The sequence below is a fragment of the Oreochromis aureus genome, linkage group 7 (assembly GCF_013358895.1).
Source record: "Oreochromis aureus strain Israel breed Guangdong linkage group 7, ZZ_aureus, whole genome shotgun sequence".
In the NCBI taxonomy this organism is placed as follows: Eukaryota; Metazoa; Chordata; class Actinopteri; order Cichliformes; family Cichlidae; genus Oreochromis; species Oreochromis aureus.
The window spans coordinates 44,852,937-44,923,757 of NC_052948.1; the positions used below are offsets into that span (position 1 = coordinate 44,852,937).

At 40.9% G+C, this 70,821-nt stretch overlaps 4 protein-coding genes and 1 long non-coding RNA gene across 14 annotated transcripts in view; 4 read left to right on the forward strand and 1 right to left on the reverse strand.

The window, feature by feature from the left end:
- Nucleotides 1–12,437: 12,437 nt before the first annotated feature.
- Nucleotides 12,438–21,090, forward strand: lman2la (lectin, mannose-binding 2-like a). Of its 2 annotated transcripts, XM_031729569.2 has the most exons (9): nt 12,438–12,665; nt 12,961–13,079; nt 17,325–17,442; nt 17,546–17,628; nt 17,739–17,771; nt 18,103–18,264; nt 18,376–18,490; nt 19,421–19,546; nt 19,629–21,090. In XM_031729569.2, the coding sequence occupies exons 1-9, from the start codon at nt 12,461–12,463 to the stop codon at nt 19,769–19,771; spliced, it is 1,104 nt and encodes a 367-aa protein (XP_031585429.2). In that variant the 5' UTR covers nt 12,438–12,460; the 3' UTR covers nt 19,772–21,090. The 2 variants fall into 2 exon arrangements, with proteins under 2 accessions (XP_031585429.2, XP_031585432.2); XM_031729572.2 differs by lacking the exon at nt 17,739–17,771.
- A 2,571-nt stretch (nt 21,091–23,661) lies between these two features.
- wbp1 (WW domain binding protein 1) lies at nt 23,662–33,169 on the reverse strand. Its single transcript, XM_031729561.2, has 4 exons — nt 32,927–33,169; nt 31,725–31,827; nt 30,470–30,637; nt 23,662–29,491 (listed from the first exon to the last, which is right to left on the reverse strand). The coding sequence occupies exons 1-4, from the start codon at nt 32,987–32,989 to the stop codon at nt 28,971–28,973; spliced, it is 855 nt and encodes a 284-aa protein (XP_031585421.1). The 5' UTR covers nt 32,990–33,169; the 3' UTR covers nt 23,662–28,970.
- A 1,738-nt stretch (nt 33,170–34,907) lies between these two features.
- Nucleotides 34,908–38,584, forward strand: LOC116312202 (ADP-ribosylation factor-like protein 3). 3 transcript variants are annotated; one of them, XM_039614609.1, is made up of 6 exons: nt 34,908–35,012; nt 36,131–36,274; nt 36,410–36,502; nt 36,586–36,636; nt 36,851–37,036; nt 38,266–38,584. In XM_039614609.1, exons 1-6 carry the CDS (start codon nt 35,010–35,012, stop codon nt 38,314–38,316), a joined length of 528 nt encoding a protein of 175 aa, XP_039470543.1. In that variant the 5' UTR covers nt 34,908–35,009; the 3' UTR covers nt 38,317–38,584. The 3 variants fall into 3 exon arrangements, with proteins under 3 accessions (XP_039470543.1, XP_031585422.1, XP_031585423.1); XM_031729562.2 differs by having other exon boundaries at nt 36,386–36,502; nt 38,266–38,582; XM_031729563.2 differs by having other exon boundaries at nt 36,386–36,496; nt 38,266–38,582.
- Nucleotides 38,585–47,112: 8,528 nt separating this feature from the next.
- On the forward strand, nt 47,113–50,623 carry LOC116312193. Of its 4 annotated transcripts, none has more exons than XR_004198863.2 (5): nt 47,113–47,327; nt 48,341–48,416; nt 48,607–48,754; nt 48,891–49,018; nt 50,538–50,623. It is a non-coding gene; the product is annotated as an uncharacterized LOC116312193 (long non-coding RNA). The 4 variants fall into 4 exon arrangements; XR_004198864.2 differs by having other exon boundaries at nt 48,894–49,018; XR_005613946.1 differs by having other exon boundaries at nt 48,894–49,018; nt 50,541–50,621.
- Nucleotides 50,624–61,407: 10,784 nt separating this feature from the next.
- The window catches only part of pax8 (paired box 8), a 9,986-nt gene continuing 572 nt past the window's right edge, over nt 61,408–70,821 (forward strand). The window contains exons 1-12 of one of the 4 annotated variants that reach the window (XM_039614265.1): nt 61,408–61,544; nt 63,408–63,564; nt 65,234–65,399; nt 65,527–65,724; nt 65,903–65,979; nt 66,140–66,265; nt 67,076–67,251; nt 67,337–67,457; nt 67,689–67,940; nt 68,152–68,253; nt 69,372–69,461; nt 70,284–70,821. The exon at nt 70,284–70,821 is cut by the window's right edge and continues 569 nt beyond it. In XM_039614265.1, coding sequence (XP_039470199.1) covers nt 63,543–63,564; nt 65,234–65,399; nt 65,527–65,724; nt 65,903–65,979; nt 66,140–66,265; nt 67,076–67,251; nt 67,337–67,457; nt 67,689–67,940; nt 68,152–68,253; nt 69,372–69,461; nt 70,284–70,354 — 1,401 coding nt within the window. In that variant the 5' untranslated portion in view covers nt 61,408–61,544; nt 63,408–63,542 and the 3' untranslated portion in view covers nt 70,355–70,821. Of the gene's footprint in view, nt 61,545–63,407; nt 63,565–65,233; nt 65,400–65,526; nt 65,725–65,902; nt 65,980–66,139; nt 66,266–67,075; nt 67,252–67,336; nt 67,941–68,151; nt 68,254–69,371; nt 69,462–70,283 lie in introns of those variants that run through there. The other 3 variants (XM_039614263.1, XM_039614264.1, XM_039614267.1) reach the window with 3 other exon arrangements.

Genomic DNA, 70,821 nt, shown 5'->3' on the forward strand with positions numbered 1-70,821 from the left:
ACTCCGTGTATACATGCAAGTGTCTAAAAACTGCAGATAGTAAGATTAACAGCAACAGTATTTTGTCTATATCCACAATTGTAGAAATTCATCCCACGTAAACAATAACGTGGCAGACAGCGTGATGTCAAAAAAGGCGCACACCTTTGACGTTGCATAACTAAATCTCCATTTTCCTCGTCCACACCTAAACACTAAAACGGAGTTTTTGAAAATCTCCACCCTGGCAGGAGCTTTTAAAAGCCTCAGTTTTCAGTGATAGAAAATACCGTTTACGTGTGGATGAAAGGACCAAAAGCTGCTTTTTCAAAAAAACCCGTGTACGTGTGGACGTAGCCCAAGTCTTCTACCAGAGCTGTATATTTTGTACATTACAATACTCCAAATGTGACTTGCTGCACATAAGTTTAAGTTACAAATTAAAAATCACGAGGACCATCCATTTCTTGATTTAATTGTTCTACATTTAATTGTTCCACATGACCTTCTCAAACAGGAATATTTCTACTTTGTCACAAAGGCGTTGGTGTTCGGTGTTGTGTTGCCAAAATTACAAATAGAATCTTTTAGCTTGGTGATCAGGATTTTTGAGCGGTGGTTCTTGTGGTGTTGCATGGAAGTATCCTGAACCCTCATATCCTCATCCAAAACAACAACACTGTGTTTGCCAATGTGGCCTTTTAAAATGGGGTAAATTTTTACGTTCAGTTATATATTTTTTTACTTTAAAAACCACAAACGTGTTAATTATTTTCATAAATTGAAATGCAAATATAAATTGTAAATTTTGAAAACTTGCGCACAAATTTTGTAAATGCTAAAGTTATATACAACTATTTATTTAAAAACGCAGCCAATGCATCGGGGGGTTCGTACAACCATTTAAAATTACTACTGAAACTAAAATGACAGAACAATCGAGTGTCACAAAAAGATGTCCCAAAAATTATTTCTGACAGTGAAAAAAGTGTTTGTCCACCACAAGACAGAGGAGACCACCACAGCGATAAAACCTGCAGGCCTGACAGCAGCAGGCGTATCACTCCTCCGGTTTTCCACCTCAAGACAGTGTTTACATTGCGATCTGCCTTTGTGACATTCATTAGTATACTGACATGCAAAACAAAACAATGACTACACAACACACACTCCACACTAAAAGTCACAAATCTCTCACATCTCAAAAGGCGCTCTTTCTCTCTCACTCGCTTGCTCTGTCTTGCTGCCATCACTTACAAAACCATCCCCTCTTCCTAAACAACCAAATCCCACGTGTTGCCATTTAAAAAAAACCTCTTTAATAGGCCCTGTGCACGACAAAATGCTAACTTCCTGTTTTAAGACCAGATGTAGAGTTGTACATTTCCGGTAGCTTTATTTTGTGGTCAATCGCTACTGAGAAGATGGACCCAAAACACGAAAACGGAAAGACCGTGTTAAATTACAAAGAGCAGAGGGTAGGAAGACTCAATCCTTTCTCTCTTTTGCTCTGAGGCGCGGGGGAAAAATATCGACAAGTCAATGAACATCATCTACAGATATATTTGGTAAATGGCTAAGACATCTTGAGAAATGTAAATCGTTGTTGACTTGTTTTGAAAAACGCGACCGTAAACAAGGAGCGAATATCACACCGGAAACGAAGCACTATACAGGAGTTTCCCCACCCGAAGTAGCGTATGCTAAAGCGCACATAGTCTATTGGTTGATATGGTACATTTTTCCACCAATAGGAAAGAGGTGGCGTCTTTTCTTTCTTTACGGTTTTTGCACTGTCCTTAGAAAATGCCTTTTTTAGCGTTTCTTCCCGCACAAACGTGACAATAGTATTCAGGAAAAAGCATTGCTTATTTTTTTAAATCATAATTCTGGATTTAGTGGCCTGTTATTAAAATTTATAAATGTGTGTATACTTTGAAGTTCCAACTTTCAACACAAGCCGAAATGGAGACTCAGCATGGCTGCAGCTTTTTGCTATGTCAGCAGCTTGTTGCAGCTTGCTGCTGTCATTCCGTGCCATGGAGTACCGTAATGACCCTAATATCACTGGAAAGCACAGAGTCTCTGCTTTCAGAAACAGAACTGAACTGTCCCAAACGTGTGATAGTGCATCCGTGTCTTCCTCCAAAGTGAATCTGTGCTCGTGACTTCCCAGCAATCTCCTCTCCATCCTTAATTCTAAGGAGATAAGTACAACAAAGGTAAGTTTACTTCTCATCACAGTCCTCATATAACAAGACACTCAAAGCTACTACCAGGCTTGGTAAATATTCCCACGCCGAGTGTCGCCTGACTCCACAGTTAAATAGCCCTCATAAGATGGCAGATAATTGGGAACAGCTGAGCGCCTCCTCAGTTGCTGGTGTGGCGACTCCCCCATGGAGGTGCTTCCGGGTCGGATGCCACCCGGCGTCTGAGGATGACTTCCGTAAACAAACCCCCGGAGGCGGAGAGAGTGAAAAAACAGGAGGACAACCGTGCAGGAGGACAGCCTCTCTATGGATGACCATGCGCTCATCCACAGAGAGGTTTTTCTGTGGGTGGTATACAGCTTTGCAGGCTACATGCAAACTGTCATACAGTGGACGTAGTCTGTGCAGGCAGTCATAATCACCAGTGCCTTTTTTTCTGTCATTGAGAGCATCTTCCACAGGATCATTCATATGAACATTCCAAGTGATGGTGAGGAACCGGTGTCTGGACATGACCTCAGAAAGATATTCCACATGAAAAATCAAATTCACATGTCAAAAATGTCTCATTTTGTTAGGCCAATGTAATCGTACATTTCAGCCTCTGTGAGCTCAGTCCACTTGAATTTTTGCCTGCAGCAATATTTTTAGGAGCGTTTTTGTTTGTGTTGGCACACAGTGTTTTGATAGCAGCACGGTCAAAGTACATGTTGAACAGTTCAGATGAAGATGGACTGTCCACACATACTGAAAATGGTGTCTCCACACCTGGCTTTCTTTTTGGAAAGAAATTCGGTAGGCAATGAGACAAGTTGTCTGGGTCCTTATCACTCTGTAAGGCAGCTGCATCGCCGGAGAGTGACTCTGACCTGAGGCGCTTGCCTCTTTTTGCCGGACATCCTTTCCTCTCCCTCTGCTTCCCTCCAGAGTAGAGGCTGCTTCAGTCGAGTAGGAGACTTTAGTTCCATCCTCTTCAACATTATCAACACTATACACAAAAGAAATTACACTGTGTGTTAGATTTGTCCTGCGCGAGAGTAATATAATGATGCGTAATTCGCGCAAAACTGTTTTCCTTCTTTTAAATCCCCCAATGTTTGTAAGGTAATCAGAAGACTGAAATCATTTTTTGGATAAAAAAGTTTTTATTTTTTAGATATCACATGCCCACTGCAGAGGACATTGGAAGGCCAAACATGTAAAACTGAACTTTGATGGCAAACAGTTGCTTCCCCTGAAAAAGAGGTAAACCTAAGAACAAGTTTAACATCCACAGACCAGCACCACTTTTGATTAGTTCTGTTGTGCTTATTTATTCCCCTTCTTTCAAACACAGAGGAATACCTTGCACTTTGTGCACATCACATATGTTTTTGTTACGGGCTCCAGGAATGGTGCCACAATAACAAAGATGAAATCCCTGCAAATACATATAAAATTCAGGAGCAATGAAGGCACAGTGCACTCGGTTTGCCTCTCAGATTGCATGTCTTATTCAAGTTTCAATAAACATGAACAGAATTAACAATATCCATGTGTGCATTACTGTTTCAGTCCCAGTGTCCTTAAAGTTTACATCTGTCCATTTTCCCAAGTCACAGGCAGAAAAATAAATGGATTCACACTCTACACTTTCCACTATTTTACATGTACTTCATGTGATCTCTCAGTGCAAGCAAAACAAAAATACACACACGCTCTGGCTTAAGCGATTAAAAACCACTGTAGTCTACAGTGAATTGACAGCAATATTCAACTGTATTTAAAGCAAACCACACTCTTATCTGGTTGAAATTAAAGTGGACAACTGTACTGGTTCTGAATACTGACATTGAGCAAAAATAAACACACATCATTTACAGCACACTGAAGATGAAACTCACTTCTGTGTAACATGGGCAACTTCCTTCTATTTTATATGTCATTAACACTCACATATTAAACAGCTTTATACTTTCCAAACCTCAATTATACTTAAGCAATAAAACAGCTTTGTATCAAAAACTTTATATAAAATAGTAAAGTGTGCAGGAGTGCCAACCTTCATAATGAAAAGAAAATAAATCTATATGCATGACCTTCCTGCAAGACAATGCTCTGGGCACTACGACCCACAATAACAAAACATTACCGCAACGTTTCTGCTACTGGCCTGCGCAGCCTGACCCCGCTGTGGAGATGAAACATTGCTATGTAACAAACAGTGGTAGTATTTTTTATACCAAGTACTAACCTGCAAATACAGGTAAAGTTCAGGAGCAATGAAGACACAGTGCACTCGGTTTGCCTCTCAGATTGCATCTGAATAGTGGGCGGAAGTCCATCCCCCTAAAGCAACTGGGGTGCACCTGCCTTGAAATAATAGTTCTACCTGAGGTGTTGCTCCATTATTTAAATCCTTCTGTACAGTCCATGTGACAAAATAATATACTGCATAAATTGGTCATGTTTCCAAAATCATTTTGCGTATTCATAGTCACAGAAAATAACAAATAAACAAATTAAAGAAATTAAATCAAATTACACACATTTTGCTCTTGCAGTTGGATCTGCGATATCTTGATGCATGTGTTTTGTCCACCATCTCTGAAAGATGGATGGCACCATAGTGTCTCAGAGCTTCATTTGGCTGTGGTTTCCACTTTTCATGCGGTGGAGTATAGTCATCTTCACTGTCACTTGCGCTTCCTGCTTGAGCCCGAGTAATCAACTCTTCACCAAGGAGCAGCTTGAAGTCAAGGAACTTCAGTGGTTTCTTCCCCTGAAACTGCAAGTCACTCCTATACTGAAACCACAAGTTGGTCATTACCAGATCAAAAAAGTGGAGAACTGCACGTACTGTCCATTTCAGAGTACGAGAGGCCATCCTGTAGAAACCCAACATTTGGTCAACAAGGTCCACGCCACCCATGTTCGTATTGTACTCAGCAATTGCCAGTGGCCTTGGCACCTGGACAAACCTTTTGTCTTTCTTGGACCATCTTGTGCATGTGTCCTGAGGTTCAATGCCATAGGTAGGGGATGCCATGACAACTGGCTTTTTGTCCAACCACTTAATGACAGCAAGTTCAGGAGGACTTCTTCTGGCTACCATCTCTGATGCCCCTCTTTCTTTCTTCTTGAAGGGCTTATCCCCTATGATCTCGCACTCCCCTTGAATCCTGTTACTCATGAGGGTTCCAGTTCCAGTCAGCCCTTTAATTTTTAGGGTGTCAAGGAGGTTGATAGTTGTAAAGAACCTGCCAAAGAACAGGTGGGTTCCTTGGGGAACAGACTCTGCCAAATGAAGAACAGCTTGCTTTTCAATGCCCTTTCTTCCTGTATCTCTGAAGGTAGTCTTGCCTTCGTGGACCACAAAATCTAAGACCAAACCAGTTGGTGCAGCTAAGACAAACACCTTTAAACCAGTTCGGTATGGTTTGCCTGGTACATACTGGTGCACTGGGCAGCAACCGGTAACTGGGATCATTTGCTCATCAGTGCACAATTTTTCTGTTCTAGGTAGACTCAGACATCCTTGCCTCATTTTGGCCAATAGGGGCCTGATTCTCCACAAGAGATCACTTCTTTTTTCATCATCTGAAAAGTCAAGGTCATTGATGATCTTGATGGAATTTCTGAGCTTGTAGAAATGATTTCTGGTCATGGATTCTGCTACAACTTGAACTCTGGTGTTTGAGGCCCAATTCATTTGAATGTTTGGATATCCTAGACAACCCATGTAAATGGAAATCCCAAAGAATGTCTTCAGCTCTTCAGGAGTGGTATTTAGTGTTGCTCCAGACTCAAGGATTGCGCGCTGATTTGTGCACAAGGCCATTCTTTCAAACGCTGAGTCATTGATGTACTGCTTGAAGTAATCCATTGGGGTCCAGTTTTGGCGTGTCATGGCATCATTGTTTTCAACAATGGCAGGATCATCAATTAGGAATTTGAATCTTGAAAAAGGGAAGAAAACACTTAAATGAGTCTGAATTGTTAAATAAAATTTGGTATTGTTTTAAAATAGAAACTCAAGGTGTACTTGGAATTCCTGCTACACAGTGGGCGCCGACTGGACTGTTCAACTTGATCTGACTCCTCAGTATCTGCTTGCCCTGCCTGAATTTCATCCTCAGAGCTCCCTGAATCATCTGCCTCTGCTTCTGGCTCAAACAATGCATCTTGATCTTTTCATCAGACAACTCAAGATCTGAGTTGTCTGATGAAGAAGATCTGAGTTTCCCTCAACAATTTGCAATGAAATTCTTTCTGCTTCTGAAAAAAGACTCTCTTTTTGGTCATTTGAAAAAACAGAACAAAATGGAGGAAATGACTACAAATGTCCACTACAGAGGACATTTTTTAAACACTTCAATACTATACTAAAATAAAGTTAAAATTAGGCATGCTATGTTTTAATGTGTTATTAAGAGACTTATCTAAAATATGTTAACTACATTTATAGCCAAAAAATTGCTCAATTAAAAGTTTTATGCACTTACTTTTCTTCTTCCCATAAAATGTGCTTGCAGTGATGGCCGTCATGTTCCTTGATGAAAAAACTAAAGTTCCCAAAGCTCCACCCATTCACATTTGGTATCGCTGGAAAGCCCTAAATGTCCTCTGTAGATACCAAAAGGAGGTAATTCTGTAGTATGCAGTGGATGGGAGATATTCAGGTTTAGAAATGTCCCTTACAGAGGACAAAAATATATTGCACTAGCTTATGTGGTTGCAGGGTTAACCCTTGAGGAGAACCTGTGAAGGGGAACACTGGGTCAGACAGAACTCCGTTTATTCTCACTCTTTGTGACCTATCAGTTAAAAACTCTAAAATCCAGCCCACCAGGTTTTTCCTGATTTCAAACTGTTCTAAAAGTCTTTTAATTAAAATATGGGGCTGTATTGTATTAAAAGCAAAAGAACAATCAATGAAAAGAAGTCTTGCAAAAGTCCCTTTACTCTCTACATGTTTAAGAATCAGATTTAGTAGAGTCAAAAGCGCTTCCTCCACTCCTCTATTGGGCCTGTATGCAAATTGCATTGGATCCTGCTGATGTTCAGTCTCATCAGACTAGTGATCCCTACCGCTATGTGCCACTCTGTCCTCATTGCCCTACATGAGGGACAAATAAATGAACTTGTGAAAAACTGCACCATATGCATCAAAGAGCGTTCCAACCCAGTGGAGCCTTTAATGCCAAGCGAACTCCCTGAGAGACCATGGCAAAAAGTTGGAGCAGATCTTTTTAAGTTCAACAACAGCAACTACATACTTCCAGTGGATTACTACTCTAAATTTGTGGAAATAGCCAAACTGACTCCCAAAAGATCAGAAGATGTTATAGTGCATATAAAGTTAATCTTTTCCAGACATGGGATTCCAGAGCTTCTCTACAGCGACAATGGACCTGCAGCAGCTTATGGTTTCAGACAAGATTTGCACAAAGTAATGGTGAGGCTGAGCGTCATGTCCAAACTGATAAAAGAATACTAAAGAAAGCAAAAGACCAATGTCTTGCACTTCTAGCTTATAGACCGACCCCATTGGTTAATGAATATAACCCAGTGCAACTACTGATGGGACCGAGGCTACGCACACCAGTACCCCGGCTTCCTTCTTTGCTCATTCCCAGCCTGCCCAACAAGGCTACAGTGATGACAAAAGAGACATGATGAAGGAGAGTGCTGCATATAACAGGAGACATCATGTGAGAGGGCTTCCACCACTCTCACCTGGATTACAGACACCAGGTGTGAAGGGACTTTCATCTCTTCCCATCTCTTCTCTGTCATCTCTTCTCACACAGAAAAAAAACCCTTAAAAATAAAAGCATACAGAATATATATATGAACAGACAGAAAAAGACAGAATATAATATTAAAACTACTTCTACCCCCGTAACATAAACAAGGGCATTGTTCACAAGGATATCCAAGTGGGTTGGTAGATAGCTATGGCCACACATAGTTTCAGGAATGGAAGCTTCCCAGTTTCTTCCACAGCTGGAGAAAGGGACAACTCAAAAGCAGACAGGGACACGGTCTCATCCTGTGTTGGCACATTTCCTGATGTGCTTAGTGTCACACCACATCGCACAATTAGACACTTGAAAATGGCCTTGAACTGGCCTGGTGAAGGGTTGTTATTCCAGCCCCTTAAAAAAACATATACACATAAACAACAAACGGGTACCAAAAATCCTTTGTTAAGCTCACTCAAATAAGAAACACTGTATTATTTTTGTCTGGTTTGTTCAATTGGCTAACCTTTGTCTAGTTTTTGGACTGGTGTAAAAATCAGAGGGGGAAAGAAGCTGAATGGCTGGATGTCATAATGACAACATAGTTACCATAGAAAAACCCATTGGTGAGTTTAGACCCTTTGGGTACTCAAGTGCCCCCTAAATTATATCAGAGCACCCCTAAAAATAACTATTAATAGTATTAATTATCTTCAAATGTTATATTTTCCTAACTTTTCTACTGACGACAGCACAGGACAGAATGAAAACAGGTTTTCTGTCCAGGGTTGTTGATGTCATGATGTTACAGTGCGTTCACACAGAGGCGTTGCTGTTTCAACAGCGTGGTTTGTCATTAAAAGCCTAAATAAGACTTTTGTTGCTGCAGCAAGAAAAAGATGAAGAGGTAATTTCATGACACAAATCAGTGATGCAGATTTAAAACACACTTTAACTGAAATATAGCAAAAGTTCAAACTGTTCTGATAATGCGGGGACATTTCTGTGACTAATAAAGTGCCTGCTTATTTTTATTTGTTCTCTAAAAGTGTCAAAAACGTTAGCTAATTTAGCTTAAATAACTAGAGATTATCAGCTAATTTTAACCTTCTCATCCACTAGTCTGCTGGTATGTTGTGAGTTGCCAACCAACTAATGTATGAATTCAAAAACTTTAATATAAAACAACTCTATTAACAGTTTGCCTCGTGTACAGGTTATTTTCCAGTGTCTGTATTGAATATATTGAATAATGCTACTTTAAGTGCTTGATGATTTGGTGAACTGCCTCTGTGATTAAGACACTGAAATAATGTTGTGCATATTTCTCATCTTATCATCTTCTTCTATCATCTTATCTCTCATCGTTAACTTCTTTAATGACTGAGCCTTTGCCTCGAGTTTGATAACTAAAGGCTCCAACCTAAAACAGGTGGATTAGATTAAAATCGCTGATTATTCACCCTAAATTATTCTTAGAAACTAACTACAATTGGTCATCCAACTAATTAGGTTGCTTTTGAAGGTAACATTGTATTTTTTATTCAGCTGAACTGAGGTTTGCAAATGTTAATGGGGTTGATTACATTTGTAAACAGCATATTCCTTTAATATTAATTACACTGTATGCATGACATGATAACTGGGAGCTGAGCAGCTGTTAAAGCTTGAACCTAGAACTGCCCCAGGTAATACCCATACATAGAATTAAAACTTACCCGTGAAAGGTAATCCCATATGATCTGGTTTTCACTGTAAAACGGTTCGAACAACTCCATGCAGCACAAGAATGAGTCATGTCTGTCTCCTCAGCAGTGCTGCAAACCTCATGAAATATCCTTCCCGCCCTGGACATGATCTCTTTTTAAGTTGCTGCCCTCTTGCTGACAATTGATGAAGTTCATTTCATCGTGAACAAACAGACTTAAGAACAGCTTCTATCCTAGTGCCATATCAGAACTGATACTGGCGCTGGCTCTTCTTTCACTGCTCTGAGATCAGTTACAAGCAGCTCGCATTAGCAAATAAACAAGTTTCAGTGACAAGTTTCATGTTGCTAACCAGCTTGGCCAAAATGTGTGATGTAGAGAAGATGGAGTTTGAAAATACATAAGCAAGGAAAGCTGTGAGAATTATGGAGAGGGGATGGCAACTCTGACCATGTCTGGTCTAATAAAACAAGCAAGTTGACTTGTTGCAATTTGCAAACTGTATATTTTAATCACCCCTGTAGATGACTGTTAACCATGTCACACACTGGTCTAATGCTGAACATTAAACATAATATGAATTATTTTAAAAGAGCTCATTTAAAAACGTTTAACATTGATAGAAGACAAATTTTCTGCAGAATAATATTTTTACTTTGATACTTTGTGCACAATTTTCCAATTATACAATTTTATATTTGGTGAGGTATTTTTATAGTGTTTTATAGCTTCTTTTTGTAAGATAAGATAAGATAAGAATAACTTTATTTATCCCAAGGGAAATTCTTTTGTCATATACATGCTCAAACCAGCAAGAGAGACAGAGGAACAGATGAATAAGATATACAATATATACAATAAAGAATAGTAGTATACAGTAATATACAATAGGATAGTGCAAAATATAGTATCAAATAACTCTAACGAAGTAACAATATAACTATATCCTGGAGGATTAGTTTGAAAAATGTCTCCACGACTCGTAATTGTCAGCCAATAAATAGCAAATAATTTGGTATAAAAACACAGTCACTCACACTAAATGAGTGTTCTAAATGTTCATCACAGTCACAGCCTGTGGAAAGAAACTGTACTTGAAGCTGCTTGTTTTGGTGTACTCTGTAGCGCCTACCAGAGGAGAGAAGTTGGAACAGGTTGTGCCTGGTCTCTGATGCAACAAATGTGGCATCATTTAAGAGGAAAAAAACAGACTGTTAAACAGTATAAGAGTTATTGCCAAAAAGCATCGTCACAACAAATAAATAATCGATCACACACAAATTTCCTTATTTTTTTGTGCTAACTTGTAGCTGCTGCATGCTGTGTGTGCTATGTTTTTATGCTTTGTGGTCGTCTCTGTGTAGCCAGAAGATTAGCTATGTTGTTATGTCTGTCCATCACTCAGTTCTCCTGCCTTGGGCCTGCAGATCACAGGGAAATGCCACACATCTGTCTGTTGTCACTCCTAGAATATTTCTTTTACAATTTTCTTTACATTTTTAAAATTTTAGTTAGATACTTTTCTATATTTGCCTTTTTTCCAGTCTTAATAGTGTTCATAAAGAGACTAGCAAGAACAATATTAAAGAGCCGTTTCAATAAACAGTGCACAAATGCTGTGATCAAATACTGATGATCAGCTTTTTAAAGCTGTGGAAGTAGTATGTAATCTTAAATTCTATACTTTATATAGATGTCTTTGTGGACCTTTATGGGAGCATTAAATTGTCCAAAATATAGTATCCTATACTTTATATTTATATTCTATAAGTTGTAAAACCACAGTATATGTAGAGTCTATAAAAATAGACTTTTACTGAAAGTACAAATGTTCTGCAGTAAAATATACTTCAAACTCTATATAATTATTGAGTCATTAAAGTGTGAATAGAGTTGGATCTAATTCACTGTAACTGAATCACACCATAATTTATTTGTTGATTTATATGAATCTAAAGAAAGTTCAGTGAATAAATAAATCAAAAATCAATATGAAAGAGGTGTATGTATGTGTGATGTATGCGGTGTGGTGCTTATACATAAACCCTGAAAAATCCATTAATACTTCATTTTTGATGCAATTATTTATGTATCCCTGCTCCTAACCTGCTACAGTGTGCAACTTGGCATCTTCATAAACCAGTGCGTGATCTGAAATGACAAAGCCGCTATGAAAAGTGCAGAGAGGTTTGAATATGGACAGGGGTGTGAAACACATGTGAGCCACACACACGAGCGAGTGCCATCAGTCATGTAAACAAGTGACACATGCAAAAACAAAAACAACAACAAAAAAAAAAAAAAATACACAAAAGCAACCTGATATCAGACAGACCAACACAACCAGAAGCAGACACACACAAAACAGGACCGAAGAGTAGATCTGTCAGTATGGGTGGGGAATAGGCAGTAATAATATTGGGTGAAGTTTGGAATATTATTGTTTCATTGTTTGCCAGAGAGCCTCACTGGATTATATTCCAGTGTTTCTTGAGCTGCCTAATTCATCAACATTTGCTTTTAGCATTTTATAATATGAATAAATATATTTCTACCGTCAAATAATGCACAGAATAAGCACTTTGATGCATAAAAGTCTCCCGAATGCAGTGGAGTCTTGTGAAGTGAAGTCTTTGAAGCTTAAATGTGATGATTAGAATAATATTTCCACAATATACGATCCCGTTAATTATTTAAAACAACTGTATAGTCCTATAGCGTGTCAAAACCATTCCTATTAATTGACAGCCAAACCGAGCAATGGGCACGAGCCATGCAACCCAGTGGACCAATGGGAGTGAAGGTGACGGTTGAGTGGGCTGGGTTTAGAGCAATGATGGCCGCCGCCAGCAGCAGCAGTCTCTACAGCGGCTCCAAATTACTGCTCGGTTTTACATGCAAAGGGAAGAAAATGCCTTTGAAATTTCGCTGGACTATCGCTTTTCTGGTTGTTACTCTGAGCCGGTGTTTTGCCGACGATGACCACGAAATGGAGGAGTTCCTGAAGCGGGAGCATTCCCTTTCCAAGCCTTACCAAGGTACCTGTGGTACAGGAGGGGGGCGCGCGCTGAGGGGCGAGGACAGATATTTCCAGAATAATGTACTCACTCATGAACTCGTGCACGCACTAGCCGCTTTTCTAAGATTAAATCACTCTATATCTTATGCATCTCGTCTAGTGGCATTGTCATAGTGACACACTCAGTATATATTTTGTGCTTTCTTATCTTTCATGCGTTTGTCCCCCTCCCTCCCGCTGACAAAGCACTTTGATCTCAGGCTCAGTGAGCTGTGTTTTGCTGTCATAATAATGGGTGCTGATTGTTTTACCAGGTGTGGGCTCCTCAAGCTCCTCCCACTGGGAGCTGATGGGCGATGCCATGGTAACCACCGACCAGGTGCGGCTGACACCTGACATGCAGAGCAGACAGGGGGCGATATGGAGCCGCATTGTGAGTAAAGGCTGCACTGTGTACAAGTTTACATACTCCCAGTATACTGCATGAGCAGCAGGTCTGGTGACTGATTATTTCCTTGACTTAACTTTAGCTTTAGCTGTTAAAAAAAAAAGTTACAATCACTTTTCATCATCAAGCTCAATGCTAAGTGTCGGATAAAGTGGTGTAAAGCACGCTGCCACTGGACTCTAGAACAGTGGAGATGTGCTCTCTGGAGTGGATTCTCTGTCTGGTAATCCGATGGACGAGCCTGGGTTTGGCTGTTTCCAGGAGAACTGTGATTGTTGGACTGTATTGGGCCAGGTATAAAGGTTGGTGGAGGGACGATTATGGTGTGGGGTTGTTGTTCAGGAGTTATTTCCAGTGAAAGGAACTCTTAATGCGTCATCATACCAATCCATTTTGAACTATTTCATGCTCCCAGCTTTGTGGGAACATGACTGCACACCAGTGCATAAAGCGAGGTCCATGAAGATGAACGAGGGTGGCCTGCGCAGAGTCCTGACCTCAACCCAGTAGATGACCTTTGGGGTGAATTAGAGGGGGAACTGTGAGCCAGGCCTTCTTGTACAAAATCAGTGTCTGACCTCACAAATGAGCTTCTGGAGGAATGACTAGAAATTCCCATAAACACTCCTAAACCTTGTAGAAAACCTTCACAGAAGAGTAAAGGCTGTTAAAACTGCAACAGTTGGGCCGAAATCATATTAAACCCCTATGGATTAAAAATGGGATGTCACCCAAGTTCATATGTGTGAAGACAGATGACCCAATACCTTTGGCAATATATAGTGTCGTTTCAGCTGTACTCGTAACAGCAGGTTAAAATAAAAAAGGGTAGAGCTAACACTGTATTTACAGTTACTGTAAGAGCCAAAGTAAAGAGCTGCAGATGGAGAGGTGAGGGTTAGATTGAAATCCTGCAGGATAATTTCCACTGTGTTGCCTGATGAAGTTAAACACAGAGTCGTGCACTCTGTTTCCTGTTTATAACATTTACTTAGCTACAGCAACATGGGCTAACACCCCAGCCCTGCAGTAAATCCTGATTATTACTACATGGTAAATAAGCAAGATATACTAGGGTTAGAAATGAGGGATGTGTGAGAGCTAATGATAGTCATGCTCTCATCCCAATATGCAGATCCATACATTGTGGTGAAATAAGGGAGCATCCAAAAGTACCGAATCATGAAAATGTTTTGCTAGATTTCTGTAAAGCAGGGATATCAAACTCATTTTACACCAGGGGCCACCTACAGTGCACTGTGATCTTAAGTGGGCCGGACTAGTAAAAGTCCCTATATCTCACTATAAGAAAAAGAAGTGTAATTTTAACATCCACTCTCACGTATTACTATTATTATTTTATACATTTCTGTTGTCTATTCTGTTATTTAATTGGTTTTTTTGTTTTTCTCGTATATATTTATATTTATTGACATTTTTTGATATAAGAAAAAACAAACAAACAAAAAAACAACAACAGACAACACAACAGCAAGGGCTAAAACACACAAATAAGACAAAAGTTTACACTGCAACGACAAAAATACTACTTCAACACTGGCAATAAACAAAAATAAAACGCTAAGGTGGTAGGCTAAGTTATTGGTGATCGATCAAACAGGGCTTTGTTTTAATACATGGTCTAAAAATGGCTGCCACACATCAAAGAAATTACTAAGTTTGTCCGCTAATGTATACCTAATTCTCTCCATATGTAGTAGAGCAGTCAGTTCTGTGAGCCACATTTTGAATTGAGGTACAATATCCGACTTCCAGAGAGTCAAGATAATTTTCTTAGGAATTACCATTCCGAACAAAACTGTAGTTTGTGCAGCAGAGCTGAGGTGTAAAAGGGAAGAGGAAGATCCAAACAATGCAATTACTGGGTCCGGCTCTAATGTGCAATTATAGATATCAGAAAAACAATTAAAAATGTCCAACCAATAGTTATACAATTTGGGACAAGTCCAAAACAAATGAGTAAGAGAGCCTTCTCCAAGTTTACAACGATCGCATATCGAACTGATAGAAGGAAAAATCCTGTGCAGTTTAGTTTTTGAATAATGAAGTCTATGAAGCACTTTAAATTGAATTAACTGATGCCTTGCATTTATAGAGCAAGAATGGATCCTACACAGACTCCTCTCCCACACCTCATCTCCAATCAGCAAACCAAGCTCTTCCTCCCATGCCATCTTCAAAAGTCAGATTTAAAATTTAAATACTCAGAAAAGGCTTTCACAAAACCAGAAACCAACTTTTTAGAATCCTGGGAACTCAGAAGGAGTGTAAAATTGACCCCTCTTCCGGAAGAGATGGAAAATTAACAATACTCTGACGAACATAGTTTCTTATCTGTAAATAATGAAAAAAATGTGATGCAGGGAGAGAGAACTTGTTCTGCAACTGAGTAAATGATGCAAACTGCCTGTCAATATATAAATCTTTGAGAGTAATAATACCTTTCTCTGTCCAGACCTCAAAAGAGGCGTCTAAACATGAGGGTGGAAATGCATGATTACCGTATATTGGAGTGTGGATCAAGTGTCTGGTAGACCACAACCTTTTTGATCTGACTAAAGATTTTAACGCAGTTCGAAACTATAAAATTATTGACCTTGGTTCATGGATTAGAGGATGAAAAAGAAGAGCAGGAGGGAACTATTCTCAACCCCACCACTCTCTATGACCACCCAAGGTGGGGTATTGGCAGACTTAACTTTTTTGTACCCTTCCTGCCAGTAAGCAAGAGTTCTAGCATTTGCAGCCCAATAATAAAACTGAAACAGTGGCAAAGCAAATCCACCCTTAAGTTTTGACTTACATAGATGAACTTTTGATATCCTGTGAGTTTTAAAGCCCCAGACAAATGGTAATACTACTGAGTCGATCACTTTAAAAATTGCTTATTCAGAAAAATAGGTAAGTTTAAAAATAAATATAAAAATTTAGGAAGGGAAACCATTTTGATTACTTTAATGCGACCTACCATGGAAATAGGGAGAGCCCTCCATTTCTCAACATCTATTTTCAATTTTTCTACTTGTTCAAGATAATTCAACTTAAAGATCAATTTAGGATCCTTAGGCAAAATAACACCCAAGTATTTCAATCTGTCTGTAATTTTAAAAGGCAAAACTTTTAAAAAATCAACATCCAAATTTGCAGTTAAAGCCACAAACTCACTCTTCTGCCAATTAATTGTATAACCTGAGATTTCCCCAAATGACCTCACCACATCTAAGAGTACAGGAACAGATCGCTCAGGATTTGACAAAAACAAAACAACATCATCCACATATAAGGAAATGTAGTGCTTGATATTTAATTGTTTTTCTCTTACTTGTGTGAAAGACTTTGGGTGCAGTTTTCATCAGCTGTAAAATTTACGAAAATACAGTTAAATGTATGCCCTCCTTTACATTTTCCAAAGAGTGGACCAGATTGGAGTCATTGCTGGGCCAATTCTGACCCCTGGGCCTTATGTTTGACACCCCTGCTCCATAGTAAAGCACAAATGTTTCTTCCACTTTCAGTAGTTGCTGCAAGAAACATTGAAGGTTTAGACATATAGTTATTGTGCAAATGCATGCTATGACTGTGTGGTCGTGATAAGAGCTGGTGTAGACTGACACAAACTGGGTGATAACCACAGCCTGTCTTCAGTGGCCGAGGCTTCACTAACTTTTCAGTTTAAGTCGTTTTGTTCTGAAACCGTTCTGACTTTAAAAAATGGGCTTTTGACATTGTTATGCTCAGTCACAATATGACGGTGATATTTGGTTTTAAGAATTGGTTAGATGTGGTTCATTACAGTAAGAAGCTTCAGTCGCTGGCTTTTGCTTTCAACAAAAGCTTGACTGCTTATCCACCATCATCTTTACTGTAACCCTGCTGATTTTATCTCACACTGGTAAACAAACATCCTCACCGTCTGCTGCTCATGACTGTGGTTGGGTTAAAAACCTCATGCATCTACCTCAATCTTAGTGGACTCACTAAAATGATGAAGTCTGCTTCTATTTTCCTTTCCTCTTGGCTTGACCTCAACCCATCCTTAAGTGTTATCCATGTAGTCAGCTCACCTACACCTAATAAAGCTCTATATCAAATGTAGCAGGCAGTGAAACGTTATATACTCAAAAGGAAACCAGACTGTGGAACAGGACTAGGCCTACCAAAGACTTTTAACTTATACTTCTGTAGCTTATTGGACCTGTTGTGTTTTAGCCCTGCCATCTGACGGACTGGGAGATGCAGGTGCACTTTAAAATTCACGGGCAAGGAAAGAAGAACCTGAATGGTGACGGGCTGGCCATTTGGTACACGAAGGAACGCATGCAGAAAGGTAAGCACTACAGGACGTAATTTAAACCTAACCATGTGCTAAATAAACTACAAGAACTAGTTTTTATATGTTACCAGCACTCTGTCTGTAAATCCTTTTCCAGGGCCTGTTTTTGGAAATAAGGACAACTTCACTGGCTTGGGCGTTTTTGTGGACACATATCCCAATGAGGAGAAACACATAGAGGTACGCTGCTGTGATCTGATTACTGTGCGGGTGCACTGTGGGCTTAACAAGTGCCAGTTTGTGTAAAAGGGGCTGTATTTTTCTTCTTTTGTGCACACAATTGGATACAGGCGCAGAAGAAGAGATACACTCCTCGCACACAGGTAACCAGTGTTTTTAACATCTGACCCTCTCCCTATGATCTGGCCTCCACTCTCATTTAACCCTTTTTCTGCCCTCCCCACATGGTTTGTTTGTGGTTACAGCTGGGTCATACTTAATAAAATGTTATAAAATTACACAAAACAATCACATAATAGGAAGTGAGCCTGCATTTCCTAATTGTTCTCCACTTTATTGTTTCTTCTTCTCCTTTAGCCCTTTTTCTTTTTCCCAGCTTGAGCTGCTGTCACTGTAGTCATACTAATGTGGATTCACTCTTATTAAAATGCCATGACCCTGTTCTGTCTCTAATTTTCCTCCTGTGACCACAAGAGGATCTTCCCCTTCGTCCTGGCAATGGTGGGGAATGGCAGCATCAGCTACGACCACGAGCGGGATGGCCGGCCCACAGAGCTGGGTGGCTGCAACGCTATGGTGCGCAACCTCAAGCACGATAGCTTCCTCTTCATCCGATACGTCCGCCGCAGGCTCACGGTGAGAGACACAGCCTTTGAATTATTTTGGCGTGCAGGAAAAAGCAGCTTGTATCATATAAGTTGTTTCTAAGTGGTGAACCTTAGAAGTAAATGGAAATGTCTCGCCCAGGTGATGATAGATATCGACGGGCAGCATGAATGGAGGGACTGCCTGGACCTACCTGGGGTGCGGTTGCCACAGGGCTATTATTTTGGTGCTTCAGCAATCACTGGAGATCTCTCAGGTAAACATGTGCAGAGTAATAACATGGCTGGTTTTGGCTTGATCTTTATAAACCCACCACAGACTGATGCACACAACACTAGTGATGGGTTTACTCTTTATCTGTAGGGAGCTTTTTAAAGCTGTTGTTGTGCGCTTCAGAGGTCATGTGTGGCATTGAGCCAACTGCAAGACGCAGAAACAATGGAATGAAGTGAAATCGAGCCTTTATTTAAGCTAGTACAAAACAAAGGAAAAACAGAGGGAGAGACAGACAGAAAAAACTCAGTGAACCAATGACACCCTGAGAACAATGGACTCGAAAAAGAGACAGAAACACAAAAAAATAGAGACCACAGAGGAGGTTAATGGATGCAGTGAAGGACAATATGCAGAGGGTTGGTGTGTGAGAGGAGGATGGTAGAGATGGAGGCAGATCTGCTGTGGTGAACCATACAGGGAGCAGCTGGAAGAGGTTTAAATGTGAAAATCCACTTCTCCAAAGAATTTGGGGAACATTTGATCATCACAGTCTAACACCAAGTAGCAGACCTGTCAGTTCTCACGCCACCATCAAGCAGACAAGAGTATATTTTGCAAAACTGTAGTAAAAATGGGATTAGGAAATGTAAAAATATGAAGAACAAAGAAACTAGATGGTGTTTATTGTCGTTGTCTGGCCTTGTGTAACAGGACACTCTACTTAGATATTAAAACTCTAAATTATGGCCTCAGGGCTGTGAATATTTAGCGCTGTGAGCTGGGATTTTAACCTTTAAATCAGCAGTTTAGTTGTGAAAATAATGATCTTACCATCGATTCAAAACACCAGCTTCACTTGAGCTGAATTACAGTGCAAGAAGATTGCTAGAACTCCATATTAGCTCCTAATCTCTGGGTATCTGTTTAGCTTTCTTTTTCACATTTCCATTTACTGATTCTTACTTAATAGATAACCATGATATAATTTCCATGAAACTCTACCAACTGACGGTGCTGCGGAGCAAAAAGGAAGAAGAGGAGGAGGAAGAAGACGTGATAACCATACCCAGTGTCGACAACATGGAGCTTATCAGATGTGAGATAACACAGTCGCGCATCACTTAGTGGAGTTTCCATCAGAGGGTGTGCTTTTTACTCACTGCTGCGCTCTCTTTCAGTGGGTCAGAGTGATGAGGGGATGAGCGGAATAGCCATTTTCTTCACCGTGCTCTTCTCTATGGTGGGGTGCATCTTCCTCATCGTTATCGGCCTGGTGGTGTACAGCCACTGGAACGAGAACAGACGCAAGCGCTTCTACTGAGGACAACAACAAAGCAGACGGCGATTGTAAAAGCTATCGTGGTCCACGGACACAACTGCACTGAAAGTGAGACGCTGCTGTCAGCCGGCACTGGTTTGTTTTTGTTTAAAATCCCGAGGACAACTCAGTTTGACAGGAAGGGGAGTGGATGTATTCCCTGCTACACAAAAAGCCATACTCCAACTTTGCCATCAGTAGCCGTGAACCAGGATCTCAATTCACACTTTGTCCTCACCCCCCCGCCCCCGGTTGACGTGCACCAACTTGGCCTTACCATCTCCACCTCTGTACATGATACAAAGCAGATGTGCAGCACCTTCACTGACTTCTCATGAGCAGCTATATTTTGTGTTTTGGTACTGTTTGCTGGATTTGGAGGATATTTTTTTCACTGGTTTTGAGCTTTGAGAAATCTACTTAAGTAAGCTGATGTGTTCCTGCTTGCAAGCCCATTAATTACCTGCAGTACAAAGCGCTAATCGAATATTAGCAAAAGCCACTGATCCGCTTCTTTGCATTAGAAAAGCCTCTCAGTTTATACTGTGCTGTATTATGTGCTCTATATTCTTATTGTTGTTTTAGCATGCATGGCGTTTGTGTGGGTTAGTTTTAATTAACTGTGATCTGCTTTGTTAACATCATGTGTGAGCTTTTAGCCGTTCTATCTACACATAGCATGTGTCAATGGCAACGATCAGTGTTTCAGGGAAATTATCAATTTAAGTCAGTTGCTTTGTCAAAATGTTTATATTTCATACCTTTACCCTAGTCTGTGTGTGCATTTTTAACAAATGGTTTTTATTTTCACTACTGCTGTTTTATGTTTGTTTTACTTTATAAGAAGATGCTTCTTTCGGCCCCATCTCTGTTTCTATTTATCACGTCACACCCTTCCTGACACCACCCTCTCATTTTCCCAGGCTTAGGACCAGCACTAGGAGTAAACTAGCTTGAGACCAACTTTTTTTTTTTGCATATTATAAACTAAATTAACGTCTTTTAATAACGTAACCTCCGTCCCCCCTCCCCAGTGAACACACATACGTACCGGTTTGGGACAAGACTGCCTCGTACGAGTCTGGGTGCTGACTCGACTCCGTCTTCTGCTGTATGGTCTGAGAATGGTCTACACCACACGTCATCATATCTCTTAGGTGGTGCTTTTTATTTATTGTGCAGTCTTTGGAAACTTTGTTTGTTTCTGTAACCACTTTATCCACCGCACTACCTTATTTATGTTTTTTAAATTATCTTTTATGAAACTGTGCCTCATGTATGCAGTCAGTGACTTAGGATTTACAATAAATTTAGCAGTTTTTATCTTGCTTCTGTGTCCTGAAGTGTTTGATGTATTTAATGGCATAGAGGGTAGTGAGCACTGTTAAGATGGCTTACTGTGTTTTTACACATTTATGAGTACAGCCCTACTACTGTCATTGCTTACGCCCATGCTACCCTGAACACGCCCAATCTCAGAAGCTAAATGGTAAATGAAGTTCTTGTATAGTGCTTTCTAAGAGCTTTCTATCTAACATTCACACTCCAATGGATGCATCAGAAAGCAGGATACCCAAGGATACTTTGGGAAGCACCACAATTTTCCGATTAGATGTTAGCAGATCTCCCCAACCAGGTGTGGTAAGCTTGGGGTGGCTCAGGAGGTGGAGTATGTCATCAAGTGTGAATGTTAGATAGAAAGGTCATAGGTGTAGAAAAAGTTCTTGTATGAATGGGTGAACGAGGCAAGTTGTATAAAGTGCTTTGAGTGCTCAAGTAAAAAAGCACTATATAAGAACCCATCCTTTTCATGTAATATTTGCATTTCTCCATATGTCTGTAGCTGGGGCACAGAAACCCCATTTTTCCTTTTTTTCTATTTTATTTGTGATTGTAGGAGGGTTTCATTACACACTGTTATTCTCTAGGTATCTAAAAATCAAGGATCATAAACCTTAATGACTACAGACCCAATGTTCTGTCCTCTGTAGTTATAAAGAGTGCCTTTCACTGTCAATGAGTATGCAGTTAACATGGCACAGCACTTCATTCTCCAGCACCTGAACTCTACAAGAACTTTTTCCAGGTTACTTTATGGACTATTTCCACTTCCAACACCATCATGCAGGACAAGCCGCCCCAGTTGCATGTACCTGCAGCTGCATCGCTGACTTCCTGCATGACTGGAGGCAGAAGCATGTGAAACTGCCAGACATATGATGGGCTCTCCGTCTGTCAGCACTGGTTCCCTTTAAGGCTTAATATGGTGATCTGTTGTAGACACAATAACCTGGAGCTTAGTGCTGTGAAAACAGTGGAGGTGATAGTGGATTACTACCAGCGCCTACAGACTCCATCTCTCTATATCGCAGGAGCTAAAAATCAGCTTCCTCATCAAGATTGCACAGCAAAAGATGCACTACAAGCGCCAGGGACTAGGGCAGGCTGCAGCGTGTTATCAGTTCTGCCAAAAAGGTGACTGGCTACAATCTGCCTTCTCTATAGAGCTATACACCACCAGGATGCTGAGATGGGTTAAAAAAGTTTATGTCTGAAGTTTATTCCTCCTCATGACACCGAACAATGCAAAAAACTTGAAAGGCAAATTGTTACTGTGAGGATAACTTTCCAATTCTGAGCTCTGATATAGAAAATGTGTTGATTTTAGTTGATTGTGATAGGCTTCAGCTATAATTTAATATATAATTTCACAGTCTGTTCTAAATGAGGGGCAGCACGGTGGCACGGTGGTTAGCACTGTTGCCGCACAGCAAGAAGGTCCTGAGTTCAATTCCACCATCAGGCCGGGGTCTTTCTGTGTGGAGTTTGCGTGGGTTCCCTCCGGGTACTCCAGCTTCCTCCCACCGTCCAAAGACATGCAGCTTGTGGGGATAGGTTAATTGGATAATCCAAATTGTCACTAGGTGTGAATGGTTGTCTGTCCCTGTGTGTTAGCCCTGTGACAGACTGGCGACCTGTCCAGGGTGTACCCCGCCTCTCGCCCTATGACAGCTGGGATAGGCTGAAAAGGAGAAGCGGATGGATGTTCTAAATGATAGAACATCATAACATCAGTGGGGGGGTCTGACGCCTTAATGTGACTGGGGTTCATTGGCACATGTCGGGATGTCAATTTGGTTGCAAATTTGTGAACTGAATTCATTTCAATGAATCTGTTTCATTCTTGAACATACAATTCAGCATTTAGAAACGTTGTGAAACTTTAAAATGATCTTGAAGGTGTCGAAATGGAAATAAATGACTGAAGAAAAATGGCAGACAGAAGACGGACACCAGCACAGTTTATGCTGCAGACAGGCATGCAAGTGAGGACTTCAACATACCATTCAGGACACTAAGCAAATACAGCCAGAGGATCAGATAGGAAGAGCATACACACACTCACACCACCCTCATACAAATGATTTGGTTAAAATATGCATGAACTGTGTTGAATACTTGCCTGTTCTCTGGTTCTGGTATGAATGAAGTACGTAACTTTAGCATTTTCAGTGTGCCAACCCTGTGGTTGGGAACAGCTTGACTTTAATCATGATTACAATAATTTTAGCAATCGTGTGAACATGAGCTTTATATATCGTTTTAGGTGACATCTAAAGCTTTCAGTTGGTACTCGTTTGACCATTTTAACTTTAAAGAGTTACAAGTGTGCCAGCTAAACCCTGTTTTCCCAGTGTTTGAACAGCAGGCTCTGTTATTCTAACAGCTAAATGACATCCATCAGACTGAATGCCTGAGGCGCATTAACTCAACCATGTGGTCATCCTTCCAATCAATATGTGGGCACAAGAGGGGTGGGGAACCTTTTTTAGCCTCTGAGGTTTGATTGATCCTGAGGAAAACAGGATTCTACAAAAAGGACAAACTCAAAGTCGATCAGCAGAGCGCCAATGTTTGTTTTATTAAAAAAATAAAATACAAATGATGACCCAAAGAGTACACAGCAGACTTCTTACAAAACCAAAGCATTTTTTGTCTGTCAGTCAGTGCTTATTGTTTTTCTATTTTAGTTATTTTGGCTTTTTTCTTTTCTTTTTAAGTTATTAGGAAAACAATGTAGAAAGAGTCAAGTTGCTTTTTTTTTTAAATAGATGCCTTCCCTCTCAAAAGTGGATGTTTCCCATTTTGGCAAAAAAATAATAAAACAAAGAAAAATCACACAGCTCAAAGACATGTGCCTCCCATCTGTTTGGTATAATCTATGGTTGAGAAAAACAAATAGTACAGTTCACAGGTTTGATGGACACAATCACACTGAATTGTTTTCAGTACAGTGTTGAGGGCTCAGCAAAGTATTACTAATAATGGCTGGTCTGATCCAAGCTGACTGTGTTCCATGTTGAGGTCTTTCATGTGTATGATATAGATAAAAAACTGTGGTGCTGTATTAACTGAGGATTAAAGGCATGTTTACATATTTAGCCTGTAATTTCATGAAGATGGAAAACAAAAAGTTGAGGGACAGAAAAGTGTCAAACAGACCAAATAATAACAACAATAATAATAATAATAATATTATAATCGACTCTTTCAGCATACTCAACTAAACGTGTTTCATCTGTAAGTTTGTAGCAGAAGTGTTAGTGGTTGAAAAGCAGAGAGAAAAAGCCAAAAAATAAGAGGGGAAATGGTATATATATTTATATATATATATGTATTTTTTTAAAAACTAAAATGGCATTTTAACTCAAGCCCCTCAATAGACACTCCCCACATCACTGTAGTAGCATTACAAGTATTTTTTCTTTCTTTTTAAACAGTTTTTCTTAAACAAATAGATAAAACACAGACCAACCGAAGTAGATTACAGTATAGTGCAGTGTCACAAGTACTGAGAGTTATATTGCTTGTACTGGTGCCCACAAAGAAAACGACAGAGAGACTGTAAAACAGGGGCAGGGGGGGTCGCAGCATATAACAGTAAGTTCATGTTTTTGCATAGCCTAGATCAGTACGTTTCACAGAGATACGTGATGCAGAGACGACATATCAAGACAGTAATAAAAGCAAAACAGTTGCTTTGGCTTTATGAGACTCGCGGTTGAAAAAGGTGTCGATTTCAAACTGCTCGCTAGAGGTAACCCTGAGAGTACGAAACAGTGATGAGCCGTGAAGCGTGAGGACGGCGAAGGCTTTGGTACGTTTACTCTGTCGACAATCTGAGGAACGGTGCAGCTGAGAATAAAACGAGCAGCTACAGTGTTGGCTACACTTTCTGTTATCGAGACGCAGCCTGGTGGAGGGTGGTGGAGTTGCAGCCCATAAACGGCCGACGGAGCAGAACATGCCGCTGGTTTGGGGGAGCGGAGGAGTGTGAGTGTGTGTGTGTGTCTGAGTGTGTGTGTGTGTGTGTGTGGTGGGAGGGTGGGGATCGTGGGTTACGCTGCATCACGGATCTCTGTTGAGGTCGACAAAACAAGAAGGCAAAGTTAAAGCCTATAAAACAAACATACGTGGTCGTATACAATCAGCTATTAGATAAATACGAGCTCCACCGCAACATCACGAGACAGCCAAGTCCAAACGGTGATCACGTGACTCGCTTCTGACCGCGTTCAGATAGCGGACCTTGGCATTGGTGGCTTTTAAAGAACAGCGCAGAACAGGTGAATCGCTCGATGAAATGGGTGGACTTGACCGATATAGCCCTTACTCTCAGTAAACATGTGAAAACCAGCGAGGCGTAGCAGTTGTTTGGCAATGGGGGCAAACCACGGACCTCCAGTTCACTCCTGCACAGAAGAAACCCATATTCCCTTCTTCATTCCCTAACCCCACCACCCACCTGCCCTGCTCTATTATTACCCTAAATATGTATACAAATAAGAAAAGATCCACCTTAGCAACAAACAAAAAGAAACTCTTTCTGGAAAAACTCAGAAACTCAGTTTTTATCCTTCAAATGGAAAACAAGCCATAGAAAACACGAACAAGGACATTTTCTACTCTTCTCATGCTTTCAAATGAGTATATTTCACTAACTAAACCAACAGCCACCTCAAAGAGAGGAGAAAAAAACCTAAAACAGACTGAGCACAAACTACGTGGTCTGAACGTACTCCGTCAGTGCCACAGCTAACTACACACAGATTTTAACGTCACCACAACCGCCCCTCCGGTAACAACGCTGTACAGAACAGTTCAAATCTTGTGGCTTTTTAATGTTTATCAACCACATCCTTTTCTAAGACACAAGCACACTTTTCTCAGAAATGTATATTCTAGCTACAGCAACCATGCTTCAAACACAAATGTTACCATAGGAAAAAAAACCTGACTATGAATCTACTTTATAAGGCAGTATCACATCTGCTTCTGCACACAGAGGTTATAATTTATATTTAATTGTGCAGCTCCTTAATCAAGACATTTGCTCTGTAGAAATGCACCAAGGCAGCTCAAGGTGTGTTGGCAAACAAAATGTCTATTATCATTTATGCTAATGGGTGTGCAGCCATGCTCACAGTGTGACTGCCTCTCTGATAAGGTCGCTGTCGTGTTAGTATGGCTTCATGTTAAAGCACCGGCTCGACCGCACAGCACACGGACTGCGAACCTCTATTTAATCTTGTATAACGGCATCGCAGCAAGTTTAAAGACGCCTGTTTAAATGAATATGAAATTTCAGGCAGCTGTGCATTCACATATTTTCCTTCTGCTCTCACACGCCTGACGCAGTGGCCCACTTGTTTTCTTTTTTTGTAGCATGCACAGCCACAACCAGAACAGGCTGCTGCTAGGTGGGGGAAAAAACGAAACTGATTCATGAGCCACAGAGCTGCCTAAAATTACATATTTGTGCACAGAACTCAAGTGTCGTGTTCTGCTAACAGGGCCAACAATTTTCAGTTCAAATGTGTCCTTGTCAGAGTTCATTCAGCACTGAAAATAAAGAGGCACGCAAAGCTGCATAAATATAACCAGGAAGCTTGAAATGCTAGCCTTTTGTTCCCCACTTTGCCAGATGGAAATGTCTTCTAACTCTATGGTATTTAAAGGAAAAATTAAACACATGTGAAGATTGTGAAGCAACAGACAGACAAGAGAGTGCATGTGAACTATTGTTACCCTTGGTGAAATCATCTAGAACACAGAGTACTGCACCGAGACGTTTACTGGTGATAAAGGCCAAATGGAAGCAGGACTTGGTGAGTGCGCGTGTGAAGCAGACTGACTGACCTGAGTCTCTACACTGTGTCCGTTTGGACACGTGCTATCAGAGCAGAAAAAAGTTATTCACCGTTGTTCCAAAATAAACTCTTAATGAAATATTTGCTAACTTATCAGTTACTGCTCATCTTGCACAGACAAGAATTTCTAAATCTGACTACAACCGGTTTGACTGGCTATGTTCTAAACACAAACTGCACGGTGTGCGGCGCAAGCAGCATGCAGTCAGTCACAATAGATTTGGCTGCTGTGCCAACACCGAATTGACTGCAGAGGACAGCCTGCATCCATCTCAACCTGCTAATGCACCGGGCCCTCTGCTGCCAATGGAAAATACCACTGCAAATCCCCTCACACTGCCAAGAGTTACAGGGGCCAGATAGAGAGCCAAGGCAGCCTGAGCTAACAAGCTATCAGCACGGCATGGCTCACACGGTCAAAACAACACAAAAATATTAGATCCAGACAGCTAATGTTAAACCTCAGTCCCTTTCTTTTCCCCGACATCGGGGCTCAAACCTGTGCAGTCATTATTACTGCAACAAAATAATAAGCAAAGCAAGTAGCACAAGTACTAAAAAAATTCTAAAACGGTACTTTCGTCAGTCCCCTTATTCACAAGGGGGTCGCCACAGGCGGGTAGTTCCGCATGTTTGATTTGGCTGATGATTTCTTTCTTACACAACCCCAAAAGCGATCCACATCTCCTCCCAGGATACAAATGAGCTCATATATAAACACATAAACCATGCCTCATGCAAAACACCAGTGCTTTTAATAGTAACCTCACCTCAGTCTTTTCAACCAGGCAACACAGCACTTTGAAAGACAAACAGACACACATCTCAACGTTGCCCTACTGCACTGAAACACCCAAGCATTACAACCGCTACTACGACGCACTCCAGCAGCCCCTGTTTGGAGCTTTGTTGCAATTAAAAGTGACACCTGTGGCATTTACTGAAGCACAGCTGGGTACGAAATGAAAACCGCATTCTTTTATATCAACATCCAAACTACATACTGAGCATGGCAATACAGAGCCACCGCAAGGCTTTTTTATTAAGTAATAGGTTTGGTGGCATCACTACTATGGATTTAATGCAATCTACAACCAGAGTGAGATTACATGCACACAATCCATAAACCGCTGAAATGCTGAGTATCCCAAATGTCATGCTGACTGTTGGTGACATGGCCGAGGAGACTACACAAAGGGTGAGGAGAAAGTCGTCTAAAAAGGGGGGTCTCGTGTGCCATTCAGCATCCTAAGAATGAACTAAACTCTTTACTCTTTCCGTGAGTGTACGGCCTTCCTCGCTCGAGTCCCAAAGTCTTCACACCAGATGCTGGTTATCATGACCTCAGACGTGACATCACTACGCAGCTGTGCCTGGATTTCACAGCAGAGGCCGCAGTCTTGCACGCACAGAGCTTTGGGGAAAATTAAAAATAATCTCTTGTTGATTTCATCCAGTCTCATCCTACAGTTTCGAGATGTTTGCTGCTGCTTCCTCTGCTTAGTTGTTGCTGGGGGGGGCAGATACGAGAGGAATGCAGCTGACTGCGTTGATATGCTCCTGAATGATCGCCTCCACCGGAGATAAAATGTCAGACAGGAAGGATGGTTGGAGATGTTTTGACCAAGGCCTGAAATATGACAGCAGGGCTAAAGGAGAGTCACAATGACGTCAACTCTGGTTTCGATCACAATCAACTGCTGTCTTCTAACCATCCAATAGCTTTCTCATGGTTAGTACTAAATAAAAACACCTAATGGGGCTACAACACATGATTGCTTGCTCCCCAATTAGAAAAGCAAAGAAAAAAAAAAATTGTCCACACATTACAATAATTTTTCCTAATCAGGAGCTATTAAGGATTATTTATCATTATCATCATCACCTAGATGTCATGTCTAAGTTAGTTAGTTTAGAGAATTAAAACATAAGACTGTCTCCCTGTGGTGATGATGAAGCTGCACCGGTTGGCTGGTTAGTTACGCTGTGGATCACACCATGTGGTCTCCATTGCTGGTGCTAGTCTGGCTAGGCAGCTCTGAGGCGTGCTCCTTCTGTCTTAAGGTTTGCTGTTGGGGGGCGGAGCAGCAGTCCCTCCCGGCGACCTTACACATACGCTGCTCCTCTTCGCTTTCCTCCTCAAGCCCTGAGCCTTCGTCTACATCAAGCTGGCAAACGCACACCTCAATTCCTGAGTCGCCGGTCACGTGCCGACGCCGAGTCACAAGCTCCTCGTCCTCCTCTGCCGCCTCTACATTCTCCTCTGCCGCACACTGTACTTGGATTGGGAGCGACACCGCCTCCTGGTCTGATGACGAACCGGAGGCCTGACAGTCCACCCGTGGCTCAGCCTCGGTGAGGGGTTGCAGCACAGAAGAAGCGTCCGGCTGGTTCACTTGTGGAACGACTACAGGGGTACACTCAGGAGGGTTTTCAGAGTAAGGAGGAGGAGGTGTCGGAGGGTGGCCAACTACCTCTTCATAGTCAGGAAGCTTGCAGTCATTCCAAAATCCTGAAAGTCAGCAGATACAGAAGCTTCAGCTTTGAACGATCATTATAATCAACTAACTTCAACTTTAATGTGCTAACTGGTAATCATAAACTTGTCAGGAAACACTCGCTACAAAACCAAGTCTATTAAACTGTTGATTATACAGGAAAAAAGTTCACTCTCAGTCACTTTTGGGTCTAAACTAACAACCCTGAAGGCACACACTGGGATTCAAACTCTGACTCCTTTTAAAGGCTTTCAACTTATATAAATGTGCAGGATCCCAAATCTATGAATTTACACAGAAATAGTTTCTTATTGTGCCGACACCGATCTGAAGTGAAAACCAACTACACTACATGTTGCCAGGGTCCCTGTGCAAAGTGAGTCACTGTCTAAGTATGCACACAGTTAGAGTTGTGTTCACATTCTTGATATGAAGTCAAGCGTGTTTGGAGTGGGCTTCTGGTAAGTGTACACCTTATCCAGCTCCTATTTGTGATATCAGTGGACATATCATGTTCAAGCTGAGGTCCAGTGATCGCTGACATTAGAGCGGCATCTCTGCTGTGCTCTGCCAGCTTCAGACCATAACTATGTAATACACGCTTTGTATAACAAGATTACCACGATCACCTTCTCCACTTCTAAGATCATGACTGTGAGAAAAAGGCAGCTGCTTAATCTGTTAGGAGGAGGGGAGAACATGGAATATTATGTTTTAGGGATAAAGATTCCAAGATGTGCTGCTGTACCATGGACATATTACTGGACCTTTGTGGTAGAAAGCAGAGTTCAATGTACCAACCTATGAATACAGACAGGAGCTTTGAGCAGTGCCCACAGAAGCTGCAAATATGAAGCCTGTCAGATTTTCATGACTCTGAAAATGGCTAAATATCAGCTCAGGGATGAATTAGGGGTTAACAAACTACAACAGGTTGCAAAATAATAGAAACCTAGAGGACTATGTTCAGCACGAGGAGGAAAACTACTCACTTAAATTGAGAGGTGGAGGTGAAATAAAGGAGCTGGAGGCTCCTTGGTAGGCCATGAGGCTGATCTCACGCTGGCGCTGCTCCTGCTGAAGACGCATTTTAACCCTCCGGTGTCGATAGGCACAACAGCAGCTTAGCATGATGATTAAGGTCCATACCAACCAGAACCCTGTGAGAGGGGACAAACTCAAAAGTCACTCCTCCAATGAGGGGATGCGGGGCACACAGGAATAGCTCCCTTATAAGCCTTTTTGGGATTTTTTAAAGTTTTTTTTGTTTATTTTCCTGCAGTGTAGGACTTCAGAGGTGAAGGAAATAATTTTGCAACAGCTTCAAATACATGGTGGAAAATTCATCACTGCTGATGGTGGCGTCTAAGAAGACAAAACAGAGTTGACAAGAGTTCTCTTTTCTGAGTTTAACCAGTTAGCGCTGAGCTTTGCCTAGATGTTTTTAGGGAGCTACCCTAAAATTAGTACTTATAACACTTTTTCACTAGTATCTACTCAACTCTATTCAGTTTTTAGGGTTTTCACTAGGTGGTAGTAACTGGTATGAGCCTCTTTTTTAGCCAGGGTTCCGAGCAATCTGAATTGATCCAAATATAAGATGTCAACAGACTGCATGTCAGTTGGATAGTAAATGGCGTGACTCGATGAATCAAAACCGCCATTTTTGAAACCCAGCAACAAGGGAAATGGCTACACATAAACAAACACCGTGGTCCCAGAGTCTGAAAACCCAATCATAATGGAAAACGAACCAAACCGAGCAGAGTTGTGTCGTATCGAGCTGAGTAGGCAGGTACTAGCTATTTGTCTTCCTCAGTGGACCCAAAAGAGACCTTTCAGGTGAGGTTCCTGCTAGAAGAACAGGCACCAAAGCTGCAGTATGAAAAAAGTCACAGCCTGATTCTAAACATCTCCACATTTACGATATCAAGCACACCTAAAACATCCACAACAACTAAACATTGTCTTTCTGCACTTAAAATAAACCAGGACATTTTTTTCAGTCACAGGCTTATTTCACTTTTACTTCTCAGTTTACGTAGGTTCATTTGAATAATTCAACACTACATGAAAACTAAATACATTTAACAGTGAAAGTAAAGCCAACTCCAAAAGTTAAGCAGAGTCTGAAGAAATATACATACATATATCTATCTATCTATCTATAGATCTCACACATGGTGTGATGTATCTGAATTAGATGATGAAATGAATGAATAATCCGAAAATAGTAATAATACTTACACCAGAGTTCATAGTAGTAAGTGCAGCACTCTGTTTCACCACAGCAGTACCCCATCTCACAGCGGTACTGCTCATTGTTTACCCCAAAACAGAACTCCTTCCCCTTAAATACACAAAGGTAAACAAAGCAAAGGCTTCAGTCAACAATCAATTGCACAAGTTAACAAGAAAATGCACAGCAAACTCTTGAGCAAATGCCCTATTTCTAGGATTTCTGTTTAACCTGACTCACTCACATTTGTGTGCCAGTTTTCTGTCCTTCGTGTAACCTATATTTAGACATTTAAAAGTGCACTCCACTTAAATGCAACCCCCCCCCCCCCTTATTTTGGATGCCATTGTAAGAGCAGCAGATACAGTGGTAATAATAAAGTAATAACAATATACGTTATGTACTTATCATTTTCCTTTACGTTACAAAGTGTAACAACCAACTAAATTCAAAGCATTTAAGATAAGAAATAAGGAAAAGCTGAGGCTATAAAGACAACAACTGCTTATCATGAAGAAATATGATTGATAAGAGAAACCTTTACAAAAGCAATACAGCAAAATAATACAGATAACACCAGAAATGTAAAATAAACTCGGGGAAGGGCTGGTTGGTTTGTGACAGTAAGACGTCTGGCTACGTCTAATTTCGTTTTCACTTTCATGGTAAACTAATAAAATAATGGCATTGGGCTATCAAAAACTAGGCCGAAAAGCATTTCTTAACCAATATATTCACAGCAAATTGCTTAAAAGCTTTAAAAAGTTCAAATCGTTTCAGTTTGTTTGGTCGACATTTAACATAGCGACTCTGTAAGGGAAGCCAGGCACAAACTGCGGCTGGCTGGCTGCCCCGTCTGTGCTGCTAAAATCAACAACTATGAATAAATACGTCCATTTGCCGGGTATCAGTTAGCAGCGGCTAATGTTAATCTCTACAACCGCGACCCAAACTGTGAAACAGACAAAATTAAATATTTCTCTCAAGCTCCCCCAGCTTCACCACCCCTCAAAACAAATTTACTGTCGAAATTTTATCGAAAAACTTTTACTAACTGACGTCATCCCCGGCAATACAGTGCCGAGCCGTGCCCAGTTTCCTTTGTGGAGGAGACAAAAAGGCTCGACAGAAAGCGGCCTTCACCCAGCCCACGAGCAGCGGCCTCGCCTTGAAGCATCCGCCGACCCCGCGAGCTCGAGCGGAGGCTTACCTGCACAAGATAGGTCCCGGTGCAAAGAAGACCAACAATGGATCCCAGTGCTTTCTGTGCCATCTTTCTGGGTTGTCGGCCGTTGTCACGACGGGAATCATATAGCAGTCCGTCGAATTGACGACTTGTTGCGGTGACAGCAGTCGGCTGTAGCTAGTAACGGTTCAACCTCTCGGACATGTTTTTGTTGTTCTCAATCTGAGGTACAGCGCCGGTACTGAGGCGAAAAGGTGCGCAGGCTTGGACAGCAGGGGGCGCTGTGTGTGCGGAACAGAGCCCATCGCGGTGCAAGAGAAAGCATATGACTTCACAGAATGCAGGTTCAAGTTCATTGCGGAAAATGACTTCTTTCAAACAAACAGTAAAGTTTTGTTGATCAAATTTTATATATTATGAGTACTCTTCAGCCACAAGATAAGATCACTCCAAGCAGCGATAATCAACACTAACCATTCATTATTTATAAGCACTGGGATTTGAAACTTTTTCTTCAATCAACATTTTGAGGTCAAAAAAGTTTAATGCAAAGCTTAAAAAAACAAAGGGCAGAGAAATACCATGAATAAGCACCTATACATTTCATAAAAGACAACCTCCATACTTACCATGAAAGTAAACTTGTTAAGGACTTTGACTTGTTAAGGACTTTGACTTAAAAAAGTTTCCAAAAATGAACATTTAATAGATTTAATTCAGCGCTTTAAATCTTCCTACAAAAAGAAGATATAGATGCTGATATTCTATAGTTAATTATTTGTACCTGCTTGGTTTTTTTTTTTTTTCTTATTTGTTTTTATGGTGAACTGGTTTTGTGCTCCTGGAATGAAATTATGGTCCCTCCCCAAGGGATGAATAAAGTTCTATTCTGCTCTTTTTGTGACATTTGCCCAAAGACCTGATACCATTTATTTTAGTCTTATTTTGTAGCACTGACTTTAGTGAAAAAGACTATAGAGCATTTTTCCATATTAGGCTGATGAGATAAAATGTAAGTTCTCAAATTATTCAGTTTAATTTTATTTACATAATGCCAAATCACAACAACAGTCACCTCAAAGTGTTTTATACTGTAAGGTCAGAAGCCTACAATAATAGAGACAAAATCCCAACAGTCATACAACACCTTATGAGCATTTGGCGACAGTGGGAAGGAAAAACTCCCTTTTACCAGAAAGAAACCTCCAGCAGAACGAGGGCAGCCATCTGCCGCAACCTGTTGAGGGTAAGAGAAGGGATACAGGACAAAAGACATATAATAACTAATGATTGAATGTAGAATGGTGCATAAACTCATAGTGTGAAAATTAAAAGGTGAGTGAAGAAGAAAAAATCAGTGCTTTATGGGAAGCCCCCAGCAGCATACACTTATTGCAGCATAGGAGGATACAGGGTAACCTGATCCAGCCTTAACTGTATGCAAAAAGGCCGTTTTAAGCCCAATCGCCCAGTAGGGGTGTCGTCTGCCTCCTGAATCCAAACTGGGAACTGGTTCCACAAAAGAAATTACTGAAAACTAAAGCCAGAACTACAAGAAGTCACACTTTCTTATTTTTATTGAGAAAGTAGGACTTTATGTGGCCGCCAATTTTTCTCCCAGTCTTCATAACAAGAAGGCTTTAAAAACAGTGATTTTTTCTTTTACATTTAATGTGCCTGTAAAACTCACTCCTCGCCTTTTCCTCTATGTATCTGTTGCGATTTATTTAATTTGTATGTTATTTTTTTGTATTATAATCTTTGAACTCTCTAGTTTACAATTATCGCTAATAATAATAATAACGATAAAATAATGTTATTAAAATTTTATGAAAATTAGCTCAAAATCAGCCCTGAAGTGAATAAGAAAAAAGCAAATTAACTATTTATGTTCTTTTTATTTTCTAGAAAGATACTTTTATTTTTTAACCTGGCGCCACAGGAGCCCTCTTGCCCAGCGATCACGTTGTTTACGCTGACGTCACCGTTTCCGTGGCAACCGAGCCTGACAGCCGTTCTGCCAGGAGGCCAAAAAGCACGTGTGGTCAGAGAAGATGTTAATCCACTCACACACTGAGCGAGGGCCACAAAACCACCGGAGAAAAACATGGTGAGTTATAATGATTCACGGCCGCAGCAGTTTTTGTTTGCGTGGGGCAAAAGGATTTTATTTTGATTTTGTTTTATATTTATATCTCAAATTACTCTTGGCACCTGGTAAACATTGGTGACAATGGTCTAAAAACAGTTAAATGATGTGTCACCTTTAGCCAAATACTGAGGGCAGTGTATGTAATACTGGTCATTAAACTGTCCTTTTTATCCCTGAAACTTAATACCTGTTTTAATTTCAGTCGTTGATATAACTCAAACGCTTTGTTTGCCAGTGCCAGGATTAAACTATATTTATTTATTATATCTATTTATTTATATTTAGACTTGGACTTTCTTTTTCAACCCAGTTCATTTTTACCTATATATAACTATCACCTTAAGGTACTTATTGTAAGGCAAAGAGTTTAGACCAGGTATGGAGACATTTGTTGAAAGGTAAACAGAAAAACTTTTATAATTTTATATAAACTAAATTTATATAGAGAGTACTTTTCAAAATTTGAGCTAAAACAGACTTTATAGGGGGAGTAAAGCTGATGTAAAAGAGATGGAGAGGGAAATTTATGATAACACAAACATAAAATGCACAAATTACAAAAAAAGTAGTGGCTCTGAAGATGGATTTTAAAAGTGCTATGTGTATTGTTTTGTCTTTTCAGAGCAGATTTTGTATGCAGAGGGGTCACTGTCGCCTTAAAAGTAAATAGCATGAGCCAAAGCCTTTCCTTATTTCCCTCCTCTGGACAGAAGCCACTCACTAACTTACTAACCTCGGCTGGCTAAAGAGGTCTTTAGGGCTGGTACATTTATAGGTCACTGCAGCTAAATCCTCACACTCTAGATGATTCTAGCTGTTGGGTGAGAGTGTAACATGCTGTGTGTACTGTGTCATGTTCCTGTGACAGACTCTGCCAACAGGGTGGTGTACTATAACTGGTGCATGCTGAAAACGATGTGTTCCAGCAGCTTATTCAGGTTTTATCTGATAAGACTTAGGTCATGACTCTGGAAAAGCAAGAAAATGCTTGCAGGTTCCTCAGTGTTATGACATCTCGTAAGCTGCTGTTCCTTTAAGACTAATCAGCTCTAATATGTGCTCTGATCCTCCTGCAGGGCCTTTTGTCCATCCTTCGGCGGCTGAAGCAGTCTCCAGAGCAGGAAGTACGCTTGCTGCTGTTAGGGTTGGATAATGCCGGCAAGACCACTGTGTTAAAACAGCTGGCAGCCGAAGACGTCAGCCACATCACCCCCACACAAGTACACACATTCACACTCTCTCACATGCACAGAAATGTAGACTCCTGTCATTTTTAGAGCCTTTGAATTCACCTGCTGCAGATATTAAGCATCTGCGATACCTTTCTTAAGGGCTTTAACATCAAGAGCGTGCAGTCCACAGGCTTCAAGCTGAACGTTTGGGACATTGGAGGTCAGCGCAAGATCCGACCATACTGGAGGAATTATTTTGAGAACACAGATGTACTGGTATATACGTAGTCTTCATAATATCATATTTTATTTCTGTGTTCTGATCAGTTAGTTAATATCTACGACTGTATTGTTTGCAGATCTATGTGATTGACAGCTCAGACAGGAAACGATTTGAAGAAACAAGTCTGGTGAGCTCCATAAATACTTTTAGATTTTAAGGAGGTGCAGTAGTCATCTTCTGATAAGGTTGAAGGTTAGAAGGCATTTAGGAGCTGTTGGAATTAGAAGCTGATCAGGGATGATCGGCAGTATGATGTTGTGTTGCTTCTCAACACGTCTCAGTGGTTTTTTCTGTTGGCAAACACCATTAGCGCAAGTGTATGTGACTGCACTGTGTTACAGGAGCTAGCTGAGTTGCTGGAGGAGGAAAAGCTCGCCACGGTGCCGCTGCTAGTCTTCGCCAACAAGCAGGACCTGATGACAGCTGCTCCAGCATCAGAGCTGGCAGAAAGTCTCCGTCTGCACACAATACGGGATCGCATGTGGCAGGTGCAGGCGTGCTCGGCGCTCACTGCAGAGGGAATTCAGGTAAACACAGAAACGGACACAGTCTGCAAACGCAACATCGCACACACAGCAAGGGTTGGGATAGTTGCCTGCAGCCACTTTCGGAACTCAGGGAATGCTGGGATTGACCGATTTTGCTCACTGTTTATTTTACCTGTCCTGGTCTTAAAAAACAGGCTAGAGGGACTCTAGTTTTGTTTAAGTAAATCACGTTACGGTAAAATAGAATCATTTAACCTTGAGAAATTACCACGTTATGGTAAATTTCTAAACACAACCTATAATACCTCTAGATAGCAAAATAAAATCAGTACAGTTCAATGGAGTAAAATGACACAAAGGAAGCACAATAAAATAGAAATATGCAGAATAATTAATGAATACAAATCTAAATATAACACAATAAGAAGCTTGATGAGTAAAATCTAACAAATGAATCCAGTGATTGTGGTATGAAGTAGAAAAAACTTGGATATATATTCTGTTTTGTGGCAATGGAGCAGAAACAGATGTTCAAGGAGGTGTTCCACTGCAGAGGGTGGTCTCGATTATCCATGATGGATAACACCTCATCTCTTCCTCCCCAACATAGCCACAATCATTTGGAAGACTTCGGCATCAGCTAATGAAGGAATCCAAAGAGTGTGCTGAATTCAAACAGAGAAAAGAGGAAAAAGAAGCAGATTACTTAAGATCCATTATTCCTTTAATTACCATCATAAAACACATGCTTGTATAAGAAGATTTCCAATCTGGGTGGATCAGTTATGTCATCTTTCTAAAGACTAAAGAAGCTCAGCTGCTTTGTGTTATCGTGTGTATTAAAACAGTTTGCTACTGCCAGTCTGCATGTTTCACATCACTGCTTTGCCTCAATTTCATGGGTGGGACGGTGATGTGTGGAGCGTGGAGTTTGCATCTCCCTGTGCATATTCCTTACACCTAACACACACATGCTAGGCTAAGTATATTTTTTCCAAATTGCCCATCTGCAGTGAGTAAAGTAGATTGAGTGCTTAAAGTGTATAGGATAAAGTGCTGTGTGACTGCGTGCTTAAAAATATGACTTGTATTCTTATCAATTTTAATGGTGGTAAGTAATCAGTAGCACAAAAGTCCTTGTAAGAAATGATGTTAAATACATGAATAATAAATCATGAGTTGTCTGTTTTTAGGTCCACTTCATTTTCACTTCTCTAATTTTCCACGATTAAAAAAAAATCCTAATTCTGTTGTTCTGTTTTTTCCAGGATGGGATGACCTGGGTTTGCAGAAATATAAAGTTTCGGAAGAAGCCATGAAAAATTGCATCTTACACCTGGAATATCCAGTGTTTCATGTTCAGGACAAGGAGAAAACAATATGTGGTAATTCTTAAAGACACTTGTGTCTTTTTTTCCTTATGTGGCATCAAAATAATTAGTCACTGTCAGCACAGTTGTCCAACACAACCCTCAGCCCTGTATTACATATCTTAAAATGTATATACTGTAAATAGGCTGTTTTATTTAAACTGTACACACTTTGTTTTTATAATTAAACCATGTTAACTCAGTGTTCTGTAGACAATGAGTTTAAAAAAAAAATAAAATAAGCATTTGATGTTGTGCAGTGGATTCATGAAAAATGGAGGTTTTGTAAGGCTGTAAGACTCTTCAGTCGAAGCTAGAGGGCGATATGGTGCTAGTTTTGTGTATCAGAGCCTTATGCCAAATTATTACATCTCTTACTTTCTGTCAATGACAAAGCCAGGGGAAGGGCCTTGACGTTGGTGGTGCAGTGTGTGTGTGTTTGGGCAGGTGGGGGGTATAATAAGCTGTAAAGACTAAAGTTTTTCATTCATCCTGTCACATTCTAACACAACTCAAGCCACAGGCAAGAATAAGAAGCCAAAACATAAGTGAACTGGCCGGTTACTCAGGCACAGGCACCACAAAAATTAAACCTCTGCCCTGTGACACATCAGGCGCACACACAGTTAATTAATTTAATTATAAAGCCATTAAAAAGTATGCCAGTCATGCGACTACAAAGTCTTTAAAGATTCAGTAATCAAGACAGAGAGTCAGCCTGTTTGCACATAGCTGGCTAGAATCTGTCTGAATATTTTACTCGGCCCAAAAGCCAAATTTGTGCAGCGTATAACACAGTCATGTAACCTTCTACAGCAAAGGTAGCAGTATGAAATACCTGTTTAATAATAATGCTTAATGGCTTTGCAGCTGCTAATAATAGGCCAAAAGAATAGAATAGAATAATCCTTTAATTGTCCCACAAGGGGAAATTTGGGTGTAACAGCAGCAAGAAAGACACATATACAAACAAAAAGTACACAAGACACAGAACAGAAACATACACAATTTTTACATATTTACATATTTACCTTCAACAGAATGCGCTGATATAATTCTCCAAATGTGACTTGGTGCTCAAAGGTTAAGGCGATAAAAGCTCATGATGGGCACTGAGGAGATGTTGTTCAAAATGTGTGTGATGGCATTCATCAGGGACCTGTGTGTGAGTCTCTTCTGCGTCATGGTAACCATGTTTTTAACTGCAGCCTGGAAAATGATTACTCAGATGAGGCCAAGAGGGATAATTCCAGAAGTTTTCAGGGGGATGAAACTCCTGTTAGGCTCTTTTTGTCAGCTGGTAGTTAAAAAAAATGTCGTTGCACATTTTTATGATAGCTGATAGCTCACTTTGAAATGCACCATTTTTAATCTATTAATGAATTCTGTTTAACGTCATTTGACCATGATGCTAGGTGTGATTTTTATAATTGTTACCTTTGTTTTACCAGGAAGTCCCACTGAGATCACAATCTCTTTTAAAAGAGAAACCTGGCAAAGACAACACTCAGGACAAAGGTCAACAAAGTTCTCCTTTACTGGAGCTTATTATGCTTTTAAAGTCATCAATATTTAAAGAAAAAAAATCATTTTTCTGTGCTTTACTCATTTATTACAACTTCATAATTCAGATATTTCTAAAAATAAACCAATGACAGCAGGAATAGTGTGTGAAGTGTTTTGACAACTTTATTTTTTTGCATTAAGGTGGGCGTGCTATGACGTCTGCCTTTTGCAGGTGGTGGGCGGGGCTTCTGCTTCCCATGGTCTTGACCAGTGATGTTGCATCCTTTGCCATGGTTGATTTGTCGCTTACATAATTTTTTTCTTCATGCAATGTTCTACAATTTCAAAGTGCGCTTTAAATGTCTTGTTTTGTCACAGCGCTGCCGCGCTCAGGTACGGAAGCTCTACATCATGAGCAAAATGACCATAAAACACGCACACCTGTGTCTGCACACAGGAAACAGACCTCAACACATCTCTCTTGCATATGCAATAAACCATACAGAAACACCTTGGCCATTCAATTACTCAACTTCTCACCTTGTTCACCATGATTTACCACAAGGCAATTGCATTTTCTGTCTATTTTTCTTTTTTGTCTTCTGCAGCACATTTGCCACAAACCCCACTAATCTGAACTGGATGAGTGCTCCACTGTGGTCCTATAGGGCATTTACATACAAACCTTTTCTCGGACTAATAGCTCTCTCCAATACAATTTGCATTTATATAGCCCCCTTCATACCCAACATGATTTGGCACCTTTGCCCATGATAAAAATAAACCTCCTCCTTTGGCCTTGAGTTACTGCCCTGCTGCCGGTTGTGTGTGTGTGCACTTGTGTGTCCCTCAACATATACAGGGTTGGCTGATTTTAATATGCCAAAGCTGCTTGGTCGTCAGATGGAGACTGAAACAAGTGCAAAACCTTTAAAATGGACCTCATAATGATTTGGTCTCGTGCCCTGTGTGTGTTTTCTGCTATACAGTATGCATGAATTTTGTCGATACAGCAGTGTGGGGCACTAGAACACACTAGAAGACACGAGGTAAATATTAAACCACAACAGATCTTGCTGGACAAACTACAACAGAACACGTACAGTACTGACCCAGCCCTCGTTTATTTATCTTTTGCTTCCAAGAAGCCAGACTTGTCATTTTTAAAAAGTGGTATTTAGCAATAGTTTTCCAGGCTTTCTGAAGGTCCTTCAAATGTTTTCTTTGGACGTTGGCTGCATTTTCATTCATTTTCAATCTAGTCCTTGTTCTTGTTCATGTTGATGTTTTGGCCTTTGAACCAGTTGAAACTGCCTTGTGAACCATTCAAGCATAAAAAGTTACCTAACTAAAGGGAAGAACCAGTGCCCTGTCTACAAATAACAAGCATTTTATCAAAGAACCAATTTTAAATGTTGTATGTTGTATAGAGCACTTTGAGTACTCCGGGAGAGTAGAAAAGCGCTATATAAGAATCAGTCCATTTAAATTGTGTCTTTAGGCACTTGCCTATCACAAAAGCACTTTTCACCCTCAACCTATCAAAACGACAAAGATAAAACTGTTTATCAGAAATAAAACTGTAGTTTTACACCAACAAAGTGACTCCCAAAGAGCTGGTAGCTGAAAACTTGGAAACTGGACAAGTGGAGGACAGAAGAAAAAGTGGCATGCCTGAAAAAACTACTACTGATGGATCGTATCTGAAAGTCATCTCTTTAATTAATAGGAAAATATCCAATTGATTCACCCAGCTTCTCAGAAATAATGCTGTTGTGATCCTGTACGAAAGAAGTGAGAAGAGAGGCACAAAAGTGAGTCGCTACAGAAATCTGTAAAGCAAGGTGCAGGCTATGTCATGGTTTGAGGCTACATTTCAGCTAATTGTGCTAGAGATCTTGTCGAATTGATGGAATTACAACCACAAGAAAGTACCATCAGATTTTCATCATGCCACACCATCTGGAAAGCATCAGACAGTGGCTCAATTTTTTACCATGACAATGATCCTAAACACACTGCCAGTGCCACAGAAGTGGATAGAAAAACACACAGTGGATCATTATCAGTCATGGACTGGCCTCATCAGAGCCCGGACTACAACATTATTGAAGCAGTCTGGGATCATGTTGACAGAGAACAGAACAAATGCATTGATTATCATCTAAAGAAATTATGAGAAAGGTCAGTATGTGTTGAAGATGAAAGATGCTTGTAATAAAATATTGATTTTTCTTTCAGTTTTCAGGTTTCAATAAATTGCTTCACATATTTCTCATTTCCTAGTAAAATATAAAGAAACAAGAGGGGGCTCAATACTTTATTTTCAGTTAAAAGTTGCTTTCAGTTTCCTGAAATAAATCTATAAACACTAAAATCAAAAACAATGGAAAAACAAGTTGAAAGTCTAACATGTTAGATGATAAAAGACCTCCTTTCTCTCTGCACTGTTTAATCATTAACAATTCTTCCAAGTGATAATCATTCACCCTGTAAAACATATACCCAATTATACATATAAGGAATCGGACAAATATTTCCCAATTTATCTACAAGTTGTCTCAAAATCAGATGGCAAAGGCTGTGGAGTAGCTTTAAATCCCCAAAATTAATAAAACAGAATTTAGCGAATAGGTAATTGGACTGGAGTGACCAGTCTTCGTTACCTCCGGCTCTATCATCAGTGAGGTGAGAGGCAGTCAGGCCTGCAAAAGGACATAAATCACAGGACTTTCCCAGCTTTTCAAGCCGGGACTCCAAGCCTCCCACACAGGGGAAATGAAGGGCAGAGGGTCTAACTGACTCACAGGGCCTGTGAAACAAGGAGAGAGCTTCTGTGACTTAATTAAACTGTTGTTTACCTGGCAACTCATACCTTTTTTTTATTCAAAGATATTGGGTCCATACAAGAGAGTGACATTCAGAATGGGACTTCCTCTGAACTTATTTAAACCATTCATATTTATTTTTTATCTCCATCCTTTGAGTTCTCCAACGGTACTACACTGCTAAAATAGTGATAACTTGCAGTGGTTCAGTCAGTCAGTAGCCATACATTAGAAATACCACAAAGGCCTGCTTTTTCAGAAATTAATGAGCCAATCATAAACTTTTCTGCACCTTCTAGACTTTGGGGTAAGATCATTGTTGCTGTGGCACTAAAGCACAGGTAATCTATGCACTGGTTGTGTACCATATATACACAAAGTGGTCCAAAAAAAGTGAATCTTTTTGCATACATAGTATTAAGACTATAGTATTAAGGCCTTTGAACAGAGCGAGATGTAGTTGTATAACAATCAGTAAAATGTAGTAAAAGGCAAGAAAAAAACAATTCTAGAAATAATGAGTCCGTAATAAAGAGGTGAACATCTGGTTTTGTTTCCTCACATATCTGGCTTTGGGCTTTGCACCATTACAGAAAAATACAAACAAATGAACTGCCATGCAACTAATAAACTGCCAAACAGTGAGGTTCATCAGTGAGTTGGTGTCCTAATCTCAACCATTCTTTATTATCTATATATTGATAATATATCATAATGTGTTAACTGCTTAAATAATATTGTGCAAGAAAACATCCTGCTGCATGTGTTCCTGTTCAACTCAATAAAACAGGGTTAAACTCATATAGACTGGTCCCTCAGGCGAGCCTTTACTCTGATAGCAACACTCCATACTTTTCCAGGATTTAATTTTAAACTAAATTGGAGCCTCTCGTAGTCTTTTTTTCTTCTCCTCTTCAAATAAAACTCCCATGCAAGCAGCTATAACCGCTATGAATCTGGCACATCCCTCTAGTGGCAATTACTGTGAATAGTTTGTTTGGCCAGCGCGGCGTCCATCCTGCCTCATTCCCAGGCCAATCCTTTATGATTAAGCAGATAAGTGGTGGTACTGGATGATAAAGCAAACAACAAATGCCCACATTCCTCTCATAGCTCCTTTGATGTGTGTGTGCCTCTGCAGGGCTCCTACCTCTCCGAGTCCCCTTTGCTATAATCAAACTGCAGAGTCATAAACAGCGAAGGATGAGGTCTATAAAAATCGTGAGTCTCTATCAGCCAGGGGGACAGAAGTTCACACCTCAGAGCGGGTCAGTTTCAAAGCTTGGGAGGGGGGTCAGCTCGGGGGTCAGCCTGGGAGGGGGTCCAGGGCTCTGTTTGATGCACCTGAGACAGAAAGCAGAGAGGGAGAGATTGTGTCAGGATGAACTAAGAAGTTGTGTAGTAATACAGTGGGTGCTATCAGAAACTTTTGTTGGGCTCCTGGTCCAGATCATGCTTTCTGGGCCCGGTGCTTTCATGAACATGTGGCATTTCTTCTGGAAACACTGCTTGGGGGGAAAAAGAAATACAAGCATTTTTTTAGTTATTATTTTTTTACGGCAGTAAAGTCACAAAAAACCACAACAAAGTGACTTTAAGGAGGCGACACTGTATGATTCCGGGAGCTTAAAGAGCTTTTCACACTTTAAGGAATAATTAGATAAACAGATCTTTATTTGTTTTAATTCACTTTCACAGGAAATCACTGAAACCGGAAACCAGCCTAGTCCGATAGATAATAACATGGGTAAACTGAAGAGCGTGAATCAATAACCCGCTGACCGGTCTCATTCTCGTCAGTAGTTTGAGGTCAAAGGTTATACTCTTGACCCCTCGCTGACCCTTGCACTGGGAGGAAATAACACTTTCCCTCATCCTCCCCTGATTAACTGATTGCCCTTATCATTTAACGGATCTGGTCCAATTTTCTCTCCGTGTCGTTGCCCTCCCTCCTCCCCTCGCACGCTGTCTTGTCCCTCCCCGGCGTTCATAATTTGACTTTTTATCGCCTCCTGCTGAAAGGGAGACCCAGCTCCATCCGTCATTACAGCACACGCTGACAGCTCCTCACACATGCCTGGATTTTTACATTTGACTCAATCCAGGGGCTTACTTTACTGTAACCGATTCAATATTTCTCAAATGAGCCGGCCGATCTGTATACACGCCACAGTGGATGGGATGATCTATGGCATCGCTTTAATAGATTTCCCAGGCCTCATAGCCAGGCTAGTTTAGGGGAAAAAGCCATAATCTGTGCAATAAAAACATAATTATTCATGTGAATTGCTTGATAATTTATGTTACTCGCGTGTTCCCAGACATTAAACTAAAATGTGTGTGTGTGTTTGTGTGCACACACTCATAATTGTCACTGTCTCTAATTTCTAATCCACTAACTAGTTTCATGAAGTGATTAAAACTTTTGAAGTGTATGCGTATGTATAAAACAGTATGTTATGAAATTTGCTATGAAATTTCAGTTTATTTTATTTGGATAGCCCAATATCACATTAAGGACTATACATGTAGAGTTCAAAGGGCTTCACAGGCACAAAAATATATCAGGAACTGAAGTCCCAGCAACCCATCAGACATATATAAATACACATGCACCCCTAAACACACACTGATATAGTAATAATACAATTACAACAAAGAGAAATATAAATCTTAAAAGTAAGATATGCATATGGTCTTATCTGCCAGATTACTTAATGTGGCTGAACTTAGATGGTATGGCTGTATAGTGGTATTATTATAATTATTAAGCCTAAACTCTCGTTAAATGTCAGATTAAAAAGGTATGTCGTTAACAAGTTCTTGAAATTATCTGTAAAGTTTGCCTCCCTAATTTTTCAAGGAATGTTGTTCCAGAGATGTTGTTTCCACAGACTAGGAAAGTGGCATCCCCAATTTTTTGATAGCTAACAATTTCACAGTGGAGGATCTAAGATAGCAAGTCAGGACATAGAGTCACAGACATTCAGAGATATTAGAAGGTTCAAGACCATTAAGGATTTTATATGCAGTATAAATAAGAGTATTTTTAAAATCAGTTCTGTATGATACTGGAGGCGAGTATAGCTCTGCTAAAACTGGACTAATGTGTTCTCTGTTATTTAGTAATTTAGCAGTTTTTGGGGGGGGAAGTCCAGCAAAAAGAGTTTTGCAGAGCCCTGATGAGTCAGGAAGGGTCTTAGCAATTTTTCTGAGATGTAAGAAGGATGCCATTGTGATATTTGGGATTTAAAGAGACAATCAGAATATAAAATAACCCTAAGACTTTTAACTTGTGGTTTTACCCTGTAAGGTCATGTTCCTAACTTATGAGTTTTAAAACATTTGCTGTCATTTATTGTTAATGTCTGTTAAATATGGAGCTAGAGTTCAGTGCACCATTGTCCTGTGACTCTGCAGAAACATAGCTGTGCATCATCTGTGTTAATCTGGTAACAAATGTCATGCTGGCTGATAAGATTGCCAAGTGTCAGAATGTTTAAGGACAAAAGTAAGGGACCCAGATAGCTTCCCTGGGGAACTCCACAGGAAAAATTATGAGTGCTTGATACCTGATCTCCACAGGCAACATTTCCTGTCTGTGATATATGATCTAAACTATTTAGGAACTTTAGAATTCAACAGCTATCAGAAAAGCCAACCCACTGCTTGAGACGGAAATTAGAGAGTTTATGATCAATTGTGTCAAAAGCTGCATTTGAGTTGAATAAAGTAAGGATTGCAACCTTATTAGAATTGAAAGCCGGTCCTAAAAAAGGTTTGACATTAGTCTGTATTCTGTATTTAAGTGTCCAGGTTTGGCTTCTTTAAAAGAGATTTAGCTATGGTCTTTTAAAAGGAGAGGGAAAAGTAACCTTGTGCAATCAAATGAAGGGGTAAGCATCACGAAACAAATATGTTTTTGAGGACTAAGAAATAAGTACAGCAGTGGAAAAGTCCTTTCTAAATGTACGCTTTTGTCATTCTTTAGGAAATTTGTTAGCGGTATTCACATAATCATTAAGTTAGGCTAACAATGAGCTAACTGCTATTATTTGGTCAGCAAGTCTAAAGGGTTTTTGGCTAAATTTGACATAAAATTATGATATTTTAAGTATTTCTATTCCAATTCAATTTTTTAATTCTAATTCAAGTAAGTTTTCATTTTTGGCGTTTATAAACAGTAAAAGTTACATCTGGCATTTAACTGGTACTGACTAAATACAAAGACACGGCTAATTTCATTATAGACTAATATCTTTCTTTGCTTACATGAAATAACTTGACTTAGTTATAAATCATGTGCATTTTACTACCTGTTATTACGTTATAGCTAATTGTTGATGAACAGTTTACTCATTGTTTTTGAATGACTTTGGAAGGCCAACGATCCAGTAACAGCAAAGGAAACAAATATATTATTCCACCAGTAGGAGGAAACAGTGCCCTTAACTAGTCTGCTGGGTTTGAGCATGTAATAGCTACTTCAAGTAGTTGGCTACCTTGTCAAGTGTCATAGCGAAAGACATGTTGACGGTCATTGTAGGATCATTAGGTCAGAGAGACAGAGTAACTGGATTCTGAACATGTGGAGGAGGAACAATTTATTTTTTGAGGACCAATAAGGTAAATTATAAAACTAGCAATAAGTTGTTGTTTTTTTCTCACAGCGGATGACATTTTTTCTTAAAGTTAGCTTGCTAACGCTAATGGCTGTTACAGGGATAATATTATACCGGCTGATATGGTAAAGACTAGCTATCTTTACTGTTGTCTCTTCAGTGCCCAAAAACCAGTTTTTACTGCTCCCGTATAAAGTGAAAAGTCAACAAATTTGAACTGTAGCTTTGCTGAAGTTTACACTGTGAATGCAGTTTGGTCCTCCTGGTGTCTGCAGCAGAGAAATAATTGCAAATAAAGGCAGAGCTAGCTCTAAATGAAATTTGGTTATTGTAGCAACTTTGGCTGATTAATTGAAGGACATATTTGACATTAAGGTGTGAAGCTTGATTTAAAATAGAATTCTATAGTTTAATTTACATGGCTGATAAGTCACTTCCTTATTATTATATTCAACTTGCACAGAACAATTCAGCTTAAATGCTCTTGTCAAATATGTAAAGGCATAAAAAGATGTAGTCACATCTTTTGTTTTTCTTTGTTTTTATTTCTATGTAGATGTATTGACCCAAGTATTGTACAGTATCTATAAATTAAAATTTCCATGTGTACAAGGAGGAACTAACTCGTGTAAAGATTGTGTTATCATAAATCTGTGGGTTTCAAAAATGGAAAATAAATAAATAAATTCATTTTGGTACTCATGTCTGTGGGGCTAAGAAGAGACAGATGTAGTTCAATAATATTTCACTGAATTGAGGACAACACCTTATTTTAAATAAATATAACAAAAGCTTCCTAAAAAGTGTTACACCAAATCATCCTCCTTCTTCTCTCTATCTCACATAAAAGCTCTCTGGCTAACATTACAAGATATATAAAAGTAGGAGAGTGAAGGTTAAAAAAATATTTTGATTTTTAAGTCATATAAACTCACTTTGACCACAGTTTTCAGTTAGTGGATTATTAACGTTTCTTAGTCTTGTACTTGATTTGTGGTTTGTTGTTTTACAAACCAGATGTGACAGCAGTGTGCACCCATTTACTGCAAGGCCTCCCTGGTGATGATCCGTCCTACTAATGTCTACAACACTGGTAAGTTTTTATTAAAGGAGGGCACAGAGCTGTGTGGAAATGTGCTTTACGTTTAAGGACATCAACAAAGCATTAGATGATGAAATTAATGCAGATTATTTATTATGTACACATAAGTTCGGAATAAAGATGGACATCAGCTGTATACCAACTTTTACACATCTTTTGTTTCTTTCATTTTTTTGTAAAGCACTTCAGGATTTCCAACAGGAGGAGAGACACCAGCACAAAGAGGAGCTGGGAAAGCGCTGATTCACAGCTGACCTCGTTCATAGAGAGAAGAGTGATGTAACCTATCTCAGTTACTGGACACAGCTTGATTTATAACAACTGAAATGGTAAAGTAGTACTAAATCACAGCATTTTCCTGGCTCCTAATTTTTCTTTTTAACTTTTTTATATTTCTTTCAAGCTAATAATTGATCATGCCTAACTGTGTCTGCCTGTCATGACGTTCTTGTATTTGCTTTTAAGCAGGTTTGTGACAGTGATGACACCTGGGCACAAGTACTGTTGGAGTGCTGGCTTTCATCGATTAAGCTGTTCCTTTCTGTCCCATCGCCACTTTAATCCAGTGTCTGCTGACGTTATTATCAAGGGAGGTATTTTACCTTAACTTACCTCAAGCTGTTTGGGCTCCTTTATACCTGATCTACCTTGAAAAACACCTTCAGCGTCATTCAGAGACTCATTCAGACTTAAATCTAATCTCCAAACTTTTATAAATCAAACCTTTTAGAGTTATGTGTAACTGAAAAAAAGTCTGGAACAGCACACGTGAAACTAAAGTGTGCTTTGTGACTTTTTAAAATATGTAAACAATTATACCTCTTGTGGGCTAAACCTGTTTTCAGTACCTTGCGCCTCATGTATAAATTATGTTACCCAAAAATCTTTTGAAAGCAATCCGTTTGCATGCTTTTTCTAAGATTAGCATGTTGGAATTTACATTGCAAAATCTAGGTTATTACTGATGCACAAACGATCCCCCCAGTAGGAACGCAAACGTTAGCTATAGCTAAGCTGAAATTTAGCAGCAGCCGGTGCAGCCGGTGCTCGATTAAATTTGGCAAAGCGAGAACAAATGGCTTCGTGTAGCATTTTCAAAGATACCTTATCTTTAAATAAGGTATCTTTCCGAAGCGCCTATTATAAAAACATTTCGGAAGAGCGCCTAAGGAGAGGTGTGTATTTGTGCTCAGAAGTCTCCTCTGTGTGACAGAGTGAGAGTGAGAGAGAGTGTGTGCCGGAGAGAGGGGAAAGGGAAATATTGTTTGTGTTTTTATTCTGTTTATATCTCGCTGTATTTTTATGTCCTACACTCAAGCTTTGCAAGCAGCAGAGAGGGTGGAAAAAAAAAACGAGGGAGAGAAAGAGAGTATTCTCAATTTCCTTCTAAAAAGAAAATTCATTTGCAGTTGCTAATGTAATGTCATCGTTGTGTTTACTGAGCGTGGATGATGTATAGGGGATGTTGCATTGAGTGAGACTGCTTAATGATGCATAGAATTAAGTCTGTGGCTTTCAGCTGAGCTCCCCTCTCTCTCTCTCTCTTCCCCTCATACACTCCTCTCCCTCTTCCTCCCTCCCCTTCTCTCTCACACACTCACTGACTCCCTGCTTCCTCTTTCCTTCCCTTCCTCTCACCTCTCTTTTCGTTTAATCCCCACCCCCCCTCCTCCTTCTCCTCCTCCTCCTCACCACACCAGCCTCTCTCTTTCCCTCTCACGCAGGCTGTCTTGGACTGTTGGCCACACGTTGCTCTGTGTACTGTTGCCTAACTCCATCAATCACCGCGAAGGGAGAGGAAGAGAGCGTGTGGAGGGAGGGCGATAAAAAGAATAAAAATAAGATATGGCTGGGGAAAAAAAAATGAGCGAGATGAAAACAGACATTGTACAGGAACAGCTTTGGGAAGCTGGAGGGGAAGTGAGTAAACGAGTGGGAAGAACACCTCGATACATTTAATGATCCACCGAGAGCGCCGACAGTCCAAATAACTGCTTGAAAACTGCGAGAATATATGGATGTAATTGTGTTATTTCTGGCTCTCGCTATGATGATCCTCTGCTGGGATCTGAGGCAATAAAGAAAATGATGATTATGATGATCTCATTTCAGCAGTTATGTTATTACCTGAGCCAGATGACTACCTGAGTGGGAAGGCCTGCCGCTGTGGAGGAGTGCAAGAAACAGGAATAAAGACAATTTTTAGTATTTAAACTGGTGTTTTCCATCTGCTGATATTTACATCGGTTTATTACTATATAGGTGCTCAATTTATGTAGGTTGGAAGTAGTTTCAGTTGAGGATTGCAGATTTAACATCTTTGTATGTTGGTCCTGCAGACATCTGTGGCATTTGGAGCTTTGCTCAGATGTCTAGATAACAGGGGTCAGCAGTAGTCACGAAAGTCACCTTTAAGATAAAATATTGAACTTTTTACAAGCAAGTAGACATTTACAGTTAATTTATGAGAATTTCTGTATCTTCTGTAGTTTTCAATGAAAATGGGCAAAAATGTAGACGTGTGTCTTTGGCTTAGCGGTGGAGGAGAGGTCAGAGAGTTAAAACAACAAAGCTAAATGTCAAACCATCAAAGGGTGCACAAAGCCACCGGATATAATCCAAGAGCAACATAGTTTAGTGTTTGCTAAGTTTAAGGAGCAAAAAAGTTTGTATGTGCTTAATCTAACATACAGTAGGTATCTAAAAATGTGAGGTAGTTGTGGAAAAACATTTTTCTTTGGTGGTTGTGGTTAAGTTTCACTTTTTTTATTAAATTATTTTGTAGTTTCTGGGAGTTATATTTCAACTTGAGTTCAGCTTTTTTCCTTTTATTTGGTTGTCAGAGAATTTCTTTTGCTTTTCTTTGTCACTGTGGCGTCAGTAATTACTCACCAAGCCCTGTAAAAGTGTCACTACATGTGATCAGATGAAAAGGGAGCAAGAGAGAGAGATGGAGATAATGTTGTTTTCCTAGTTGTAGAAACAAAACCTCATGTGAGAGCATGTAGTAGAAGCGCAACAGCAGATGCAGCAGGCCCCTTTTTTGAATTACCCAGCATAAGAAAGAATAACATCTGTGCACCCTATCTTAAAAAATAAGTGTCAGCTCATTCAAACGCTGGCTGCTATGTGAGTTTTACTCAGAGATGACTTAAATTGTAGCTTATGGGGAAAAATTACAATAGTTACACTAGTGACAGGGATGAAAAATGAAGTTAAAACAAAAATCCAGTGAAAGTTTTCAAAGTTTAAATCCTAGAAGCTGTGAAAATGCTGTTTGTCAAAGAGTGAGAAATGTTAAAACTTTAATGATGTTTTTAAAGAGAAAAACGTGATTGTCAAGACTATGGACACTTTTCTGTAGTTTTCTCTGAGTTAACCAGTCATGAGATTACTGTGCAAAACATTCAGCGTGTTTTCAAAAAATATGTTATTTTATTTTATTTATTTTTAAAAATGTAATTTTAAATTGAATTCAATTATAGTCACTGGCCACTTCATTAGGTACACCTGTTTAACTTGCTAACTCAAACATTTAATCAGCCAGTGGCACACCAGCTATTCCATCATTGTCAGGATGACGTGCTGTAGTTCAAACTGGATGGAGAAACTCAGACTTTAAGTGAATTTAAACCTTGGATTGTGGTTGATGTCAGACAGGCTGGTCTGAATAGTTCACAAACTGCTCATCCACTGGGATTTTCCCATGCAAACATCTCTCAGGTTTACAAAAACAGTCTGAAAAAGAGAAAATATCCAGTGAGCAGTTCTCTGGGTAAAAATGCCTTGATGATACCAGAGGTCAGAGGAAAGGCCAGACTGCTTCGAGCTGATAGGAAGGCACAAAGCTCAAGTAACCACTCATTACAACCAAGGTATGCAGAAGAGCATCTCTGAATGCACACCACATCCAGCCTAAAGCAGATGGGCTACAGCAGCAGAAGACCACACTGGGTGCTGAGCCTGTTAGCTAAGAACAGGAAACTGAGGCTGAAATTCACACAGATGCTACAGAAGATTAAAAAGACATTGCCTGGTCTGATGAGTCTGCTCTGACATTCAGATGGTAGGAATAAAATTTAGCATATACAACATGAAAACATGGATCCATCCTGGTTTGTATGAGAAGTTCGGGCTGGGATATTTTTTACGCACACATTGGGCCTCTTAGTACCAACTGGGGATCCCTTAAGCGCCACAGTGTACCTGCCGACTATGTTCATCCCTTGATGACCACAGTGTACCCATCTTGTGATTGCTGCTTCCAGCGAAGATCATAGAGAAGATGTGGTGGAACGGGAGATTCACATCATGTATGTGAAACTGGCAAATCTGCAGTAGCTGTGTGACAATATGGACCAAAATCTCAGAGAAATGTTTCCAGCAACATGTTGAATCTCTGCAAAAGGCAAAACGACATCTAAGCTGAACTATTGGTTTTGCTTTAATTTTTGAGGGGGTGTTTATTAAGTACAACATACAATAATAATCAGAGACCTCGATGTGATATATTGTTATCATCCATTTTTTTGGCAATATTTTGAGAACTCCTACACTGCAAAGTCAGGCAGAGAGTCACCCTCACCCCACCCACCTTTTCATCCAGCACCTTTGGGATGAATCAGAGCTGTGACTGAGAGACAAACTTCTCTCACAACATCAGTGAGCAGCCCCGCTAATACACTTTTGACAGAGAATGCATTTTTCTTGGGAATTGTTCCCAGGAGGAGACTGAAGCCTGTTAGCGGCACAATCCTGATATGAGATGTCCAGTGTTCAGATATGGGCGTGCTGTTTAGGTCAAATGAAAAATCATGTCACGAAGTTAGCTTATTACAAAACATATAAAACCTTTTCTTTTTTTGCTTGTTGATTTTGCACTTTCTTACTCACACCGTGCCACTTCATCTCTCTCTTTCTCTTCTCTCTCTCTCTCTCTCCCTCTCTTTCACTCACTCCATTGCTCTACTGTGATCCAGCTGTCCACCCCCATTCATCATCCCGCCACTCTCCCCCACACAGAATTATTATTTCTTTGATGTGTTACCAGTTGAAAACAAATCCATTTTTCTGGCCATCAATTTATCATTTGGAATGGGGAGTCACACTTGAGTTGTAGGGGCAGCCACATTTTCCCAATTCCAACTTGGACTGGAAAGCTATGTGTGTGTGTTTGTGTTTGTGATCGAGTGTGTATATATGAACATGAAAGGCATGTATCCTGTTATAATCAGAGCTGAGATGCAGCATGAGGGAAATCAGAGGTAAATAGAAATGATGGGATGAAATAGAGGAAGTAGCTGTTTGGATAAAAGAGAGAGACGAGAGAGAGAGAGAGAGAGAGAGGGGGCTTCCCTCTTCCTGTCGTCCTCCTTCACCTAACGTCTGTGATAATTTATCACTCCTCCTAGCTTGGCTGACAAACTATTTGCAGGAAAATGAGTTTTTCCGCCACGGATTTGTCCTCTGGGAATAGAAAGGGGAGCTGCTGTGGTTTTATTCCATCACACACACACACACACACATATCCAGATGTAGGGTTTTTCATGCACGCACACACTCTCACGCGCGCACTCTGAGGTCTCCAGTATTTATTGGGGGGAGGGGGAGGTGGTTAAGATAAATGAGGTAAATTAATAGAGTCACTGAGGGAAAAGATCCGCTTCCACACCAGCAGATCCGCAACTGACACACAAGAGATGAGCACATGCACCACCGCTGTCCCACCCTCATATCCTTCCCTCTGTTTCCCCCCACCCTCGTACACCTACCAAGCCCTCACCCCCATCCCCAGCTCTCCCTCACTTGGCTCTCCAGTCCCCCTGATCCCTCGTTTGCCCTCCCACAGATGACAAATGTAACACTCAGACAAACAGCGATCAGGGCCATACAGCATAATGTCAGCTTAGATCAACACTGGGACAAAAGCAAATATCACAGCATCAACACTGCATTACAAGCGCCGTGTATGGGTGTGCGTGCGCGTGCATGCGTGCGCGTGCACCGTTATTACAGCAGCTGGCCCGGGTCACTGGATTCCAATCTCACTTTCAACCTCATCAACCAAGATATCGACAGTGTGCTTGACGGAGAATTACACGACAGTAAAGGCCTAATTACATTGCTATTACCGTGGGCTATTCATAATAGTCAAACACGATGCATCAGTTGGACATCGCTGCTGTAAATCTACAGGCACACCCTCTGTCTCTCTTAATGCCTGTTAGCATTATGACATTCACTTTTCTTTCACTTTACTGGCAGCTGACAACAGGGAATATACCAAAATCAGAGATACCAGGATACTGCAGGATGAATATCCCACTTTGCCTCATATCTACAGTAATTTTTTATGTCCTGCTGAACCTGTTTACCATTAAGCCACCATGCTGATTTCTGTCTGCCTGCACTGACAGCACACTTAAACCTCTTATTTTAGTTGCTCATGCTCTGTTCAATATGCCAAACTTATAAGGCATAATCAGCCGACCTAAAGTAGCAAAGCAGCTAAATTGTTAAATTATGTCACAAATTATATATGGGTCTACTTCTTTTTAGGTGAGGTGGTTTGGTGTTATGTGTACTCTACAGTGTCCTTTGTCCTTTATCACTCCCAACACAGACCAACCAGTGGGAGCCTTCTTCCTGTTAACACAGAGTTTTTCCTTCCCACTGTTGCCACGTGTTTTCTCTTAAGGGATTGTTTGATTGTTGGGTTGTCTTTCTAATGTTGAAGGGTCTTTACCTTACAATATAAAGCACCTTGGGGTGTCTGTTTGATTTTAAAATAAAATTGAATTAAATTGAATTGCACTTGTTGACTAGAGAGGATAGGACCTTTTGTTTGGTGTTAAGTTTTTCTTCTCATAACAAATCAAAATGTCGGCAGTAAAGAAGTACGTGGCCTTTGAGTTCAAGGCGTGACCTCTCTGCTCTCTTCTTTCCCCTTACCCCCAGCTGCTCATGGCAGATGGCTTGTTCCTGAGCCTGGCACTGCTGGAGGTTTCTTCCTGTTAAAAGGGAGGTTTTCCTTCCCACTGTTGCCAAGTGCTTGGTCACTGGGTGTCATGTGATTGTTGGGTTTCTTGCTGTTACTGTAGAGTCTTTACCTTACAATATAAAGCGCCTTGTGGTGACTGTTGTTGTGAACCGGCACTATATTAATTGAATTGAATTGAATTGAATTGAATTGAATTGAATTGAATTGAATTGAATTGAATTGAATTGAATCATTCCTGTGCCACATCACGTGGACAAAAGGGATTTAAAACATTTGTGACTAATTAAATTAGAGAGTATTTAAACGTTTCTCCAGTGATTGCTTGAGGTTGGCTACAAATCCAAGTCCCTATGGACTCCCATGCTAAATGAAAACATAATTATGTTTACAAAAAAACAAAAAACATCAGTTTTTCCTTCAGAATAATGGTAGAGAGGTAAACTTTTATTATTTTTATTAAATTTGCCCATGAAATTGTATATAATAAAGGAAGTGGCTGCTTTGGTGACAGATAGGTGCAATTTTGTCCTATTCAACATTTTTTTTGTACCCTAGTAAACATCACTTTTAGGTTTTCTTTTGTTAATAATCAATACAGATGATCCTTGACGACCAAGCTGGCTATCCAGATATGTTTAAGTACCAGTTTAACAAAACCAGGATCACTAGGCTTGCCCAGAGACCCTGTGCAGCTGCTCTTATGCACAGCATCCATGAGTCTAAGGCATGCTCACAGTGTACAGCTACAATCCTGTTCACCATGTGCATCATTTTTAGTTTAGCTTGGTAACATGCTAGCATTTCCTAATCAGCCATGAACATGAAACTCAGCTGAGGCTGGAAGAATCTGAAACTGACACCATGATGGACGGTGCTGCACGAATGTGGAGGGCAGATCGCCAAAGTTATTACAATTCATGCTGAGAGGCAACATCGTGTCTTCTTCAAATCCACACAAAAATGGTAACCTTAAACATCCCGTATAACGCTCCTTTGTAATCCATTCATGACAGGCAGGTTGTATTTGTAGAAACCTAGCAACTTAACTGGAGCTATAAAATCACTCTCCAAGGACACTTCACAGGGATACTTATTGGATTAAAAAGGAAACTAGGAGACTAACTTTTTTCTCCTTGGCAGTATTGCACAGCACAAGTTCTTCTCTTAAGTGACCCCAATCTGCCCTGTTCCTGTTGTCACGTCTCTTTAGCAAGTTCATCAGAAGCAGGAAGTAATAAGGCACTGATCCAGAGGATGACACAAAGTGCTTTGTTTTTCTTGATTTTTCATTTGCTCGACATTCTTTGATATTTTCTGCACTATGGCTACATACCACTCCGAGGATAACGAGGCTCTTCTACTTTACGTTCGATCAGCTCTATGGTCTCACTCTTTTTTCTTGCAAGGAAAGCACCTGAGTTCCCCTGAGGACACTCGGCTCCACACCCCTTCAACTGTTGCAGCCAATTGCCAGCTTTGTGATGCACGTCTCCTTGGTAATCTCTTCTGAGTGACAGGTATGAAGACAAGGTCCACCAGCTGCTCTGATCAAAGTCTCCTTCTTTTACCCAGAGAGTGCTGTTGTCAGTTTGTGGCCTGTATCACCCACCCTCCTGCTTTGTGTAAATTATTAAGGAAATGACTGCACGTTTTAATAAGTTCCTCCACTTTTATGTTGTTTTAGGGGGGGAAGAAAGAAAAATACTAGAGAAAAAGACTGAGAGGAAATTAAAAACTTGATGGTGATCGGTCATGAAAGTGAAAGTTCCTATATGACCACCGGTCCAAGTTGCATGTGGGCTAAACACAGCTCAACATTACGTCCGAGCCAAGCCCCTCTGCTGCTAATGGCTATTACTGCCAGCACGCCATTGTACGTCTCACAATAGCAATCATGCTGGGATTTTGTGTGGCGCTTGCTGGCAACAGTTATTAGCCCTCCGAAAGAAACTTAAAAGGGGAATCAGTCAAGAGAAGAACAAGAAGAGTTGGGGTCCCAAGTTGTGCGGGATGATTGCGGCGGTGGTGGTGATGGAGGGGGTCAACAGGGTGGAAGGGGGTGAGGTCAGAGGGTAACAGCAAAGCGGAAATGGGGAGGAACAAGGGAGAACAATGGACAGGGATGGACTAAGACAGACAAAGCTGGAGGGAGGGTGGACAGCGCACAAAACACAGGAAGATGGGGAGAAAAAGATGAGGGGACAGAATGGAGGGGAGCTACAACAGATGGTAAAGGCTGGTTGGAGAGAGAGAGAGGAGACACTGAAAAGCTGCTGGCAACACATGCATCACCAGAGTAACAGCAAGGAAGGAAGGCTTGACACCTAAACATGTCTGGATGCCATATGGTAACATATAGGCTACACTGTAGATCACTAAGGTTCACATGTCTGGAGCTTTGTGGGCAAAGTGTGAATCAAACTCCCCCCCAATGAACCTAATGTGTACTTCTATGAACCCTCTCATGGCCCCAGTGACACACCTGAGGAGCTTCAGCTTCACAGAATAAGCCATCAAGTCCGAATTTGAGTGAATAAACATTCATTATAACAGAAATACTTTATATAAGCAGCAGTTATATTTCCCCCATTTATCAGTGTGAGAAGCCCCTTGTAGCTAAGATTAGGGTAGAAAATGTATGTTTTAGAAGTTGTGCGCTAAAATCGTTGCCCTAATGGGATCATCAATACTGAGATGTTTCTCCGGCTATTATGGCCTAATTATGTGGCTCATCTCGACTCGCTGACCACAAAGAGACAAGCGCCCGCCGGGCTTAGATTTATTAAAGTTGTCATTAAGTGGATGGTTTTTTTTTTCTTCTTCTCCCATTTATCTTTACGGGAGCGCGCAGAAGCACAGAAGGCGATTTCTCGGCGCGTGCACAATGAGACGGACACCCGCACACTTCTGCTTAATCGGAGTGAGAGTCTGAGCTGTTAAACATTTGTGGAAACTTTGTTGTTGTGTGTGTGTGTGTGTGTGTGTGTGTGTGTGTGCGCGCGCGCGCGCGCGTGCGTGTGTTTTGATGAAATGACGAAATCGAACTCGTGCCCAGACGGACTGTGCGTCCTTGGCATTCGGCGGCTCCTTGCTCACCTGATTTATCCCGTGCTACCCACCCACCCTCCTTTTCATGACATATTTTAGCGTATAAGTATCACCTGTATAACCTGGAGATCGTTTCTAAGACCACTTTTCTTCATAAACTATAGGATATAAACAGGAGGATAGTTGGGGATGATTTCCTATCTCTGGAGTCGGAAACGCTCGCCCTGGCTGACCTTTTACCCCAAGCTTTTGTTGCCACCTGTAGCCGCAGGTCACCGGGTTTCTTACAGGGACACACACTTTGCTCGGGGAAATCAGTCCGGAGATACACAACAAACACGACACACCCGGAGAAAAATAAAATAGTCCTATAAGTGGAATTTTTCTTTTGTCCTGAGTGCGCCTTTCAATTTTTAACCCAAACAGAATGAGCTGCTCTTGAGTTTTCCCCCCTTGCGTGTGTCCCACTGAACATTTTCTGAACGTTTCAGAGACTTCCCACAGTTATCGCTCAGGGTAAATAAGTGCACTTTTTCTAAATTGGCCAGCACAGCAATCAGGAGGGAAAACGATGAGTTCCAGTGACATGAAAACTGAACGAGGAAGCAGAGAGTGGCTTAAAAGTCTGCCAACAAGCCTTTAGCGAGTCTTTATGAGGAACCATTTAACATTTGTTCACTTTGGGGATATATGAGGGGTGATGTGAAATTCATACAAGTGCACATCTTGTCTGGCGAGGATTGCATTTGGATAGCTTTGCAGTTATAACACTTATTCAAAATGAACACAGTAAATCCAGCCTAATGCGCCAGTCTGCGTGTAAATAGTTTTAGCAGTGATCTTGTTTTATCTTGTAAACAGACTGCATTTAGTACGTTAATTACACAAATACAACCTTTTAATGAGTTGTTTATAAAGTAAAGCCAAATCTTTTTCTTGTACAATAAAGTATATTATATTTTTTCTATAATATTTTTACACATAAATGCGCAATAATTCAAATGGAATTTATAGTTTAAGAGAAAACATGTGGATTGTAAATCTTGGATCATGGCATTCATTTCTCTCCTCTTACATCTTACATGCGAGTTTATGTTTTTCAGTAATTTATGTTTTCAAGTAAAACGCAAAACTTTTTGTGTTTTTATGCTTTTTAATGATATTTTATAGCCTCAACTTTGACATTTTCCAGCTGGGGAAAAATGACGGTTAAGAAACTTCTGACATATTTAACAGTAACTTCTTCATGTCGGTCTTCCTGCGTTCGGAGAGGCCGGTGGATTTTGGGGCGTGTATGAATTTCGCCCCTTGGCAAATGGAGTCGTATAATTAAAGGCTATTTTAATTCAAAGTATGATCGCGATAGATACCAATCGTTGAGTTTTAATCCCTTGTTAAACTCTCGGTAACCTCTCTGTCCCTCTCTCCCTCTCTTCTCTGCCACCTCTCCCTTCAGGCACTTGTCATTTTCTCTGCGCTCCGATCACTTTACAGAGGACTGTCTCTGCTTTCAGCTAATACTACGATTCCTTTAATGTGCTGGCGTTTGTGTTTATTTTAAAACACTCGACCCTTTGTCCAGCAGCGGCTCTGACCTGACCATGTGCAGTGGCAGAGCTTTTCAAAGACGACGAATGAACGATTTCCAGAGCGCAAAGTTGATTCTTTCTTTCTTTATTTCCCAGATCGTATTCTTTTAAGTCCATATGGCCGAATAAAGCCACTTGAATATGAGACAGACGACACGGTGCCATGGGTGCCTGTCATTAGAGGTGTTGTGTTTGTTTTACAGGCTCATGAGAACAACGTTTAACAGCGTCTTAAACTCACCGGGATCCTGACACCCTGCTGTCACATCACGCACACGCAGGGGCCTGCTGCAGGCACGGTGCAGAAAGTCAAACCAAGAACTACTTTTTTTTTTTTCAACTACACAAAACCACTACGTGACGCACGGATGCGTTCTTTTCATAAAAGCTGGAAAAAGCGCAAAAAAGACTTATTTCAGAAGCCCCTCTGTCTCCTGTGTGAGCCAAAAACTTTTTATTTTATCTCATCATATTTAGTTGTTGTTGTTTTTTTTATTCTAATGCTGTATGCAACCAGTACAAGGTTTACCTTGTATCGTTTTTTAAAGACATACAGGCTAATATTTGTTGTTAAATATGAAGGAAAAGAGCAACATTTAAAAAATAAAATATAGAGGAAGTACAACAAAAAGATTATAGGACCAGAGGTTTATTTAATTTTCGTGTTTTTATTTATTATCTATTTATTTATTGTTCACGGAGTATTTTATTTTGATAAAGATTAATTATTTTAACTGTTATTATTTTTATTACGCTTTTTTGTGTTGGTTAAACTATATTTATATAAATAACGTGATTCCTCATTGGTTGCGAAGATTAATTTGTTTCCCCCAATTTAATTTGGACATAAGAATCTCTCCTGCTGACCTGAGAGTATTTTCCACCTTTCATTTTCTTCTTTTTGTTCAGTTAAAAAAAAAAAAAAAAAAAAAAAAAGTTTTGCAAAGCATTTTTCAGTGGGACGCAGTGGGGTCCTCCAGAGTCGCCTGTCAGGGACGCATCGCAGCATATCAAGCTCTAAATTGCGTGTGGAAGTCGGGCCCGGTGTCACACGCCGGTTCACCATCTAATCAAAGCGGGGCTGTCGCTGGAGGTGAATAGAAACAAGCCGCCTCCTGACAAGTGTTTCCGTACAGTCACTCAGGGGGTGTGATGCCATCAGAGCCCGCGGTCAGTCATCCTGTCCCACTTTTCCCCCTCTCCTCCTCCTCAAAAAAACAAAACAAAAACCAACCTAAAACACACCTCCTCCACCCTCCTCGTCCAATGGCTGCAGTGCTCCATCCTCTGCGCAGCCCTGCTGGATAAAACCTGAGTCAGTGCCGACTGCGCACACACGACGCAACACAACACAGCACAGCCGTTCATCCTCCAACGCGGCTCGGACGCAAACCACCAGAGATCGTTTGGATAATATCAGAATATTTGCTGTGGAACATTTTTTATTATTATTGCAGTTGTTTCGAGCTCCTGCGTGGAAAGGTAAGCCCTCTTCTAAAGTGAACATGTTTTCTGTGTGATCTGTCATGTCTGAATGAGAACGTTAGACAATCCTGACAACACAGGAGCGAAATCACCCAGAAACACTCCGCAAAATGCTGCGAGACAGAGCTCAGGGTTTAACGCTGTTCCGGTGAAAGAGGGAGAGAAAAATAAGGCGTAATCTAAAGAATGTAATCAAAGTTGAAAAATGTGCGCAGAAAAAAACAAAGCGTGTGTCTGTTTTGTGTCTTTAAATGACATAATTCGGAGTGACCTTATAGGCACAGGTCCTCATGCAAAAACAGATGAATAATTCTTATTAATTGTCCAAAGTGCATTGATTTCTTAAAATAAATAAATAAATTGTTCCTCCTAAAATAAAAGGCATCTCCATCATAGTCAATGACACATTAACACAAACTGTCTTGTTTTTATGCTAAATTTGTAGTTGTGCGCAAAACAGGGAGGCCTTCAATTTCTGCTGGAAATCACGTTTTCCACTGAACATTTATAACCGTCGTTAATACAAGCGATCGATAACAGCGGGCAACTTATTAAATTAATAATTACACAGTTTAAGTCATGAAACATTTACGTCCAAACGTAAAAGTTAGACCGCTGTGGATCATCCTGTGTACCTGTTGTTAGCGGCTCTTTATTTGGCCCGATCGAAGTAAATTAAATAAAACACACTTGATTTCATTTTACATTAGAGTCATGTCATATTAGTTTAAATGCTTTTAAAATTTTCTTCACCAGCTACCTTCAGTTTCCATTATTAATAATCATCTAGAAGTTCGATTATTTTTTAAGACTGTCCCACATTTTGCAGGTTTCAAAATATTACATGTTTCTAATTGCTAACTAAAGTAAGTCAAATAAAGTAAAATAAAGTAAGTAGGCTACTTACCAAAAAAGAAGGAGAAAAAAGTCGATAATGGTCATTGGTTTGTGCAACGACATTAAAACAGTGTTTTTCATTTAATAATGAATGAATTAGTATCATGTAAATTAGACCTGTGCATGCGCTGTAGGTTGGATTATTAGTACCTGGGATGTTAAAGTTATTGCAGGTAAACTGAACTGAATCCAAGTGTCCTGTCCGTCATTTAAAACTGCCTCCCAGCAGGTCATGACAACATTTTTAACGTTTAGACAAACAAGCAGCGGCTTTAATGACTTTTGATCCACTTCTGCCTGCTTTTTAGGGACGGGCGTCATATCGTTTCTTTTTTTTTTTTTTACTCGTTACTCATAAATTACCACTTGATGTTTTTGCTCGCTTTCGTGAGAATTTCACGGAGCTGAAAAGTCCTTCAGTGTACAGCAGCTGAACAGATGAAGCCTGTAAACAAGGCACACACACACAGCCAAAAACAACTGCCAGCCACCGCATCTGCAATGGATCTAAGAGCTAATCATTACACAGACCTGCGCGTCCTTAAACCGAGAAATGATGCCACATTATTATTTTTGATCTTTCTAGCTGGCCTCTCACTTTAACAAATCCAACATGAAGTCCTGTCATTTCGGCTCCATGCCTCGTAGAGACTGCTGCCATGATGTTTAACTCGGCTTTTCATTCGACAGCATATACACAAATGTATCGCTATAATAAACAAATCATGGCCATGATAAGACAAACCAAATACAGTCTTTATGATGCCATAAAGAATATGGCCTAAATCTCCTGCAGACTGTTCAATCATCACACCGTAGCCCACCAGCACAAGCAGGTGGGCCACAGGTAGACCTAACGGCGTGAGATGAACGCGCAGAAAGGAAACGTTTGTTTAGTAGGAGTTCAAAGGCCTCACAGATATGACCAGCAGCCAGTTTCACAAACACCTTGATGTCCTGCAGCTCGGAGTCGCCGGGAGCACACTCATGCCAGACCAGGCAGGGGTAGAAGGAGTATAAACACACTTTAACCGGGTCGGCGTGGAGGAGGAGAGCGTCACGTTCAGCTGGTGGAGCAACGAGCACAAACTCAGGGATATGTCCAGTAACACCGGGAGAGGTAAATACTGAGACTTGTTCTCCTATGAAGACCCTGGATTAGCAGATAAAACATCTATCTATCTATCTATCTATCTATCTATCTATCTATCTATCTATCTATCTATCTATCTATCTATCTATCTATCTATCTATCTATCTATCTATCTATCTATCTAATTAAACCATGCTTTGTTTTTCTGTGTGTGCGCGGTGTCAGTGCGCCGTGCGCGTTCACGCACTACCCCCCAGTCCGCCTCGGGGCCGCTCCGCTTTAATATCCTGCAGGTTGATGAAGCTTGGCAGGGAGATTTTTTTCCACACTCGGCTGGCAGCGTTAATAGAGGCTGCCCTCCCTCCATGCCTCGGCCTCGTCCGGCCGCTGTTTGATGTGGAAATGAAAGCTGGGGAAAAAAGAGAAAAGGCTGAGAGAAACGAGCGACTCAATGGGGTTAAATTAAAAGCAATGGTGTTCTTGCAGAGTCACCACCGTGCAAGCCTTTAGAGAAGACATGGAGGATATGCCGGGGCGAAGCAGGGGAGCACTTTGTGCGTAATTTGTAGTAAATGCGCGCAGAAAATCAGCTTCATGTGCATTAAAAATGAATTGTAGAACACTAGTCACATTTCTGTAGTGTAAAAAACAATACATATAAATATACATATTTTTTATATGTGCCAGAGAACAAATATTAAACTTTAATAATTCATGTGAACAGATGCTTCTCAAAAACAGGCTGGAAACGCATAAAAATAATTTTAAAAATTGTATAGACAATCCGAACTTTTTTTTTTTTTACTTGAACTTGACAGTTTAAAATGTTTAAAACACACGCCGCCTCCCTTCACTGAGTGACATGTTTCCCTGCAGTCTCTGAAATGTAAAATAACATTAGTCACTGTCACTGAAGCCAACTGAGTCTCAAATTAGCGGCCTATAAATGGGAACTGTGAGGGGAAAAGCCTGAAGGTGTTATTTATAAGGAGGCGATTAGACAGTGGGATCATCAAAGAACCATTAGTTTTTCCAGAATGCGCATTTCTGTTTGTTGCCAGTGTTAAACACAAAATCTTTAGAGTAATTTCATACTCAAAATAACAGAAGTTTTGATCAATATCAGTTTTTTCCCCCTATTTATAAAACTGTTAAACACATAAAAAGATTTCAGAAAAGACGGACTCCACATCCAAGTATCAAAAGGTCTCACTAACCTCCACGACTCACTGCCATCTTGTTTATTATGTCTCCTCACCTCCTTCATCCTCTGCTGCTTCCTTTTAATCCAAAATGTAGATTCCTTAGTGATGCCCTTTCTAAATCTAAAACATCAGTCTTGCTTTAGGGATAAATTCTGTTTACTTTAGGTAAATTAAATATGCCCAATTCTGCAAAATATAACACTAACATTTAATAATAGTATTTTTTTATTTCTTTTAATTATTTTTATGTTATATTTTAAATAAAATATAAATAAATTAAAACACTGAGTAAAGTTCTGGTCTGAATCTGTAAAATCTCTGTGTGTGAACTTTTAGATCATTTATTTCCAAACACCTTATGGAGTTAACCTGGATAAATATTGTGTGAATCAGCAGGTGTGATTGAATCAACATGGATGTGTGTGTGTGTGCAGACAGGTGCACGTGAGTTCCATGACATTTATAAGTGTTCATCCCCCCTCCTCCCCCAGGTCATGGGGGTCTTAACCAACTAGGTGGAATGTTTGTTAATGGACGCCCGCTTCCGGAGGTGATCCGGCAACGCATTGTGGACATGGCCCATCAGGGGGTTCGGCCTTGTGACATCTCCCGGCAGCTTCGAGTCAGCCACGGCTGCGTCAGCAAGATCCTGGGACGGTGAGTCCTCAACTTCCTGTTAATTGTTCCTGTTAATGAGAGTCTCGATAGCTGAGAGCCTGCTTAATCATCAGGAGTTTATGGCCTGCCTAAACTTTCCACTTACAAAATCATCTTTCCCTTCCAGCTACTATGAGACGGGCAGCATCAAGCCTGGTGTGATTGGCGGCTCCAAGCCCAAAGTGGCCACTCCTAAGGTTGTGGAGAAGATCGCTGAGTACAAGAGGCAGAATCCCACCATGTTCGCCTGGGAAATCAGAGACCGGCTGCTGGCGGAGGGAGTGTGTGACAGTGACACGGTGCCCAGCGTGAGCTCCATTAACAGGTGACAAACTGAATTATGAATGAAATCGTGTAAGCCGGGGTTCAGGTGGTTAAGCAGCATGTAGCTGTGACTGGCTGAGTTCAGCTGACCTGAATGGCTGAGACTGAGTGTGTTGCCTTTGTTTTGCCTTTTTTTGCATGTGATGTAAATCCATTAAAAATCTGTGTTTTTGTTCCAGAATAATCCGAACGAAGGTCCAGCAGCCATTTAACCTTCCTCTGGATGGAAAAGGCCTGAGTCCAGGGCAAACTTTGAGTAAGTCTGCACCATTTATGAACCATTTATGATGGTGGAAAGGATTAGGATTAAATACATTGCTCTGCAAGATTAAACTCGGGGCCCTCATTGCATCAGCAGCAAAGAGCTGTGCAGTATCGTTATCTTAGATCTGTCTTTGTTGTTCTCTCTTTCTCAGTCCCCAGTTCTGCGGTCACCCCTCCAGAATCCCCGCAGTCGGACTCTCTGGGTTCAACTTACTCCATCAGCGGCTTGCTGGGTATTCCTCAACCCAACGGCGAGGGCAAAAGGAGCCACGATGACAGTAAGAAATCAATCTAGCAAACAAAACACCCCAATCTGAAGCTGATTCATAAGAAAAACGGGGTTACCGCCTACTATCTTCACCAATGCTGAGAAAACAAAGGGAAATATGGCTGGAAAAACTTGTTTCTAGGCCTTCTGCAGGCATGCACTCTAAAACTTCTAAAGATGAAAACAGCTATGCCTCTCCCAGCTGCTTTATTTAATCATTAATCTGACCTTGTTTCCTATAAGAACACTTTTTTCCTGTTGCAAGGGAAAACAGGCCGAAAGTTGTCCCTCGAAGGGAAATTAAGCTTTACTTTGTTAAATTTTGCAAGGTCCTATGCACAACAGGGCAAGCTTAACCCCAGTCACTGTGACACAGCAGCTTCTGTCCTGTTCTTCATCCAGCTACACTGACAGATATCAGTTTTTCCTCCAATAACTAAAAAGCTGACGTCTTTCAGGGACGCAGGCAATCAAGTCGTTGATATCAGTGTAATCATTTGTTAGCGGTGATTTATGGCCTGCTTTAGTTTTTTTTGTTGTGATTTCTAATAAATTCAAAGAAGTAATAATTTAGCGCAGACTTGGGATGGAGCTCTGAGGGACGCAGATGGCCACAAAGAACTGCAAACCAGTTAATTAAGATTAGAGCCACTTAGGAACTGTGCCAAAGAGACAAGCTCTTTAGCTCTTTAGTTTTCAAATAATTGGAGGGGCCAAAATCTTCTCAGAGGACATTTAAAGACCTTCAAGATAAAATTACTGTTTGCCAGTTTAACATGAAGCTTTCCTCCTCCTCTATCCTCCTCGGTGCCTCTCACAGGTGATCAGGAGAGCTGTCGGCACAGCGTGGACTCTCAGGGCAGCGGAGGCATCCCGAGGAAACAGATGAGAGTGGATCACTTCCCCACAGCCTCACAACATCTGGACTGCGGCTTCGATCGTCATCACTATCCTCCGGACTCATTCGGATCAGCAGCAAACAGCAAAACCGAGCAGGTACCGTCCCGACTATTTGGACTGAAAATCCTCCTTTCATTTTTTTTACCTGTGCACTTGTAACAGCAGCCTTTATCATCCTCAGACTCTATACCCGCTTTCCCTCATCAACGGTAGCCTAGACGAAGCCAAGACCAGCCTCTCATCATCCAGCTCTGCCATTGGACGAAATCTGTCGGCACACCAGAGCTACACCATGGTGACTGGTGAGACTCTTAATGCTGGATTATGCTCTTTGACCTCCATTAACCACAGGGCCCAGGACCCTCCACATGCTGCCGCTCACTCTTTGTTCAGTTTTGGCATTTCACACAGTTCTTTTGGTCCTGCGTGTTTTTTCTTTTTTCACTTCCACCCATGTTCACCATTTGTTTTTGCTTTGTTTTGTTTTTTTATTTCCTTACCCACGCGCTGCACACTGGCTCTCACCACCTCAGAGCCCGTACAGACCCTGCCACTTTGTCTAAAACAGGAAATGTCCCCAGAAGTGACCAGCACAAGCCCCTCCCCAAACATGGCAGCCTGTAGCCTGGCGTTTGTGGAGCTGCAGGCGCTGCAGAAACCCATTTCTGTCAGCAGCAGCAGCTGCAGCGGCAGCAGCAGCTCCAACCATTTCCCCAACGCATTCAACTCATTCTCCCATCATGCACCAGTGTACGGGCAGTTCAGCAGTCAGTCTGTCATCTCAGGTAACGCAGCCATCCATCTCATCTCTGTTTACTTTTTGCTCATTCGTTCATTTTTCGGCGTTTGAATGTTGCAGAAAGTTAAATGATAAACTGATCTTATCGTTTCAGCTTCATTTCAGTCTTTGCATCTTACACGTTCGTCCAGCACAAAACACCAATCTGAACATCCACCTCGGTGTTAAAGATGTGCGGCTTTTTTGTGTGCTTTCAGGGCGCGACATGGTGAGCTCCACCCTTCCTGGCTACCCACCTCACATCCCCTCCCCTGCTCAGACGGGATACTCTTCCTCTGCAATCACGGGAATGGTAGCAGGTAAGGAGCTGACCTGAAGGACGACATTTTTGTTTTAAAAATGGAAAAATGGAAAGACAAGTAGAAAGAAAGAGAGAGAAAAAGGAGGAAGGAAAGGAAACAGAAAGAAGGAGCAGGGCAGGATGGCGGCTTGTAGATTAACCAGGAGACGGGCTGAGTTAATGAGTAGTCTTGCCAGGGTGAGCGCAGGGGTGCACGTGAGCCCGATGGGGAGGGGTACAGGGAACTGGCTGGGGTTCCACCCTGCTGCCCACACCCCCTCACCCAGACACCTCTGACCACACATCGCCATGGGAACCAGGGGGCCCAGGAGGGAGATGCAATGGTTGTGGGCGGATGGGGCGTAAAGCTGGGAAGAGTAGGAGTTTTTTTTTTTTTTTTTTTGGTTTTTTTTTTACAGGGTGTGTGTGTGTGTGTGTGTCAAGATGCCTGCATGTGAGCATAGAGAGAGAGAGTGTGTGTGTATGTGCATGTATGTGTGCGATCTGCCTTTTTTTTTTTTTATTTGAAGTCTGCCCTCCGAAGCGCGAAATGAGAGGGTCTGATTTATTATTTTTTCTGGTGGGCTCGCTGTGAGGAAGCGTTGATACACAATTACCGAGTAAGGGGGTAGGAAAGGAGGAGGAGGAGGTGGGGAGCTCAGGGATTCATTCCAGCCAACATAATTACCAATTAGATATTGGAATGTTTAAAAAAAAGAAGAAGAAGAAGAAGAAGAAAAGAAAAAGGAAAGAAAGAGGAGTTGCCAGACAGGAAGTGCAGGATGGAGAGAGGAGGAGGGCATTTCAGAGGGCAGAGCCTGAACGATGGAAGGGGCCTAAGCGCTGGAGAAAGAGGGCGTAAAGGCTAGCTGTGTGCACGCACCACTGGGCCGAGGGATTTTACCCTCAGCCATCCACCTGCACCACAGATTAATGGTTTACAGGCCGCACTAACTGTCGGTGAATTATGAGCTAAGGCTGAACAGATGCTGGCACTCAGACAAACAACCTGCCGAGCTCCTTGCAACGCTCCAGCTTTGCATTTTAATAACAAACATCTCCTCGCGTGTTTCAGCTCGGACCGTTTGGATTGTTTGCTCAACTTTATTTTGAAAATGTTCTTTTCCTTCTCTGCAGCAGGTGCAGATTACTCGGGTCAGTCCTACAGCCACTCGCCCTACACCTCGTACAGCGAAGCCTGGAGGTTCACCAACTCCAGCTTACTGGGTGAGTAACCGAGCACACGTAAGCCTAACCCCGTGAATATTTGTTACTAAGGCGGCGAACGTGTCCCCTGCGGAGCTTCTCCAGAATTCACAAACGGTTCACGAGAATTTTCTCTCTGACCTTATGATTCAGAAACATTTCACTCTGACTAGAATTTAATAGACGGCCTACCAGGAAGTGGAGCACGTGTGACACCTAATGCGCTTTTTGACCCCCCTACCTTTCTTTAACATATTCATTTATCTTGGTAAAAATGTTGCTGTATTAAAAGCCACATCTGGGCTGCAGACAAAACAATATAACATCAGACAACTGGTAAAACAATGCTAAAGAAAAAGATATTTGAAAAAAGGCACTTTTCATTAACTAAAGAGCAAAAAGTCATCTAAAACTTCAACATTTCCATTTCTCAACACTGAACTGTAGTGTAGAAATGCACAGTAGCTTGTAATTTATTCATTTTTACCTCAAAGACAGCAGTGTATGCAGTATTTAGCTGTATTTGTATTGCTGTATTGTTACCGCAGTTTTGTGGAGTTCAGGCAGGCATCTTGTAGTCTAATTGCTGGAGAAACTCACTTTGCGTTCTCATCTCATGACCAAATTGTATTAATTGACACAGAGGTGGAGGTTTGATGGCTGATTTTCTGCACTGCACCTTGTTTGAAACGTGCCCCAGCATCACTCATGCTTTTAGGGTTTTCGGGTCCCTCATGATGTGTAGGTCGCGATGGGCCTTCAGCCTCAAAGCACTCAGAGCCAAAGCTGTGACCATCAGCATCATCCAGCTGTGACAGCCTCCATCTGTGTCTCCCCCCACAGGCTCGCCCTATTACTACAGCTCGGCCTCCCGCACGGGCCCACCATCTGCAGCCGCCTACGACCACCTCTAGTCCTCGCTGGTCGCCTCAGTCCTGATGAGCCTCCACGCCACGGTAAAGACTGGAGACCTTACCATCAGCTGATCTGATGTGGACCGAGACACGCAGCTCTAAACTGGATGTGAACTCGAGACTTCTACTGATGACCCAGCAACACATTTTTTCTCTCCTTCTCGTCCTCTCACGGTCATCCTAAGCCTGCTCCTGTATTTATTTGCAGTCACAGACACCGTTTCCCAGGGTAGCTGTGACTCATGCACGTTTACACATTGCTAACCACGACCTCCTCCAGGGCTCGTTTCCACAGACTCCACGGGTGCATATTTTCAGTATGAATCTATTCAGCGCTTTTTCGGCCAAAGACTGTTTTCTTTCTTCTTCTTCTTTTTTTTCCTGGCACATCTGCAACTTGACTCCACTGATCCAGTGAATAAGGGATATGCAACTTCTTTGTACTGAACTATGCCTGCTTTGTTTAC

Coding starts and splice junctions, on each gene's coding strand:
- lman2la (XM_031729569.2), top strand. CDS start 12,461: ATGATGGCCGCCGCCAGCAGCAGCAGTCTCTACAGCGGCTCCAAATTA. Junction 17,443..17,545: donor GAAGGAACGCATGCAGAAAG/GTAAGCACTACA, acceptor ATCCTTTTCCAG/GGCCTGTTTTTGGAAATAAG. Junction 18,265..18,375: donor ACGTCCGCCGCAGGCTCACG/GTGAGAGACACA, acceptor TGTCTCGCCCAG/GTGATGATAGATATCGACGG.
- wbp1 (XM_031729561.2), bottom strand. CDS start 32,989: ATGGCACAGAAAGCACTGGGATCCATTGTTGGTCTTCTTTGCACCGGG. Junction 31,828..32,926: donor CCGGGACCTATCTTGTGCAG/GTAAGCCTCCGC, acceptor TGTGTATTTAAG/GGGAAGGAGTTCTGTTTTGG. Junction 30,638..31,724: donor TTACTACTATGAACTCTGGT/GTAAGTATTATT, acceptor CCCCTCTCACAG/GGTTCTGGTTGGTATGGACC.
- LOC116312202 (XM_031729562.2), top strand. Junction 36,503..36,585: donor TTGAGAACACAGATGTACTG/GTATATACGTAG, acceptor TATTGTTTGCAG/ATCTATGTGATTGACAGCTC. Junction 37,037..38,265: donor TCACTGCAGAGGGAATTCAG/GTAAACACAGAA, acceptor TGTTTTTTCCAG/GATGGGATGACCTGGGTTTG.